The 72,089-nt window shown below is 36.0% G+C and overlaps 1 protein-coding gene across 1 annotated transcript; it reads left to right on the top strand.

The window, feature by feature from the left end:
• Positions 1-12,961: 12,961 nt before the first annotated feature.
• LOC135073941 (chaoptin) lies at positions 12,962-48,317 on the top strand. The gene is made up of 5 exons (XM_063968199.1): positions 12,962-13,119; positions 42,532-42,744; positions 42,820-45,942; positions 46,017-46,309; positions 46,761-48,317. Exons 2-5 carry the CDS (start codon positions 42,594-42,596, stop codon positions 47,331-47,333), a joined length of 4,140 nt encoding a protein of 1,379 aa, XP_063824269.1. The 5' UTR covers positions 12,962-13,119; positions 42,532-42,593; the 3' UTR covers positions 47,334-48,317.
• Positions 48,318-72,089: the final 23,772 nt, after the last annotated feature.

The following is a 72,089-nucleotide window of genomic DNA, read 5'->3' as shown; positions in this document are numbered from 1 at the left end:
TCTTTTCATGTGCTTTTAATTCGCTTTGTATTGCTCCTTGCCAACCTTTATTTAATGCTTCATTGTAGGTTTGTGGTTCATCATCTATACTTATTAGACAATATGCTTGGTGTAACTCATACTCATTTAGACATGCTGGTTTATTTACTCTTCTTCCTGATCTAGTCACTATATCTTTATTTTGTGTAGTCGCTTCTGTCTCTATTTCACTTTCATCTATATTACTTGTATCTTTCTCTATTATTTTCTTCCTTGTTTGTTTTACTGTTTCTTTCTCTTCATTATTTATTACAACATTCTCATTTTCATCTGTAGATTTTTCATTTTCAAACTCATTCTTTGGTATGTACTTTACATCTGTTTCATCAAAACGAACATCTCTTGTTATTGTTATTTCATCAGTCTCTGGTATCCATACTTTGTATCCATTTTTCCCATAACCAATCATTCTCACATCTATTGCTCTTTGATCCATTTTGTCTCTTTTAGGTAATACTACCATCCAACCTTTTGCTCCAAATGTTACTAATTTCTTGAGTATGAATTCCTTTCCAAATATTTTTGCTGGTATTTTGTAGTTGATCGCTTTACTTGGACATCTATTTATTTGATATGTTGCAGTAAGTACAGCTTGACCCCACAAGTGTCTTGGTAGATTTGATTCATCAAGTATCGTCCTTGCTTTATCGTAGAGAGTCCTATTCATTCTTTCACTTTTGCCATTCATTTGCGGACTGTAAGGTACTGTATATTCTATCTGTATTCCTTTGTTTTCACAGAACCTTTTGAAACTATTTGATGAGTACTCGCCGCCGTTGTCACATCTCACTCTTTTGATCTTTATGTCCTTTTCAGTCTCAATCATTTTTATGTAAGTAATTATGTTGTTTGCTGCTTCAGATTTATTTTTCAGTAGAAATGTGTAGGTAAAATGTGAATATAGTCATCTATTATTGTTTGAAAGTATCTGCTTCCTTCTTTGGTAGGTACTCTTGCTGGTCCCGCCACATCTGAATGTATCAACTCACCAATTGCTTTTGATTGGGGATGGTTCACCGGTTTGAAAGGTAATCTGGTACTTTTATTCTTCATACATGAATCACACACTTTGTCATCATACGGTAATTGCATCTTTGATAAACTATTTCTGTTCAGGTGTCCCAGTCTCATGTGCCAAATGTTTTTGTTATTCTCTGTATTCATGCTGTATGAACAACCTTGTTCAATTACATTAACTGTGAGTACATATAGCTTTCCAATTCTTTCACCAGTAAAAAGTTGATTATTATTTGCTTTTATTGTCACTTCCTTGTTTCTAAATAATACTGAGTAACCTCTTTCAATCAATGTATTCACCGAGAGTAAGTTATGTGTCAGTCTTGGTACTATTAACGCTTCAATTGCAATATTTTTCCCTTTCAGGTTTACTCGTAATAATCCTTTCTTTTCAGCTATTAATTTGTCTCCATTCGCCAGTTTTATTTCCACAGGTAAGTCCAGTTGTTTTACATTTGTCATATATTTTTCACTAGCGGTCGCCCGCGACTTCGTACGCGTGGATCTCGTTTTACCCCCCCCTTCATCTATCTTACGCGGTTCAGATTTTTTCATACAAATGTTTTTTCCCGCTAACTAAGGTACCTGCATGCCAAATTTCAAGCGTCTATCTTACGCGGTTTAGATTTTTTCATACAATTTTTTTTCCCGCTAGCTCCCATTCCCGTGGGAATTTTGCAATATCCTGTTGTAAGGTACCTGCATGCCAAATTTCAAGCGTCTAACTTAAGCGGTTTAGATTTTTCATACAAATGTTTTTTCCCGCTAACTCCCGTTCCCGTGGGAATTTTGAAATATCCTGTTGTAACTAAGCTTTAAGTTTACTAAGGTACCTGCATGCCAAATTTCAAGCGTCTAACTTAAGCGGTTTAGATTTTTCATACAAAAGGATTTTCCCGCTAATTCCCGTTCCCGTGGGAATTCCTAAGTATCCTATAACCTGCCCAGGAGTATGAAGAATAATTGTACCAAGTTTCGTTAAAATCCGTCGAGTAGTGTTTGTTTCTATAAGGAACATACAGACAGACAGACAGACAGACAGACAGACAGACAGACAGACAGACAGACAGACAAAAATTTTACTGATTGCATTTTTGGCATCAGTATCGATCACTAATCACCCCCTGATAGTTATTTTGGAAATATATTTCATGTACAGAATTGACCTCTCTACAGATTTATTATAAGTATAGATATTTACTTTGTATGTAATGATGTGTTGCTCCTGAATCTATTATCATATTTATGCTTTTCTTTTCATTATTCTCTGTATTTGATCTTGTCATAAACATAAACTCATTGTCTTCCGTTTCAGTTTCAGTTACATTTGCTGTTGGGCCTCTATATCTACCTCTCCGGGATCTGCCTCTACCACGAGTTGCTGCATTATTATAGCATTGATAAGCCTTATGCCCTTTCTTGCCGCATTTATAACAGGCAAAGAAATTAGTCTCGCTGCTGTTTTCTACATTTTGTTTGCTAGAAATGCCTGAGTTTTTTATTTTTAATTCTGCATCCAAAAGTCTTGATTTTACAAATTCTATATTAAGTTCCTCATTCATCGTTTCCATGGCAGTAATTACAGCTTCATATTCTTGTGGTAAGGTAATAAGCAGGTGGCATACTTTATCCGATTCATCCATCGTTGTTGCAGTTGTTTCAATCTGCGAGATCAACGTGTCAAACTTTATGAAATGATCTTGGAGTGTATCTCCACTGTGCATCTTTAGAGCGAGCAATCTCTTTTTGAGATATATTTTGTTAAATATGCTTTTTCTCTCAAAAACTTCTTCCAATTTAACAAACATGGCCGCCGCAGTCGGACATTTTTTGATTATTTCTAAATATTTGTCGGTCACACATTGTACAATAACAGCTTTTGCCTTGGCGTCTATTTCTCGCCACACTGTGTCTTTTACTTCACTTTTCCTTTCCAATAATGCTCCCTCCAGTCCTTTTTCTTCCAATAATGTTTTCACACGAAATTTCCAATTTGAGAAATTAACATTTTCCACTAATTTCGGATAGACGTTCAGGGCCGTCATTTTTATATTTGCCAACTACGCTCTGCTGTTTGAGGTGGAAATTAAGTGTGTTTACTGGAGGGATTTAGCATTTATTAAACTCACTTTTAGGAAAATAAACTATTTATTAAACCACTTGACCGTTATTAGAAGCTTAAATTATAATGAGATAGGCATATTCGTTTCCGTTGTATTTGCGTCTCTTTCTACCCTATATCGCTATCCCTTTCGCACCTCCCTACCTTTTCACCAGCCGAGGTGGGGCAGCGCAGGCAACGGACCGCGCGCCCCTGCTCGCCATTTGGCGTGACTTTTTCCGTTGAGTTAACTTGTGCTCCAAAAGTGCTGTTACTTTCCTAGGTAATACCTACCTAGCCTACCTTAGTGCTATTTTCAACACACGTAAGTTGCACAAATATTTTATATTTCTATGTAACGGTGTTACCGTTATTTAATTTTATAGTGTTTAAATGTCTTTCTACCCTCATTAAAATATTTTATTTTTATAAATATTTCTTGAAGTGATTTTACGCTATCAATTGTTTTACGTGTAATATTGACCTTTAGCAAACGTAATCGTTCGTTCTTTTTAGGACAGTGAAGTGATATTGTGAAACTGTAGCTCAGGTCATAATGGATAAGGATAGCGGTGTTCCTACGGAACCCACTGCGGGTACCTCTGGTATAAAATCGCAACGCAATAAATCGAGTGGACGTGATCAGAGTGCTATGTCGACGGGTAGCAGTAGCGATTCTAATTCGAGCTCCTCGTCCAGTTCTTCCGAATCTTCGCGAGATTCGAGGAAAAAGAAACGTAAATCACATCGTTATCGGTCCAAAAAGCAAAAGCGGGAGCGTCGCCTATTAGAGAAATTGTCGAAAGAAGTTAGTGAATTGCGGAAAAATATAGTTTTTAATGACAATACTTGTCGTGCTAATGATAATGAATCAATTATTTCCGACGTTAGTCGAGAACTTTACGATGATTGCTGTGCCTCGCAGGCATTTTCAGTCGCGACGGATCCAAATCCTGACCATGTACCTAGCCTAACGTTCGATTTTGAAACTAAAACGAAAGATCCCGCGGTACCCTCAACTCCTGAAGAATTTTTAAAAGTTCTCAATGAGGTTCAACGTTTTGGAAGCAAAACGTGGTCCGATGTACGTTATTTTGAAACTCAAAAATTGTATAATCATTCGCCAGGATTTACTGACCTTGAATCAAACGAAGAGGTAAAAGCGTATGACAAAATACGCCACTTAGCATACTCAGATAAATCCTATGCCGCAATTACTTTTTGTATTCTAAAGCAAAAAGAAGTTTTCTTGAATAGTTGTCGTAAATTACTAGCTTGGTCGAAATCTACAGATGCCTCACTAAGTAGTCTCGATCAAAAAATTGAGGAACTTTTTCTAAAAGGAGATTTCCATAAGGTTTCCTCGGATCTATTGCAAATGGCTTGCGGTCACCGGGCTGAAACAATAGAAATGAGAAGGGATGGCATTCTTAAGTGCGTTCGCGACCCACTAGTTAAATGCAAATTGGGAAAAATCCCTCCATCTAATACCCACCTTTTTGACAATGACGCCCTCTCGGCTGCGATTGAGAGTGCTGGCGGAATAAGAAAAACTTTTTGGCCGGCAAACCAGTCTAGTGGAAATGCTTCGCGAGCAAAGTCCACTAACTCTGCACGGCTCCCCTCGCAGGGGCAAGCCCGCTCTATTGCACCATCGCATGGTATCTCAGAGCACTTCTGTAATGTAGTGCACAGCGCACCTAACAGCTGTCATTATAGTCAGCCCTCGCAGGGCGTTTGGCAATCTCAGTGCCCCTCGAAGGGACATAATAATACAAACCGTGAGCAGCGTTACCACAATCCAAATAATACGACCTTTCGATCTCGCAGATCAGGTCAGAGACAGCCGGCACAAAGAGGCCAGAAACGTTCCTATTCGCCCTCTGGCAATAGGGGCGGAAAAAGACAGAGACAATGACTCGAACCTTTTTCAAGCCGGACGGTTAGCACAGGTTGTCGATCACTGGGAGAAAATGAGAGCTCCAGATTTCATTTTGAGAATCATAACAGGGTATCGCATACCCTTTCAAAGGAGACCACCTCTAAGGACACCAGATATAAAAAGTCATCGTCGTTGCACTTTAGTCTCGAACGAAATGACATTGGCTGTTCAACAAATGAAACGGCAAGGTGTTCTGGAACGGGTCATTCTCTCTCCGAGCTTCATTTCACCTTTGTTTTTGGTTCCAAAGAGCGACGGCTCGAATCGACCAGTTTTCAACCTGAAACTGCTAAACCGATACGTTCTTGCAGACCGTTTTCGGCTAATAAACATGCATCGTGTCCCGGACTTTCTTCAAAAGCAAGACTGGATGTGCAAGGTGGATTTGTCCCAGGCTTATTTCAACCTTCCAATAGCACAGTCCCACAGACGGTATCTACGTCTTATTTACAAGGAAGAATTACTCGAAATGACCTGCCTTCCGTTCGGTCTGAGTACGGCACCGAAGGTTTTCGCCTGTCTAACCAACTGGATTGCGCAAACACTTCGGGAAAAAGGTGTCAGGGTTATTGTCTACCTCGACGATTACCTCCTTGCACACCAAGATCAAAACATTTTGTCCAGCCATGTAAGCATGCTGTTGAAAACTCTGGAATACCTCGGATTCCAGGTAAACTACGAAAAATCTGTTCTTGTTCCACAAAGAAGCATCACCTATCTCGGAATAGTCTGGAACCCTTGGATAAATCACAAGTACCTACCACCAGTAAAATCTGCCAACCTTGTCAAAAAACTGACACAGGTTCTAAAAAGCGGCATGATAACGGTAAAGGAACTTCAAAGTCTGGTGGGCTTATTGAATTTTGCCAGCTTTGCGGTTCCTCGGGGAAGACTAAACCATCGAGCTTCCCTCAAGTTTCTAAATTCATTGCCCGAGCAGGCTACTCGGACAAAATACAACCTGCCGAGTCAGGTGTTAGACGAAATACATTGGTGGCTTCAAAACTGCTATCTCGCTTCACGGATACACATGCCTCCAGTAACACATTTTCTGGCCACCGATGCTTCAGATATAGCTTGGGGGGCTCAGATCGACAATATCAGATTAACAGGCGAGTGGACCCAAGAGGAAAGACACCTGCATTGCAATCAGAAAGAATTGCTGGCGATATACAAAGTTCTCGAGTTTCATGCGCCGAAAATGGCTCAGAGTTCAGTGTTAATCCAGTCCGACAATCGCACTGCAGTGGCGTATCTGCGCAACGAAGGCGGAACAAAATCCCAAGTGCTTATGGACTTGACACACAAAATTTTTCGGATCCTGGACATTTTTCAGATTTATCTGAAAATTCATTACATTCCCGGCAAGTTCAACAATCACGCGGATTGTCTATCTCGACACCGACGACCTCCGGAATGGCATTTACTGCCGATTTGTACCGAAATGATATTTACAAAAATGGGCATACCGGTGATCGACTTGTTTGCGTCCAAGACGGCTCGAGTAGTAGCCAATTATGCAACCCTGGATCTCAACGATCACGAAGCGATGTTTCACGATGCATTCAGCGTGACGTGGAACTTCCCACTCGCATGGGTCTTTCCGCCACCTTTTCTCATCCCCAAAGTATTGATGCATCTCAACCAGGCCACAGGAATGTATCTGATTGTAGTCCCTCGGTGGGAGAAGGTGTTTTGGAGAGCAGATCTCAAGTCACGGGCGATAGCAGCCCCGTTCATCTTGAGGAATCTGAGCCGGTTTCTGGTCGACATGACAACAGGGTTACCACCTCCCCAAGTTCAAGACATAACTCTCGAAATCTGGAAATGTGGGGGTGGGAAGAGAAAATAAAGTCGTGGAATTCAAATCAAATAGATTTACTTAAATCTTCCTGGCGACCTTCTACGTGGCGGACATATAAAGTTGCCTGGAATCGTTGGAAAGTATGGGCTAATCAACATAATATAAGTCCAACACACCCTGAAGGGTCAGACTTGGCCCAGTTTCTATCAGATCTATTTTTAAAAGATAACTTTTCATATAACACTATTCTTCTACATAAGTCAGTGGTTTCCACGCTCTGTAATGCAGAGTTGTCTGGTAAATTAAGTGACGATATTTTGGTCAAACACATTCTAAAATCTATATCTTTAAAGAAGCCAAATGTTTCAAAACCACCCATTTGGGACATAAACGTTCTGGCAGCATACCTGAACGATTACCCCGTAAATGATACAAATATTTTCCAAACTGTTCGACATACAGCGGCACTGTTAGCTCTGTGCTCAGGTCGCAGAATTCATGACCTTACACTTCTGAGTGTAGACGCAGAACATTGTATTTTACAAGATGATTTTATTATGTCGGCCGTTTGGTGTAGTGGTTCAGAGCGGACTACTATGCCGAGAGGTCCCGGGTTCGATTCCCGGCCGGGCAGAAATTGAAATGATGAATTTTAATTTCTGTGACGGGTCTGGGTGTTACTATGTATAATATGTATGTATTTAAAGAAAAAAAGTATACAAGTAGTATATCCGTTAAGCTAGCACCCATAACACAAGCATTAAGTTGCTTACTTTGGGGCTAGCTGGCGCTGTGTGAAATTGTCCAAAGATTTATTTATTTATTTATTTATTTATTTATTATATTTTGGCCTCAGTTTGGTTCAAAAACAGACTGTAGTGAATTTAGGCAATCAGGGTGGAGACTGGTGAACAACCCACAAAATCAAAAGTTAAATCCTGTGTATTGGATCAATAAATGTATAGCGATCTTAAATGAAAGGCGCTGTAAATCTGGTACATCCAATTTGTTCATAACCCTACGTGGGTCACCTTCTCCGGCTTCCCGTACGGTGATAGCGGGGTGGATTAAATCGCTTATGACTCAGGCTGGCATTACTGCCACCCCAGGAAGTGTACGCTCGGCCGTAGCTTCCAGTAACTGGATTAATAACTTTCCTCTCGATGATATTTTGGCTAGAGGAAATTGGAGATCGGTTAAAACCTTCCAAAATTACTATCGCCGAGAGGTGTTGGTAACCGCGGCTGATCGTTCTACCGTCACTGATCTTTTCAATCCTGTGAATTAAATCAACTTGTAGTAATTGATTCATTATTTATTTTGGCAAAATGTAAAACAAATAAGTGCAAATACCTATCCAAATGTTATTTTTATTTATCATAAAATAACGGGAGTGTGAATTTATTATTGTATTTATTTTGTTTTCATGTACATGCATAATGTGTTGTTATAATAAAGTATAACTCAATCAGATGCATATTTTATTTATTTTTCGCACACCCATAAATTTGTTAATCAACTTTTCACCAGGCGATAACAAACAGGTCTCATTATAATTTAAGCTTCTAATAACGGTCAAGTGGTTTAATAGACGCGTTTTACCTGAAATAAAACGCATATTAAACTACTTACCTTATTAGAAGCTTAGTTTTTACCTCTGCCTGGTGATATTGTCGACCCAATGGCGAGCAGGGGCGCGCGGTCCGTTGCCTGCGCTGCCCCACCTCGGCTGGTGAAAAGGTAGGGAGGTGCGAAAGGGATAGCGATATAGGGTAGAAAGAGACGCAAATACAACGGAAACGAATATGCCTATCTCATTATAATTTAAGCTTCTAATAAGGTAAGTAGTTTAATATGCGTTTTATTTCAGGTAAAACGCGTCTATTACTTGCACACCATGATGCTTACAGAACGGAAGTAGGAGGGAACCATAAAGCACTAATGTCTATGATTTGACATTTATACGTTCGGAAACGCATACAGTATTTCTAACATTAACCACGAGATAGGGAAAACTATTCATTACTAATACGTATACATTCGGTAAGTTAAAACCTAAGCTAAATTAGACTACTGACGACAATGTACCCCGTAATAATGCCTGACAAAAGCAATAAAATGAGAAAACCAGCAAGATATTATTTTCCCTGAGTATACGTATACTGGACCTTTAATATGTACTAAAGTAGTAGAGTAGGGTGAATCACATTTAATAGCTGTTTATAACTGAATGAAAACAATGTTCCACAAGGTGGACCAACGACCTCATAAAGCTAGCAGGAAAGTGCTGGATGCAGACCACTGCCAACCGGTCAATATGGAAGTCATTGGGAGAGGCCTATGTTCAGCAGTGGTTGTCAAGTGTCTAAAATTATAATAATTATGAATGTCCTTAATTGTTTCACATTACCACAGATATAAGCATCAAATATTTTAATTCAGAATACAAAACAACATGGGTAATATCCAGCTTAGAATACAATAAAAATGAAAAACGCACAGCCCTACCGAGAGTGGGTCCGTCGGCAAATGACGTACTGAAAGAAACTTCTTGTTTGCAACCGCGCCGGAAGAGCTACTTACTCAAATAACCTGTTTTGCATTATGAAGTCCTGTAACTGAAGTGGTGATGGTGATGATGATTGTCCCTAATTATTTCACATCACCACAGATATAAGCATCAAATATTTTAATTCAGAATACAAAACAATATGTAACGTCCAGATTAGAATACAATCAAAATGAAAAATGCACAGCCCTACCGAGAGTGGGTCCGTCGGCAAATGACGTACTGAAAGAAACTTCTTGTTTGCAACCGCACCGGAAGAGCTACACAAATAACCCGTTTTGCATTATGAAGTCCTGTAACTGAAGTGATGATGGTGATCATGATTGTCCCTAATTATTTCACATCACCACAGATATAAGCATCAAATATTTTAATTCAGAATACAAAACAATATGTAACGTCCAGATTAGAATACAATCAAAATGAAAAATGCACAGCCCTACTGAGAGTGGGTCCGTCGGCAAATGACGTACTGAAAGAAACTTCTTGTTTGCAACCGCGCCAGAAGAGCTACACAAATAACCCGTTTTGCATTATGAAAATAGAGTGGGTGGAATAAAAACAAGCTGGAACTTTCGATTTGAAAAGGCGTTTTTCTACCAATAGAACCAATAGCTTTTGTTTTTGGAATAATTTTATGGTTTTACTTTTTTGCAGCATTTTATCAAATTATGTAACAAACGACAGACACTTATAATGTTCATACTTACGTCTATTTCGCATGAAACCTACCTAACGAAACAAAATTACATAGGTATGATTGGTATTTTATACTTGCGATCTTTAGAACTTAAACTGACCGGACTATACTACAGCTGTTAGTGGCGTTACAATGGCGATATAAATGCTGCCCTCTCCCTTGATTCTCTGGAGAAGATCGCTGCCTAGTGAAATGCCGTCTAAATTGTGGTGTTTCGGATTGTTATTTATTTTGTGTCTTTATTGCGTGATTTACAATAAATCTGTCTAGTTACCAGGTACATTGAGATTATATCGTGTTCATTTACTTTCAATGTGCGGTATAAAACAATCAACTATCGCAATGGCAGAGCGATTCCTGTATGAATGGAAGCGATGCAGTGGCTTGAGCGGTGGACAAAGAGCGGCGCGATAAGAATCGCAATGCGAGGAGATATTGAATGCAAGCCGTGGTGAATCGTTCAAGATCGCCGAGGGAATCGTATGTACTCGTACGTATCGTATAATCGTACGTAAATATATCATTCAGTGCGGCTAGCATGAAAAACTTTCGAGTTCAAATCGTTTGCGTGCTCGAATCGCCATCAAAAGATTTAGTACGAAAACTACAACAGCGCCCTTGTGAACGTGTCGTAAAATGAACTTAGTATGAGAAATGGTTGAACGAAACTTATTTTGAGAATCAAAATTGTCACGTTATCGTTTAATTCGAATTTTGTCGAATACGCAAACGATTCGAAGACGAAATTTGTTCATGCTAGAGGTACTGATATAAAGAACTTTGGGTCTAATATACAATCATTAATATAAATAAAAAATAATTAAGATATGAATTCTAAAATATAATTTAGATAGAAAAACCTATAAAAGTTAAAGGTAAACGAATCCCATAAGGCTTAAAGATTATAAGGCTGGGTTGCACCATCTTAGTTTATTTTTAACAAACGTCAAAAATGTATCAAACTCCATACAAAAAGCTCCGGTTATCTTTATAGTTATGGTTAAAGTCAGGTGGTGCAACTCAGCCTAAATAAATCTTTAAATAACTTAAGTCACCTTTAAAAAAAAGCATACCGTAGAAGTTACTAGCAAGAATGAGCTTTAATTAAATAAACAAATAGAATAACGTAGTAGAATCTTGAATAATCTGAAAACGTTTGTAATTAAATAATAAAATAGTAAAGAGGCTAGGGAATTGGCGCTATTTTGAAATATCTGGCTGTCTAGCCAGATATTAAAACAGACAGACATCCTCTTTTTCTTCGTGCCTATGTATTCCCCAAGGCACAAATAGTCAAAATTAAAGTAGGTACACTAGACCGAAAAGAAAAAGAAAAGCTTCTATTCAAAATTACCTAATTATCGAGCTTTATAAAACAAAACATACTGAAAAAAATTAAGTTATACAGGGTGATTTAGCGGATAAAAATGATTAAAGAAAAAAAAATTTTTTTCTTTACGTAGTACCTACTTACATCGAATAAGTTACTGATTCTGAATCGCTCCTAAAAATTTGGACACTGATTGCAAAATCATCCTGTAGGTTTTCAAAATTACCTACCGAGCTTTATGAAACAAAACATTCTGAAAAAAGTTAAGTTATTTTATATTTATTAAAAAACTAAAGCTTGCATTAGTTTAGTCTTAAATTTCATAAATCTAGGTCAGGTAATTTGGAAGTTATAAGATTTTCTAACCGACCCTTTTTATTTGCGGTCCGGTATATTTCAGTTGGAAAATAAACAGTTAGAACCCGCAAGTATTTCTAGACATGCGTGTCGGCTTCCCGTCTACTCAGGTAAGGACGGCACATCGAGGTAAGCGTTGTGGTACCTTATCTCGTCGCAATAGGGTCGAATTTGCCTCAAAAATGTACTGTCTGATGCGCTGTCAACGGTTTTAACCGCAAGAATATTGTAGTGTGGTCGTTTTATTTTTAGATTTTCTATAGGTATATTTGCATTTCAACACCGACCCCAATCATTGTCAAAGTACGGCTTAAGGCTGAGATTTAGTTTCCCACAGTGTGGTAAAAATAGGGATAAAAAATATTTGTATTTTGCATTGATTTGTTTTGTGAATGACGGCATGAAGCGGAAAACTTATGACGTTTTTTTATTAAAAGCGAAACGTAATTATGAACATGACTTTTGGAGATAGTAAAATATAGTTTTGTTTTGAAATTAATAAAAGCAAGCTTAGCAAATAAATGAAATATTAAATTAATACATAATTACATATAAGTAAGCTGTTTATTTTCTGAATAAAACAAAATAAATTATATAAGGCAGAAAAAAACACTGAAACCTATTTCAGGATTAACGTTCATCAGTTGTTTTAGTAGGTACAATATACAAGCTCTACGTAATTTAGATAAAATTTACTGGATGTAATCCCAAACATTTTTTATCAGTATTATTTTCATAAATGTTAACTGTATTTGCAATGCGAATATTTATTAGTACATTAAGCTTAATCATCCTCTCACAGAAAAAACTTTTTAAAAGAGTAACTAGTTAGTAAGTAGTTCTAATTTTAGAGTCAAAAATATACTACAGCCCTACTTTCCCTAACATATCGTATACACTAACGAACTATTAATAGCGGAGCAAATAAGACTAAGGAAGCGCTGAGTGTTGTGCATGTCTAACGCATTAGCGGCCGACTTCAAACTAATCAAGAACGGCGTAGCCCGCGTTACGCGTGTATGTATGTAATTTATCAGCGCTTATTCCCATATAGCAATCTGTAGGGATGTTCTAGTACGCAGACTCCGGTCCTGCTCCAGCCAGTCGGTTACCGGAGGGAAGACGAGGCGGACGCCCCGTGACGTCACGCGGACAACTCTCTCGACCAGCGGACAGTGCATGAAAGTTTCGAACAAGTTACAGTTGTTTACGTAGACCAGGATTTCTGTTGGAATGATTGAAATCACTTGAAAAGTTACGGTAAGTTCAGTGTTTTATAATTTTATGAATAAGGTGAAGTGATTTTTTTTGTAAGAGGAAAAGTTTCTATTTACCTGAAAAGGTTTACCTGTTTCTGAGTGGAAATGAATCCTTTTAAGACGGTGCGCGACTCGCCAAAACTTCCCCTCGGCAAACTTTGCGCGGCCAATATCGGTGGACTTTTACTTATAGATTGATTAGAAATTTAACTCTGTAAAGAATTAATTACAGGCCTACGGGATTCCGAACCAATTTAACAGTAAGCTTCTCAAGTTTGCAACGAGATTCTTAAGTAAAATATTGTGTTAGAGTTTTGTTATTAATATTTTAAGAAGAGACACGTGCGGTACATGTTGTCATGAAACTTTCATCGCCACTTAAATCTCTGCACCCTCTTTCACCGGTGAAATAACACAAGTTTATTTTAGCTACGACGAAAGTAGATAATAAACATAAGCCCATAATACGTTACAATAATTTCAGCTGTAAAACTTTTAGGTCACACGATATACGGTTAACCAAGCGACATAAACTATCTGTAGACATTAAGGCTACGAAACACTCAACAAATCTATTTTCTGATCTGTAACCCGTTTGGTTCGGTGTTTTTCTATTTTAGTACATAATGTGAAGGGATAAAGTGCATATTGTGTTATGATGTTGGTGGGTATACCCAAAATGACAGCTCTGACACTCGACACTCGTCAGGCCCGGGTCGTATCTCGAGAGTGACGGATAAGAATCATTTGTTGGCGCGAAGTGGAGTATATCAATGTGGTCCAGACAGCAAAAAAGTCGAACATTGATTTTTTTGGACGCCGAGGTCGATTTATTTTGTTTATTGTCTGTGTTGATCGATGAGAGCTAACTTTGTCAACCCAGTTCAAATAAAAAGATGTAATAAATGTATTTTATGAAAGCTCTTTGTAAGACCTTTCCTAAAATTGAGGTAAAATAAACAATTTTACTCATTGAGCTTTAATTTTAAAGTATTTTAATCTAAGCAGTATGGAAGCGAAAATTACCTACGTTGAATGAATGACGTAGAAAATTTACAATACTTTAGCTAAGTATTTTCTCAAAAAAAAAACAAGCAGGTAATGCTGATTCCGTCGTCCGAGTAAAATTTAACTAAAATTTAACCTCATTTCTTCCGTAAAAGTTAATTAAGTCTTTAAACTCCTACATTAATCACCAGAGGGTAATTGAGCAAAATCAATTTCGGTAGCTCAAAATTAAATGTTTTCCCGAACAAGTTTGTGATATTAGTCTTATCAAGTTACTGTCTGATTATAATTGAGTTTTGGATCAATTCTAAACCAACTTTACTAACAGTTCCGTTGAAATTCCGTTTAACGTGAAAATCTTGGGTTGTAGTGAAAATTTTAATATGGATTTAGCTAACTTTATCTAAATAAAATATACATTATTTGTAGTTTATATGCCTGTATTTAAATCTATACTCTGTGTTAACCAAAATTTAAAGATCGATGCGGTCTTAATTCAGAAATCTGACTCAAAACTTACTTATAAAATCGATTAAATAAATTTCACGTCAATCATCTAGGCCTAAACTCATCAAAGCTTGTGTTGTAACGACAAGATAATAAAGATAAGGATTAAACCCTAAAAAGGTTGTTAAGAAGTTCACAGCTTTCATATCAACCTTAGCATAAATAATACACTTGAGTAGGTACGAACCAAGGTTTGAGCTTTGTTTTAGAATAAGAGTTAGAACGTGTTAGTTTATATCTAACTCAATTTGAAAGGGAAATTTGACTTGTGAAAATGTAAATTACCTAGTTCTTTCTTCTATTCCATTTTGAGACAAAGCCCTAATAACAGACTGTACCTAATACTCGTAGTCTCTATGGGCCAAGTTCATTTTACTTGATATACACAAAGAAACCCAATTTCGGGGACAAACTAAGAACAAAGTTTAGACGTCAAAGTGCGTCGCAAATCATATTACGTCAGATATTAGAAATCCAAAGTGCTAAACAACTTTGATATATGAGACGTAGCTAATAAGCTGTTTCAAAGAAGCTTTGTTTGGCATCTACTACACTCGGCGTCAAAGAAATCGCACCTCCCGCGACAAGAACTTTAAAGATTTTCTTCTGAAACAATCATGGTGCTCCACAATTAATAAACTTAAAAACTCATTTTTTCATTAACAGTCACCATAAAGACTTGAAAAAACCAATAACTATTGCCCGTCACATTTAGGACCAATAAGACCAATTTTTGTGGTTATAAAACCAAATAATGATCTCACGTGTCCTTTTTGACAGATGGATAGCGATTAATCCCAATTTAACAGTTTTATAACCATAAAAGTTGGCTCAAGCGTAGGTATCTACTTGTCGCTTTAAGAAGAGACTGTGGATCCTTCTAAAGACACATTTGTGGGGTAAAAACCTTTCCTTTAATGAAATGAAGTTTAGAACTTGGCTTTCAAATGGAACCAATATTGGTGAGAAGTGGGGATGCATACGCTTGAAAGTGCTTGTCGCGGGAGGTGCGATTTATTTGACACCGAGTGTATTATATAATTATGAACCAAGTATTTAGGTTGGGTCGTATTCTGCTTTATGGGCGGGCAACGGCACGTTTTAATTTAAATGAAAGAAAAATCAAATAGGCTCATGGCACTCCGGGATCGTTGTTTACCAATCGTTGAGTCTACAGACGGTTCTGAGTGCTCGTTAATTTGCATTTTGGAGCTTGTTACCGGTTGCTAACGGTTATTTTAGATGAGCAATCGTTATTATTCATTTCCCTGCAGACTACAGAATTTTAGACGGCCGATAGTTGGGTTTAATTTGTATGAAGAATCAGCCGATGTAATGTGCTCACTTTCATACATGTCTATACTAATTAACATCCCGACCCAACTATCGGCCCACCAAATGCCGGTGGTCTGCGCCTAGGCTATAAGTTTTGTCTAAACTAAAAGTTATTTGAATGAATGAACTACATATAATGGTATAGTTATAACACAGCTGTCACGCAAAATAATAGTTAGCTTTATGACGTTGCCTTTTCGTGTCTGTAATGTCCCAAAAGATAAAAGATACAACACTTTATTAACCACTTATATAAGAAACTCCTCATTTTCCTGCCAGCGAGTAAAAAATACCATAAACTTAGTTTAGCGAGTAATTCAATAGAGTTGCCAATATTGACGACGTGAGCATCTTTTCCACTCCATTCGCTGAAAACAAGATTCTAGCACGGATTTTCATGTGAAAAACATTTTCTAAGTCAGTCAAAGTTCCTTCTTTGAATGAAATTGAAAGATATTATCAGAACTTTACGACTATAACAGCTCCTAATGGCATTTTTAAAGCACATAAGCTTCATGAGGTCTACTGCTTCGACGTAGCGTGACATCATGGTTGATTAATTACCTATTTCAAAAGAAATATTCCTAAAAAGTTAATCAAATTAAGGCTGGGTTGCACCATTTTACTTTAGCTTTATCAAACGTCAAAAATTTGTCAATAAGCACCGGTTATCGTCATAGTCACGGTTAAAATAAGGTGGTGCTACTCAGCCTAAGTAATCGTACTAAAACTTAATGAACATGTAAATGTAGAGTCATTTTAATACCTCAAATGATACCAGTTTTCAATGCAGGAATGAAAATGTTATTTCTAAAAGATATTCCTCCCACAACATGCGCTTTAAAATACACTCGCGGCGTACTTTTATTTCCTGAAATATGTGCAGTGATTGTTTAGAATGGAAACAGTGGGCTCCGCGGAACAAAACAAGTTCCAAACTAATACAGGGTGTGTTACAATTGAAACTGTACGATGTTCTGTTATTGTTACAAAACAGTTCTGTAGCGATTAGAATATCATTCTGATAATTTGCCATTTAAATATCTTTCACCTGTTACCGAAAGCTTTGGTAATTTATCTAAACAGATACGGTTATGATTATTATTTACATGCCTAATTAATCTTTTGGTATTGTTATACAGTGTGAGTCACGTTAAAGTGTACATATGAAAATAGATGAAACTAGACCTATTTTTATCGACAAAAAAGAGGTCAAAAAATTTTTGAGATTTTTTTTTAATTTTTTATCGAATTTTTTTTCTTCCAATTACTTATTGTAAAGAAAACGTAATAACTTTTAAACTAAGCGGTATATCCTGATAAAATAAAAACATTAATAATGCTAAATAACAGGCGATAATAAAAAAATACATAAAATACACAAAAAAGGCCTACAAATAATAAAAAATGATACTTTTTGAAAAAAATCTGCTAAAAAATTCGTGTTTTTTTGGTTATTTGATAAATTTCTCCAAAAAATGCCCCTATAACCGGTGATTTTTATTACTTTGTATTATTCTCTATCGTATTACCTTCGTAACACCAAAAATCGCATGTCTCTGTCCCTATCACAACGTTTGCAATGATTGTTTGAACTAAGCCTCTCCGGGCGCGCCATTCAACGCTTCGTTAACAACGAAACTGAAAATGGCTCTAGATTTGTAATTTTGATAAAGACAAGTTAGATTTTAAATAAAAACAAAAGATTTCGAAGTAAAATAAGCATTTTAGTTAAAATTAAAATTGTCTCTACCTGTAGCGGAGAATAATGTTGTGGCAGGCCTTTGTTCAAACGATCATAGCAAATGTTGTGATAGGGATAGAGACATGCGATTTTTGGTTTTACAAAGATAATACGATAGAGAATAATACAAAGTAATAAAAACCACCTATTATAGGGGCATTTTGTTGAGAAATTTATCAAATAACCAAAAAAATACGAATTTTTAAGCAGATTTTTTTCAAAAAGTCTCATTTTTATTATTTGTTGGCATTTTCTGGGTATTTTATGTATTTTTTCAGTATTGCCTGTTATTTAGCATTATTACTGTTTTTATTTTATCAGGATATACCTCTTAGTTTAAAAGTTATTACGTTTTCTTTACAATAAGTAATTGGAAGAAAAAAAATTCGATAAAAAATTAAAAAAAAATTTAAAAAAAATTCTGACCACTTTTTTGTCGATAAAAATAGGTCTAGTTTTATCTATTTTCATATGTACACTTTAACGTGACTCACACTGTATAATTCCGTTAGGTTTATCCTGATGCGAATCAGGATTAAACTTTTTGTTACACTTGTATGTAGTTACGAAAGATCTCGCGTGAATTGTAGTCCATCCATATAATGATAAAACTACTAAGCCGGCTATACTATTTTTAACCCATGACGACTGCTGCATTAAAACTTAGTAGTGTGACTTCTTTTTTAGTTTTAGCAGGTGCTATTTTTTAAACAAAAATGCCTGGTTTCATATGCCCTGTCATTTCAAACGACGTGAAAACCATAAAGGCACATATTAGTATTATTTTCTAAGCTAAAAATCTTATAGACACAAACGTTTATTTTTACAGTATAATCGCAGCGATTCGTCTAATAGAAAAACCGCTAATTTCCGGCCGTCCACTGGCCGTCAGATTACGAAACGCGAGCGCGTGCGATGTCGACTCCAAATGATCCATAAACCTAAACTGACAAATTGATGGCCGCTGATCCCTGGGCCGATGGATTTAGATCGTTTCTTCAATCGATACTTATGGATCAGTATGATGATATGAAGAAGATAAAATATATCTAATATAAAAAAATTAAATCCATCGGCATAATTTTTATTTTTTTAATCGATTAACTTAGGTCTTAACCTCAAAAAGAAGTTGCCTCGAAGTTTTTAGCCATACTTACTTACTCTTTATTACTACATAATATTATGTTTATATTGTATGAGTTCTACTGGACCTATATTTTATCTTACTTCATAGAAGAGATTAAGCTTAGAGATTAGATTGGCACTTAATAGATAATGAATACTATTTACTGTTTCAATTAGGTCAGATAAACGATAAAAACTTCAATGATTGTTTTAACAAATTACTTAGCAAGCCAACAAAATAATTTCTCCATCATCACCAAATTGTCATGTTAAATTATTCAATAATATTTATTCAGAAGTAGCTTGAAAGATAAAACAAACATAAAAGAAGCATCAAAAATTAATGACGTTTAAATATGAAGCGGTCATTCATTAACTAAATTAGTTTATTCATCGTAAATGTAGCACAAAATGTGGAAAGATCCAATGGCCATTGAATAAAATGCGATAGTGGTTCACGCAATTTCAGCCATAATATTGGAATCCTTATATTTGACTAGCTTTCCGCCCGCGGCTTCGCCCGCGTGGAATTTTGTCTGTCACAGAAAAACTTTATCGCGCGCGTCCCTGTTTCAAAAACCGGGATAAAAACTATCCTATGTTCTTTCCCGGGACTCAAACTATCTCTATGCCAAATTTCATCAAAATCGGTTGCGAGGTTTAAGCGGGAAAGCGTAACAGACAGACAGACAGACAGAGTTACTTTCGCATTTATAATATTAGTTGGGATTGCAAAAAGTTAATGCTGGACCTTAATGAAGGTTTAAATAAGTTCTCCTTTCTAAAGGCCTGATTCTGCGGTTTATAAACTCACTTTTCAACGTTATTGAGCCTTTTTATTTACTGGGAATAAATTGACTGTACGATGAATTTATATCAATTGAAATACTCATTATGTATTTGGACGTATCACATACTCGTATTTAAATTAACCAATGTCAAACACGTCTTAAATTGTGAAACTGACCCTAAAATGTTCAAAATCGGCAAAACTGATCTTATCTTTCCTAGGGGATAGGTATGGACTTTTATTAATATTTATAATGCCAAGATGTTGATCATTGACTGTCTGGTCAGCTAATCCATTACAAAATCATTTTAAATGTAGAGAATGAGAAGATCTACGGTAAAATAAATAAACAAAATACTTTTAAAATTTGTGTACATGTAATATAAATATCAATCTGCAAAGTTGTTTTTTCATTGCAAATATTATATAACAAGCCCCCGTTTCACCACCTGCCAAAACCACTTCCTAATCTGGATGATTCTTAAGAAGCTGAACACTCCGACGTCAGTTCAAGAGCTTAGTAAAAAATGTAATTACGTCAAGTTTAATATCAGTGGGGAGGGCCGAGGATATTGCTGACGTCACTAAAGAATCCCATTACAATAGAGCGGGAGCGATTTTATCAATATTGGGAACGAGAGAAGAATACTAATCACCCAATCTCAAATTACTCCGGATAACAAAAGTGTAGTCGCTATCTGAGACCATTTTTTCAGAGTACAGATTAACCCTTCACTTGAAGCAGTTTCCTTGTCCTTCCTAATGGCTTGCCCCAGAGTTTTTTCCCTCGTTTTATGCAGATACGCGGGCAGGAAATGGGTTGGAGATTTTTCCACATATTGAACTTGTGATAATAAGTAGGTATTATGCAACCCATGTTACTTTTCGTTGGAGGAAATTTTTGATGGAAACATCTTCGTGTTTGAGTATTTTAAAGAGAATTTGGGGGGAAAACTTGATGGAAGATGTTTGCTAAATTAAGAAAACAATAAACATGTACTTAGTTATTAAAGTTTCTTAGCGGTTAGAGTCGTCTCTCAAACTAAATTATCAGTTCAAACGGAAGAGCAATAGCCCGGCAAGCGAAAGGTTCTGGATTCGGTTCCCGCCTTAAGCAGTTCGATTTTTCAAGTTACTTATAATAAACAAGTGCTTTTGTTTATTCAGTAAACAAACTTAAAAATATTTTAATTATTCGCGCGTAAATGACATAAATAAAAAAATAATGGGCTAGTGCTAGGAATTTTACTGAAAATTCACAGTTATTTTGAATTAATTAATTTCGCTAATTGCTATGGAACACCGAAAGTTCCCAACCATGTTCAAGAATAGAGGGACGAAACTGTCTCAGCATATCGTTTGCATACCACTTCAAATTGTTTAAATCTACGTGAAAGCATTTCCAACGAAATCTTGATGCGCGTAGCAGTGCCCCAAAACAATGGAGTGCTCATAATTTGGGATATTGTTCCTTGCAATGTGAAAGCATATAGATTTTATACGAGTACGTAAGTGTGCGATTCAACAAATAAAACGAAATAATATTATTTAAAAAAATAGAGACGTAATAATGGGACAAAGAAATTGTATTTAGTTGTTTGAAGCAGATGGAAAGTAGAGTTAACGATTAATATTTTATTTAATTAAGAAAGATTGTAAACTTTCAATCCAGGGTCATTATTCTGAAATATTCTGTGGGCTAATTCAAATGCATTTGTCGAGAGTAGAAATCGTCTGTCAAATAATTTTCTAGTAATCAATTTTGAACTGACTGTCAAGGTAATACAGTTGAAAATTGAATATCAAAGCCAGACTACGCCTAATGTCAGATCAGCCGATGGTAGATGCCAAATTTCCAATATCGCGTACGAAGACGGAGAACTTTGTCAATATAGTGGTACATAAGGGTCATAATTAGTGGATGCCGACGATTTTCGCGCTGTCATCTCAACGACTGCCCACCCTTGTCGTTAGAGCAGTCGACTGGATAGAAAGCATGGAATTAACATGGTGATTGATAAACTAGGTGCAAATAAGCATAGGTATTTTATAACCACAGAATGCTTTTTGCTTAAATTTGAAAATAAAGGATATTGTTCTGCGTCCATACATCGTTCGCCCCAAGACCCCCAAGCAATGAAATAATGATTTTTATATGTGAAATTACTTAACGATTGTCACCTTATACTCCACTAGCTTTTCGCTCGCGGCTTCGCGCGCGTGGCCTACATTAGGTAGGTACCTACATATTTTACGGAACCCTATTATTTTCCAAAATAAAATTTAGCCTGTTACTCGTGGATAATGTAGCTTTCGAATGGTGAAAGAATTTAATAAAAACGGTCCAATAGTTTTTGAGTCTATTCATTACAACCAAACAAACAAAGTTTTCCTCTTTATAATATTAGTGTAGATACTTAAAGCACGGATAAGCGGGAGATTCGTTACAATAGGAAAAATGCTTCAGATTTTGAGGTTATTAGCATAACAGAAGTACATTTCCATTTTCTATCTTCTATAGGTACTTATAATAAATCTGTAGAGAGGTCAACTCTGTACATGAAATATATTTTCAAAATAACTATCAGGGGGTGATACTGATGCCAAAAATGCAATCAGTAAAATTTTTGTCTGTCTGTCTGTCTGTATGTTCCTTATAGAAACAAAAACTACTCGACGGATTTTAACGAAACTTGGTACAATTATTCTTCATACTCCTGGGCAGGTTATAGTATACTTAGGAATTCCCACGGGAACAGGAATTAGCGGGAAAATCCTTTTGTATGAAAAATCTAAACCGCTTAAGTTAGACGCTTTAAATTTCGCACGTAGGTACTTTAGTAAACTAATTCCCACGGGAACTGGAATTCGTGGGAAAATCCCTTTGTATGAAAAATCTAAACCGCTTTAGTTAGACGCTTGAAATTTGACATGTAGGTATCTTAATAAACTTAAAGCTTAGTTACAACAGGATATTGCAAAATTCCCACGTGAACGGGAAAAAACATTTGAACGAAAAAATCTAAACCGCGTAAGATAGATGAAGGGGGTAAAACGGGATCCACGCGTACGAAGTCGCGGGCGGCCGCTAGTTGCTAATAAAACTATTTATTGTCAAGAATTATATGTATAATAATGCGAATTCCCGTTCCCGTGGGAATTAGTTTACTAAAGTACCTACGTGCGAAATTTAAAGCGTCTAACTTAAGCGGTTTAGATTTTTCATACAAAAGGATTTTCCCGCTAATTCCTGTTCCCGTGAGAATTCCTAAGTATACTATAACCTGCCCAGGAGTACCTATGAAGAATAATTGTACCAAGTTTCGTTAAAATCCGTCGAGTAGTTTTTGTTTCTATAAGGAACATACAGACGGACAGACAGACAGACAAAAATTTTACTGATTGCATTTTTGGCATCAGTATCACCCCCTGATAGTTATTTTGAAAATATATTTCATGTACAAAAAATAATAATCTAGTAGTCTTAGTTCCAAAAAACAAAACAAAACAAGCTTTCATTGAGAGCAGGGAGATAGTGTCAAAGTAAATAATTCCTTAGATTTACACCAAAACCAGCTGGATTGTCAACATAATTGTTGTTTCGCTCATGCCTCCATTGCGCTGTACCATCGACTAGTTTCTTACAATCGAATCGGGCCTGGCTGTCCACACTGTCCAGGGTTGAACCACAGATAATAGCGGAACATTCATTTCAAGACAACCCGCCATGAGAATGGCAATTCAGAAGTTTGGCAAGGCTAGTACTTATTCATAAGATTGCAGAGCAAAATGTAGGTACTTACCGATCGAGGTGCTGCCCATTGTTGTGTATAATTAAGTTGCTCATTTTCTAACACCATAGAACCACCAGCCGAGCCTTGGCCGAGCCACACAAAAACAGTAAATCCCAGGCTGAGTATGTCGTTATTGCAATCAATCAGAGTCCGTTTGAATAGCCAAGTTTGTAGTTAATAAAGTTCCGAAAATAAAAGCTAAAACACAAACGAATCACAAAGAAGGATCAAGCAAGACAGCAACACAGCAAGAGTGAGTGAGAGAGAAAAGGTGATGCGAGTGAATGACAATTTGACTAACAAATAGGGATGTCCATTTAGAATAGACATAATCGATTAAATTGATCGTTTTTGAAAAATTTTATTTTTAAACATTGTGTTGCTATAAATATTTATTTTATTTATTTAATAGGACAACCAACAAGACATACACTGGAAGACAATCAATATTTACAACGTATTAAACTTAATCTAAGTGCTGCCTTAATTATAGGTTGCCACGGCATGCAATAGTGGACTTATACATAAACAGTGTATACACTTAAAGAAAAGAGTAAATATGTAAATGTAGGTAAATAAATGTGATTAAATATACATAAAATGCAATAATCCACTGAAGCGCTGCGGGCGCGGCGGATCTGCGCCCGTCTAAAGGTCTAATGATTAGACTCTAGTCTAATCGATCATACCATTATTTACTTAAATCGAATTAAAAAAGCGCATCTCTGTCTCTGCTCTGTCAATATACTCAATATGTCGGTGACTTTGATTTCGTTTAAATACTTTTAAAATATTTTTTCGAACTGCAACTTGTCCGATAGGTTTGGACACTTGCAAGTAAATAAATAAAATATACATAAAATTATGGTACATACTAACGGCCGAATACTGAAACACTACTCAAATCTGTCACTCAGCTGACGGGCTCCTAAATTTAAGTATCCTTCAATTTTAAATGGTATTCTCAAACGCTACTCAACGGATTTGAAGCCGTGATCAGCTAAGCAGCTCTCAAATGTTTACATAATGGCAACATTTACCAAAAAAAGTATGTTTTCATTTACACAAATGATAACTTTACGTCTTTTATCCATTACACGCAGCATCGTTTGGTTATGTATTGTCTTTTATGGAAATATACTCAATCAACTTAACATAGAACAGTTTATTTTTAGTTTCTATTATATATAAATCTCGTTTTATCATATAAAAAAATTAATGCTTGCATTTTTATTTAATTAAAAAAATAATTTTAAATGTGATACTTTTTATTGTTGAAATCTATTAAGTGGCGATCGTGGACCGAAACGTAACCACAATTGACATTTATCATTGTTGACTGACAGAGCATCAAATTGACAAATCAACAACTCTTGGAAATGCTGCTATAGATGACCCACGCTGAACTGTCCCACCAAACTCAATGACAGGGGGGCGCTACCATCGTTCAACTATATGGTTTCCAACATGGCAAAAATCGGAACCAGCGATTCGGTATTGACGGTGGCGCCCCGCTGTCAATGTCATCGATAGGACAGTTCAGTATTTTGGAACTATATGCGATGTCCCCTTATTCCTCAGAAATAGGCATGTTTATGTAAAGCGATTTCATAGCAGCTATTTTGGTTGTTACTTCGTGCACTATACGATGCACAGTTGGCTGTTAGATGTGGAAGATATCACCTAGTACACGTTCATAACTTCCCGTTGCGTAGAACAGTAGGGTTATAATAAGTATTTGGTCCACTGGTTGTATGGCATTTGGTGAGGGGTTTCAAAGAGCTTCCAAATTAAGAATCCAGAAACAACACCGTTTCTTTAGAGACGCGGAACCTCGCTCGGAATTGCATGTCATTATAATAATATTTTTCAATAGCGTTCAGCCTTATTGCGTTCCTGCGATTAGATCTAGGTATTTCCTCGAGGCTCGAAAGAAATGATAACGATGACACACATTATTTACCACTATTTAGGTCGATTTAGGTATAAGAATAGGATTTAAGATACCGCGCAAGCACTCTCAAATTTAACAGCTGCTTAAGACGATTTGACAGTTGTTTGAGTAATGCTTAGCGTTGAATGGCGTTTCAGTATGCGAAAATTCATTTAAGTGGCGTTTGAGTGCAACTTAATTTGAGAGGTGCTTAAAAATTGAGAACTGCTCAGATATTGTTTTGAGTATGCGAAATGTAAGTTTAGGAGCTGCTTAACTATTTGAGAAGCCGTCAAATATTTAAATGGCGTTTCAGTATTCGGCCGTTTGTCTGCTCGATTGCATTGATGGTAAGGAGCAATGGTATTATCTATAATATCATTGGTAAGGAGGGACTGTTCTAAATACATATTATGATAGTTGAGATGGTTGAGAATATTTCCGGGTCGATCGCTTCCATCTTCGGCCTAGATAGTACCTACCTACCTACTTATACGCCAAACTATCTTATGATTGTTATGCATTGTTAAGTAGGGTTATAATACCTAATTATGATTGTTATGCATTGTAAGTAGGGTTATAAATAATTATAATTGACATAAGCAGCAGGTCGGTTATTTTTATTTAGGCAAATGTAATATTTTAAAAGACAATACGTACGATCAGATATTAAGATCAAAGATAAAGATTTCTGCTGTGAAAAAAAATATAAAACAGCTAACTTCTATATCAAGTTCCAACGTCGCTATACGTACTTACCTACTTAATGCTACTGGATTATACGTTCATAGCTCAGAAGTTTAGTCCTTTTTCAGCAGTGTTTAGTAAGAATATTATTACAAATGGGCTTTTAGGGATTTTGTTCACATGGAATAAACGACAAAGTTCTTAGTTACTTATCCAATAGGTAGTAGTAACATATATGTAGAAAACAGGAACTTAGATGCCAACGAAAGAAAATAGGCTATCAAATGTTGTTTTGGGGACTAACCTTTATAAAAATATCACATTTAAAAATTCATACCATTTGTTGTTATTTAAAAAACAATGTCAATTTTGACGATTAACTGAAAGTCTATTATCTATGAATATAGTAGCGATATATGGTATCCAGCGGCAATGGCAGTGCAAAATTTTGACAATGACTGTAGTTATCATACTTCGAGTTTGTCCATGGAGACGGCAAAAGTCCTTTAGTTGGCCATAAAGTAAACTTAACGGAAAATGTTACTTAATTGATACCGAGGCGCAACCTGGAAGCATTGCTAAGTGTGCTCCTCGTTACTGGTTCATCGTTCGTCATCGTCATTGTTCGTAAAAACCGGGTCGCGGCAGGCAAATAATAAAATTAGTCTTATGTCTTCTCCCTTATTAACTTCGATGGATAAATAGCTAAACCTCCTTGCGCGTAACTGACGTTTGTTGGAAAACCGATTTTTTCAGGCCATCGGATTTTAATTTCAAAAGTCATTGACCAATCCCAGTTCATATAATAACTATTATGACGTTTTCTATTGGCCAAAAGATTTAACTCTCTAAAAATCCGCGTGCAACCATATCCTGCTTAAATATTGTGCACTTTATTCAGCACAGATTAAACAAGCTAAATGACAAATAGAATAGATTGAAATGACAGATTGCACTTGAATTACCCTACTGTATTCTCCGTATTCGTAATAGTGATTAAGAGCATGTGTCAATAAATGCAAGTATTTATTATTTATTTACTCGTACGAATGGATGCTGCCAGTATAGAAGCACGTGCCAATAAACACTTAAGCATTCATTACTTATGAATGTTGTTGCCCGTAGCATAGAATAAGTAGGTACCCGTAGTTGCTTATTCTGACACTTAGGCTGGGTTGCACCATCTTCTTCTTCTTCGGGTTGATGTCGATGAACTTGCGTTTTTTCGTCACTGAGGGCACACTGTTCCGCCAATGTCACGTGCGCAGCATTTACACAGTGGTTTAAAAAAAATATATAAGTTGCACCATCTTACTTTGACTTTAACAAACGTCAAATTTCTGTCAAACTCCATACAAAAAACACCGGTTATAGTTACGGTCAAAGTTTGGTGGTGTAACTCAGCTTACTAGCTAGCCCAAATGAGTTCCTACATTTTTGCTCGAAACACAAAAAAATTAGTAAAAAAAAACAAATGAACAGCTAATTACGTGTAAAGTAACAAAGCAGCATTAGCATCAGACTGTTTGTTAACGCGTACGTTTCACAGGATACTCGTTCACAAACGGAAACACTAAATAGCTAATCAACGCGCTGCGAGGCGCATACGCTGTAATGCACTTGGGTGCAACAGACGGATCTAACTGAACTTTGTAATTGATGCGGAGAAAGGAGGCTTTGTCGACTGAAACGTGTGTGAAACAAAAGAGTGGAAAGAAAACGGATTTTACATGATTCTTAAACTCGTTAGTATTATCGTCGATCCAACATTTACAACTGGCGAGTATATTCCATCGTTCACTAAAATATGTATTTTATATCCAACAGGAAAATCCAATAGTTCATGCATTTTAGGAACCGTATTGCAAGACATCGCTCAATCGATTTGTAGTCATAGAATCTGTCCTGTAAATTCGTTCTTTCGTTTCAGCCAAATGACATCTTCTGCTCGACAAAGACTTCCCCAAGGAGTAAATATTAAAATTCAACCAAACAATCTGTCCTTAAAATTCAATATTTTTGAGGTCGATAATTTGAAAAATGAAAGATCTAATGTCTTAAATAATTAATTTCATCCCTGAATCAAGAGTCTCACTCACTCAAAAGCAATTCTTAACATAAAACTGAGTACTAAATACTGTTGAATTTCAGTTCTGTCGCTGGATACTTTGTAACTTGATTAACAAAGATTGATTGATTGAGTTAATTATTACTTATCTGTTTCAATTCATTACATTCAGTCGCTTGAGAGTCCGCGTTGGCGTTAAAGAGTCTAGAAGAAACTCAGTAGAAGTAAAACACTGTTATTTAATGAAATGAAATTAATATGTTCTAGAGTTTGGTTAATTATTTAGCATAACGTAAGTAGATTGTAATTCCGAATCAGAGAGCAAATTCTTTCAATTCCAACCAACCTATTAAAGAAAAAATAATGAGAAAATTAGGTTTTATTATTACAAGCTTTTATTAAAGTTGCCATTAATGTATTTCTATGAACTAAATATTAATAAACGCAGTTTTGTTAAAATGTTAGTTATTATTCACATTCAGCTAACAATTTCAGTCAACTACTTAAGTTATTGGTGTGTGCTAAAATCTTAAGACGTGCATGTTCCACGTGAATAATTTCGATTTGCATATTCATTGCGAAAGATGAGAATAAACATTTTTCATAGCCATTTAATCACAATATGTGCATTGTTAGAATATGTGCATATTTTGCACAATATGTGCATATTACTTTATTATAACAATGCACATATTGTGATTAAATAGCTATGAAAAATGTTTATTCTCATCTTTCGCAATGAATATGCAAATCGAAATTATTCACGTGGAACATGCACGTCTTAAGATTTTAGCACACACCAATAACTTAAGTAGTTGGCTGAAATTGTTAGCTGAATGAACAAAATCAATTGATTTAAATTTAACCGTCCATTGACCTTTTAACTATTACGTTTAGTAGAAACCAGATTTCTAGCATTTTCACATTATTTACCAAACCGAATAATTTTCGGATTACCTTTAAAGTTTAAACTAACTTTGATAATTGATTTTTGCATCAACCCAGATGAACCTACCGACCCATACATGGGTTGTGAGAAATAAAAAAATCTACCGTCATTATTTTATTTTATTTATACAAACCAAAGCATTTTTTTTTAACTTTAGGAGGTCCTTGTTGATTATAATGACAACTAAAGCAGTAAACTGAATCATTTCTCTTTTTTATATGCAAGTGAATAAGTGCAGAGAAAAAAATGTAAAACATGTGTTCAAAAAGGTAAGTTTATAATTACTTGCTGTTATTATTTTCAAAATACGGAACTATTACTTTAAAATAGAATACATTGTAGATTGATTATGTAAAAAAAAATTTAATCAGCGTAATTTTTTCCCTCTTTTATTTAGCCGTAGATTCCATGGACCCATACATAGGCCCGTCGGCACAACCATAATACATTTGATCTATATGAGTAAATATGCTTGATTTTCCTATTTCAGATCGAAACCTTTGTCCTTGCATGAAATATTGAATGAACTAGAAAATAGCAATGATCCGGTCCCAGAATACATTACATTTGAACCACCTGACAACGCAAATACCGTTGTTACTGATGATGATTCAGCCGTTGGAAGGACCCAAAAATGAGTTACGCCCTTTTATAAACTATTTTGACCAATTATTCAACTTTATTAGTAGAACTTCGAGAAAAAGGTCAATCGTCGAATCCAACTCGGTTGGGCAGCGTCTGGAAAGCTTCGCGGTATACTCACGTCCGAAATACCGCAGTGTCTCAAGTCAAAAGTCTTTGACCAGTGTGTGTTGCCAATGATGGTATATGGATCTGAAACGTGGTCGCTTACTATGGGCCTCATAGGAAGGCTCAAGGTCACCCAAAGGGCGATGGAGCGGGCTATGCTCGGAGTTTCCCTGCGTGATCGAATCAGAAATGAGGAGATCCGTAGGAGAACCAAAGTAACCGATATAGCTCGCAGAATTGCTAAAATCAAGTGGCAGTGGGCGGGGCACATAGCTCGTAGAGACGATGGCCGTTGGGGCATAAAGGTTCTCGACTGGCGACCACGAGCTGGAAGACGTAGCGTGGGCAGACCTCCTACTAGGTTGACTAACGATCTAGTAAAGGTCGCGGGAAGAGCCTAGATGCGGGCAGCGCAGGACTGTTCATTGTGGAAAGCCTTGGGGGAGGCCTTTGCCCAGCAGTGGACGTCATTTGGCTGAAACGAACGAATGAACGATGGTGGAGATCTTGATTACCTAGGTTTTCGCCGGTCTGTTACAAGATCCTTATTAGAAACTTTTAATAGGTGTGAAAAACGTGGGCCTTGCCCTGTACCTGCCACTTTGGAGATTCAAGATACGATCAAACAGGTCATCTAATCAACTATGTCAGTAAGATTCTTAATGTAATTACAAATTTTGTGTGAAGTGCAACATACATTTACATCCTAAAGAATGTTTTCTAACTATCACACAATATAAAATACTGTTACTGACTTACATAATTATCATAAAATAAATAAAAATACCTTTTCATGCTAATACATACATGTTTCATTGATAAAAAGTGTTTCAAAGTCAAAGTCAAAGTCAAAATTTCTTTATTTGTTTAGACTAATAAATAGTTCTTACAAATCGTCATAAAATATGCTCTTAAGGAGCCTCTACATGTCTCATAATCTTTTTACCCTAACAGCGCTTCGAGACCAACATTTGGCAAGTGCTGAGAAGAAGCGCCGCAACAAACTCAGTCACCACTGTCTGCCGGTTAATATAAATAAATAGAAATAGTAGTAGTAGGTACATTCGATTCAGGAGCAGTTCACTGAATTTACCATGCATTCTTGTATGGTGTTTCATAAGAATGGGTAGGTATACAAGATTGCGTGGTATATTAAACAAGGTAGTGACGTGCTAATATCTAGACTTACATATTAAGGTACTAGTAGAAATGACTCGCATACATAAATTTGAATAACTTGGATTGACCAGTCCCCGAAAGCAGCGCCTGTTCACAGACATGACGAGTGAACCAGCCATCGCTTCACTCGACCATATTAGAGGGAATGTAACGACCCGCCTCACTACGCCACCACCCCAGAGACATTTTAGTGAGAATGACAATGCCAAGTTATCTCTTTAAAAAAAACTAATAATAAAGCTAAGTAACAGTCCAGATTGAGAAGCATGACACTATAACATTTGAGAAATTATTATTAGTTTATACAATATTACTTTTCATTTTAATTCTTTTTAGTGCGAGCATGAGAGGACCATAATCCTACTCCCAGGATGACTTATCATTAAGAAAATCTCGAGTTGTATAATAGGCTTTTTTAAGCATGTGATCTTTAACTATACCTTTAAATTTATTATACGGTAGCTCTTTATATTTATCAGGGACTTTGTTATAAAAATGGATACCTTGTCCCATAAAAGTGGCAAACACTTAATTTTAATATCTATTTTATTTTAATATCTATTTATTGATATTAACAGTAAGTAAAATGCAGTCTATTTGTGCCGACCAAACCATGTATGGGTCATCATTTTCCCGCTTTCCCGGGGGTGACTAAATTTTTTAATTATTTTTCGTAGGGTACTGGGATCATAATAAACCGTATATCCAAAAATCTCTAAATTCTAAAGTAAAAATAGTTTCAGGCTCTTTTTTTTTTTTTTTTTTTTTTTTTGAAGGGACGCGCGCTGGTAGCTTGAAGAGCTTTTCCAACTTCACCGGGCAGAGTGGCGAGTACAGAAGGTACTCTAGCCGTTTGGCGATCGTCGGTGCGCGTGCCGACGAGGCCGAGTGTGGGCTTCGCGAAGCGAAGCCCAGGCTCGTCCGCGTCGGTCGCAGACCGACGTTCGCGATCGGGCCGTATCGAGCGCATAAGGCGCCCGATCAGTGGCGAACCCAACTAGAGGGTTGCCCACCGCGATCTGGGTTAAAACGACTAAATAGTCAATTGAAATCATAAACTAGTGATGTCACAGATCATTATTACGATATTAAACTGCGATCGGTGTTTTCGCAATTCAGTTTTGACAATGGTTTTGTATGTTAATCGATTGGTGGTGTCAACTATCGAATTGTATTTGGCATTATTTTATTGAGAGCTTTTGATCCAACGTCAGTAAGTTTACTTCCGCGTGAATTTGACGTGACATGAGCGCAGCATGACGTTTCCATTTGACCTGTCAGCCGTCGCTTCGCGCCTATATCCATAAATTAATACCATACCCAAAAGCTATGTGGGATATTTTAATACAATCCTGTCCTTTATCCCGTATGATGAAGCTTTTTCTACATATTTTCTTTTGCTTTTTTATCATGTACTTCTACAATACTCTACTCAATAATAATATAGGTACTTACTTTTACGTGATACTTTTATATTTGCCAGCTGTCGTTTCACGTCCAATTTGTAATCAAAATTAATATGTTCACTAAAAGCCTCATCTTCACCACAATCTTCACAAGATTACTTACATTTAGGCCTCAGCCTCGAATTTAGCGGGCAGCGGCGCGGGAGTGGCGGCGGCGCGGGAGGCCTTAGAGAAATCATAACCCATGCAGCTAGGATGTAGGTGCTATTCTGATAAGCTTTCAAGAGGAGAGCGTATCTTTACCTTAAAGGCCGGCAACGCACCTGTAACGCCCCTGGGTCTGCGGGTGTCTATGGGCGACGATAATCACTTACCATCAGGTGATCCGTTTGCTCGTTTGCCTCCTATCACATAAAAAAAAATAAAAAATAAAATAAAATAAAGTAAACAAATTACATGCAGGTCTATTTTTGTATGAAGACCAGGTACTCGTATCGTATCATTGCCGAAGTGCCGTATGTTATTATGATTCTGCTATTTCTGTTATTTATCGATAACGTGGGACGCCACGTGTTTTCGCTTCCTTAATGCTTCCAAATGTGCAAGCCAAGCGTGAGTCGCGCATCTATTACAAGTTTAGAATGCGCTTCCGCGTGCAACGCACTGTAAATTATATTACGGCTTGATATATTATTTAGTCTATCGTGTTTTTAAGCTCTAGCTAAGCCTACTCTTTTGTATTAACTCTTTTGAGGAAATACTCGTAGCTCTGGTTATTTTAAGGAATATTTTCACGCCTTGATCCTTGATTCGAATTGAATTTTTATGAATATTACATTAATTTAAATACAATACCTACTGTATAAGACGATCGCGTTAGTTTCGCGCATCAGCTGAGTTGTGGGTTTGAGTCCAACAAGTGATAAGCACAAGCATTTTTATGTGGAGTCACAGTCGTTAAGGTATTAATACTATGTTATCAAGTATCTATAGCACTCTAGATTTGCTTATAAACACGTAATCGCTAGTTATATTGATAGATTGTCTTTAGATGTTCTTCACCTGTTTTTGTATAGCTTTCACAAAAATGGTGTTCTTATAAGTTAAGAGCTACTCCGGCACACTTATAAGAGATTTTTCCGTGCGATAAAAGAAGTTTTAGAAAAAATATTTAGAATTAAGAATATGTATTAATACAGCAACAGTGTAACAAGCTCGCTTTCTTAATGTTTCCGAATGTGTAAGCGCACAGCATCCATTACAAGTTCCGCTGCGCTTCCGCGAGCAACGCACTCTAAATTATTCCACCAACGCTCTGTTATTAGCCGGAATACAAGACTTTGATGTATAGTCCGAAATTGTTGCAACTGTTTAATTGAAACGTACAACTTTACGGAACACATCCCTAACTGGAATGCAGCTGAGTTATGTTTCGAGCTTTATTTTTGGTTATAATAATCCTGGTGTACTTCGTACACAATTTGTTGTATATATTCACCTTTATCTCCAGGACTGTGGCTCAAATGTTGCCCATTATGGGAAAAAAGTCTAAGCAACACCCACCGATTTAAAAAAAAACTAGCACAAAAATAACATAAACATAAATTCTGTAATAAGAATTTAATAGTCGCGTCGTTAGTAAAGGAAATAAACTTGAATCCATACTTACTTCTAAAAACCCTAGACGTTGATTAGTAAAAAAAATGCCTTCACTCATGAAACCTAAACTCAAACTAGACGTAGTTATTCATTGGTACTTAGTCCTTATTGTTTTGCTATTTATCATATCAACCGACTATTAATAAAACTCAGTGAAACTTTATCATAGTTGATTTATACCCTAGAAATTAATCAAAATGGATTTAACTGTTCCTAGATTATTAAGGAGCCATATTTTACGATCGCAACTGTACGCTTTTTGCGAGACAAGAAGCCATCTATACTAGAATGAGTAATGGCGGATCCTATACTACCCTACCCTACCTATACCTAATTTACTTTTGTCTGAGGAAATTTAAAGGGTAATGCCCGTTTTGCCTTCTGCTATAGGTTAAGAGATGTTCAATGAATTGTGAATGAAGCTTCTTTATGTCTAAATTATTAAATTCTTCACTGATTGTTCTGTATATTACGGCCAACTTTAAACTATCTGTCAAGAAAGTATATTTTTATCTTAAAATTTTGGCAACGTTCATACAACCAAATCATTCAGTGCCGACTTTCAGGTCATAACGCTTATAATAGAGTCAAAATTATTCACGACCTTCCCTCTACCCTTGTTAAGAAATTAGATAATGCATTGATAAAGAAAGGGTATAAAAACTTAAACAAGTAAAAAACCAAAACAAAAGTTTTACAATTAAATTAATGTCTCTTTCTTTATTAATAGAATTGGATTCAATAATATTTTTTAAACTAAGACGTTTCCGCAAATGGCCAAAAGTGGACATTTCCCCTTCACGACCTCAATACGGGTCCAGTAGGCGAACTTGTTTATTGTTTGGCAAACGAACGCTGCATTTAACTAAGGAAACTTTGAAGTATACTTATCGTGAATCGTGCATTCTGCAGTATTTTTAAGCCAGATTAAAAGCAGGGATGAATTCAGAGAATTTTATTAGGATATTTTGTACTACTATGACTGAAGTTTCACTTGCAAATTAATTCGTTACAGTTTATCGAAATAGCTTTACGGAGCGAGCTACATGTAAAATTATTTTGTAGTTACAAAACTATCACGATTGTAACTTTGTCTTGAAAGGCAGGTATGAATAAATCGTTGACGAGCTCCTTTTAATTTAAATTAGTTGATCATTTGCTGAAATTCGATGTTCTCAATGTTTGCTAACTCATCATAAAGTCACTTTCACCATACTACAACTAAATCTGGCATTACACGCCTAGGTGCGCCAAGAACTCGAATTTAAAGCAATATCGATAAGATGCCGTCTGCATACCGCCAAAGTCCGAACTCCCATAGCTCCGTGGCAGACGGGCAATACGGGCATTAACCACTCAGACGCAATTTGCGAAGATTACTGGCAGCAAACATTTTGGGAGTCGAAAACAATTAAGGTAATTCGGCTTAGTATGAGCCGTGTTTTTGTTGGATTTCTATGACTACTTTTCGTAGCTCAAAGCTAAGTCTATGTACCAATTTACAAGGAGAATGTTTCATGTGATGAACTCCTAGAACGTGTATTTATTTATGTTCTTTTATACACCTAACTAATCATGGTAAAAGCTCTGTTTGAGTTAGGGAAACTAGCGAAAACGTAAAAGATCAAGGTCACTTAGTTCTAACATCAAAGAAATTGAGTGGATGAGAGATATTATGAGAATAGCTTTTATTTAACGATCTTAAAATTAGCTAGGCGATAAAGATTCAATCTCACAGTAAACTGTATTGTTGTACAATTGCTTTGAAAATACCTACATGAGATTGGCATACAATTATCTCGATCGACTAGATTCTAGTTGTATTATCTCATGTATCTTCCAGTCACTAGAAGATATCAATTCAATAGAATTATCCACAAGACGATTTTCAACTAGCGTGTCTGCATCATTAAGGCTGGGTTGCACCATATTACTTTAACTTTGACAAACGTCAAAAATCTGCCAAACTCCATACAAAAAGCACCGGTTATCGTCATAGTTACCGTTAAAGTTGGGTGCTGCAACTGAGCCTTAGAGAATAGAAAACAATTGCTAGCGCGCTCATATTATTATGACCGCTTGGGTTAAATTAGGTCGTCCGAGAAATTAATAATCTATCCAAATACCAATGACCCCAATACGATATGAGGTCGTGAAAACTTAAACGACCTGTCTGATAATAAATCACCTTTTTAACCAGTCGTTTATGAAGATCAATACCTACCTATTATGTTCATTAGTCTTGAATCTTTATAACTTCTCAGCTGTGCTATAAAACCAACTAAGGCTGGGTTGCACTATTTTACGAGCTTTAACAAACTTCAAAAATCTGTCAAAATTCACACCGCACAAGCACCGGTTACCGTTATAGTCACCGTTAAAGTTAGGTGGTGTAACTCAGCCTAAGTAATTGCAAAATCGTCTGACTAAAGTAGGCAAATCGGGAATTTGCCGATGCGACCTTTTTTATAAGTAGGTAACTACTCCCATTAATCATGAGTAACCTTTTGGCTAAGGCAATAGTGATAAACGGCTCAAGTTTCAGAAGTTTGTAATTTTTACTTCTTTTACGTCCAAATGGTAATTTTGGCACCCGTCAGTTACCTACACGGAATTTTGATTCTACAACTCATTCAAAATATCGCTATATTGCAATCATCATCATCATCATCATTTCAGCCATCGAATGTCCACTGCTGAACATAGGCCTCCCCCAATAATTTCCACGTTGACCGGTTGGTAGCGGCCTGCGTCCAGTGCCTTCCTTCTACCTTTATGATGTCGTCGGTCCACCTTGTGGTGGACGTCCTTCACGGCGTTTTCCGGTACGCGGCTTCCACTCCAGAACCTTGATACTACATTGCAATGCATCGTTCTAAAATTGTGAAATCACAATGATGAAATCGATTTTTAAACAAATACCGATCATAATATGCATAAAGACGCCAAAAAATGAATCTGATATTTTTGTAAGTTTATGAATGAATTAGCGTACAAACCTTTTTCGCGAATCATTGCATTATCCGATGCATTATCGATAACCACTCCAATCGCAACTTCAATCGAGCTGACAAAGCAGTTACCACTTAAACGCGATTAGTTTGAGCTAACATTCTACGAGCCGATTGGGGAACATAAAGCAAACACTAGATAATTCATTCATTGGCTAAGACTAGACGGTTGGTGGAGAATGGTGACTAACCTATACCCAATTGGGGTGGAGAAACTATATATAAAAATTAAACCTTATGCAAAAAGCGACAGAGTCATTATAATGGCTTTGTATTGCTCTCTGTAATTGTTATCATCTTTATTTGTCATCTCGTATGTTGTGTAGACTCCTGTCGTATCACATTTTTATTATTAAGACATCGACATAAATATTTTCGTTAGATCGAAATACTAAAAAAAAGAAACTTAAAGCCTATTAATAACTAAACAAAATTTTATAAAAAAAAATAAAACCGACTCCAAAAAACCTACACTAAAAAGTAGAAAAATAATTACTAATTACCTACTTATTCATTAGGACGAATTAATATTTATGTAGGTATACCATGATTGATACTTTTGGAGTCGGTGCAGGCAAACTTTACATGTTTCATAATCTTGGCACCGACTCCACTTATTTCTTGCTTTTTAGTTAACTAATTATTACCTTGATGTTACCACTGAAGGTAGGCAGTACACTAAGACCATATTCTTCATGTCTAGTGTAAAATAATATTCCCTACAAAATACAGGTTACCATAATTATAGGAAACCTAAAAAGACCTTAAACCGTTAGCCCACCTTAAAAACATGAAAGAATACAACTGTTGGTCTATTTGTACTTATAATATTTAAAGAATTATCCTCCAACTCCTAAGCATTAAGGAGTTGTACCTACCATGACCAGTTCATCGTGATGAGATGATGAATATCTGATGTAAACACTTGAATAACTTTAGAAACTATACTTATCTATAAAATTAAAAGAATTATCCTCCAACTCCTAAGCATTAAGGAGTTTTACCTTCTATCATCAGCTCATCAATATGAGATGATGATTTCCAGGAGCAAATACTTGAATAACTTAAGAAAAAGTTTGAAAAACGATATACGTGCCTATAAAATTTGAGGGATGCCCTCGATTTCCCTAGGATCCCATCATCAGATCCTGACTTGGTGACAATGGGACCACCTCAGAAGTGTACCCTATCGAACAAAAAAAGGATTTTGAAAATCGGTCCACAATTGACGGAGTAATCGGTGAACATACATAGAAAAAAAAACATACATACAGTTGAACATATAACCTCCTCCCTTTTTGAAGTCGGTTAAAAATAATTTAAAGTGTGTTGATGTAAATTAAATTGACATCTTTCTCGTCTTATCGTTTCATTACTCATTCTATTTTGTTATTGCTGTCTATAGACATACCTATTTCTACCATAAATAATTGAATTAAAGGTTCAATAGCCTCACAATTCGTCTCACATGTACCCAAACAGCACTACAGACTTGCCTAAAACTTTTCCAATCTCCGAATAGACTGGGTTTGCGTAGTAATACTTATTACATTGTATGTCAAAGCTCTAGACCGCCAATCTAGAGCCATCCCTAATCCTTAGTGTAAGAACTGCAAAGACAAAACCTTTAACTTTCCTCTGATGAGACATTCTGGGCATGTCGCACGGAGGATTTATTTTTTGCTGTTACGATATTATTTCATTTCTGAGCAGAATTTCTTTTGTTTGTATGCTCAGAGAAAACAGCTACTTGTATGGGTACTGTTTCTGAAATAATAAATCCACAATGTGCTAGCAAATTAGGTAAAGGACTCTACATACCAAACCCGCTAAAAGCCCAGAGGCTTGGCTCAGCGGGTTTGATTTTTTTTTTTATCAAAAAAAAATTGATGTCGGCGGCTTTATTTTAACATGTCGACGACTATGGGTGAGTTGCACCACCTAAATGGCAATGCCAGATTTTGTATGGAAAGTGGCGTCTTTTTTTTTCGCGCGGCCATCAACCAAACCTTGTTTTTCGATTACAAAATAGTGTAATAAACCAAACTTACTACGGCATGTATATACCTCTAAACTCAGTCTGAACTGAGTTACGAGCATTAGAAGTTTGATGATTTTCATACTAGATTTGCTTTTTGTGCGCAAGTTTTGTAAGAAATTGCAACAAAATATTGCGCTATTTTTTATTGCGCTGATTCTGCTCCATACTGATGTCTGGAGCCTTTAATGGATGGTATTGTTTGTTTACACATACAATCTCACTATTTTGTTGCAATTTCTTAAAAAACTTTGCGCGATAAAAGCAAATCTAGTATGAAAATCATCAAACTTCTAATGCTCGTAACTCAGTTCAGACTGAGTTTAGAGGTATACATGTCATAGTAAGTTTGGTTTATTACACTATTTTGTAATCAAAAAACTTTTGGTCGATAGCCGCGCGAAAAAAAAAGACGCCAATTTCCGGCATTGTCTTTTGACCGTAACTATAACGATAACCGGCGTATTTTGTATGGAGTTTGACAGACTTTTGACGTTTGCTAAAGTCAAAGTAAGATGGTGTAACCCAGCCTATGTCTTTTGACAACATGTCAGAGTTTGATGACTCATGTTTTAGTGTGTAGACTGCGTTAAAACAACAAAAAAACATGGCAAGTTTGGTCTGTTAAATCACTAAATATGTATAAAAACCATTTCAAACAAAAAAAAGTTATTTATATTTTTACTACGTACCTACGTCGGTACGTAACAACTAGTTTATTTTTTATATATGTAAGAGTTTTGTTCTCCTGAAAAATTGCCTCCAGGTGCAATGAACCGTAAGTTATCCATTCTCCTAAAACAGACATATTGGGTGCTTAGCACAAACCTTTCTGAGTCACGCTTGCTTTTCAGTGTGATACCTCCCATTTTTCAATCCGTGTTATTACCTCGTCTAGAATAGTTTTATCTTATTTTGGTTGGCATAGACGCTTTTATTATATTTACTATTACTATGACAAAATATTTTGCTTCATGTGCTCGTATAAAGCTACTGTTTTATAATCGGCTGTCTAAATCCCACCTTCGTCAATGAGCATTTAGAAAATCCGTGGCATTTGCGATACTTACCTACCTTAATTGTTTAAAGCCCACTAAAACTCCCCAATAGTAAAAATAAATAGTGAAAAAATATAATAAAATTCATTTCATTCAGCAGTTGCTCTGCAATGAAAACATCAATTAAAATATTTGAAGTAATTTCCACGAATTAATTTGAATTTATTGTTTCCTGAAAACGGAATTTTGTCCTCACAGAAAATGTTTAGTAAGCAGCCACCTTAAGCCCTCTCAATCTGGAAATTTATGAGAACAAAACGCAAACAAATTTTATTTTGATTGTTTGGCGAATACCAGGAACAATTATTTCTTTTTGCCTTCGGTCGTTTTGAGGTTGTCATAGCAAAGCATTGTTGAAGCCTTATTAAAAATTGATTATACTAACATAGACCAGAAAATACAGAGCCAATAAAATTTAATTAGAGGCATTAACAATGATGAATGCCCGCTGCTCAGGACATTAGCGTAATTATATTGTGATTTCGGAATAATCACATGATGAATGGCGCTATAGCAACTTCTACTTTTGCTGAATTATTGTTATATTAATTCAGAGTCACGACAACAGATTTGTTACGCCGTAGCAGTGATCTACGACAATTTTAAGGACTGCGGAGACGAGCTGCTTATAATACTGGTCAATTGCTTTTAGCAGAGTATTTTTGAAGCTAAAAAACATTCTTGTTTTATTCGTATATTGTAAATCAATCGTTCTTAAAACTCTTGATTTCCATACAGTTTTTGAAGGCAAAAACCTATTGAATTTGCTAAAACAAAGTGTGATTTAGCATTTGAAGTGGTGGAACTGAATGCTGCATCGATGCAGTTAAATATTCTTAATGCTAAAAGTAGCTACCAACCAAGTAACTACCGTAGCCCCAAGACACAGTACCCAAGGAAAAATACGACAGGCAATTTGCAATATAAAACGAAAAAGGTTAGTGTTCAAAAAGATTTCGCCGACGAAAGGCCTCATCATTTTACCGAGTTGTGTACATAACATCGTTAAAAATCGATTATTAAGTTGCAAAGAACCGCAACAAACGAGTGTAGTAAAAATGTTGGTGGTTACCATGAGATATTTTCTTTCGGAAACTTGCGGTCGGTCGCTGGCTTTGAAACTTCTTCGGAGGTAATTTTGTAGTTTATTATTTTCAATTACTTTAAAACTCGCTCTTTGTCCTCAATAAATATTTTAGGAAAACCCGATTTAAATTTAGGTAGTTAGGTACATTAATTATTCGTAAGAATAAGTTACAATACAACTGAAGGAATTCAGTGCCTGAAATTCTAACATAATATTTTTCCCTTTGCCTTTTGCTGTATAACGCTGTCATTTTTAGTTAAAAAGGTGTCATAAGACTGTTTAACTTCAGTTTTATGAATATGGAGGTATTTTCATTCCGAAAAATTTAATTAGCTTAAACAACTACTAAACAACCCATCCAAACGTTTAGGTACGTCATAATAAGAGGTGTAGGTACAAATATTACTACTAAGATACTTTTCTTGGCAATCTAAGATAAAATACATCTCGGTGTCAATGTTAGTCAGCTTTATTTATTAGAACCTCGTCTCTCTCTATTGCCGCGGACTATACCTATGTACCTACGTGAAGCTGGAATTATTCCACTGTAATTAAACTAAACATCGTAATTTAAACACGTAATTAAATAGAATAAGTAGGTGCTCGTGAAAGTTGGTCCCAGGATATAAATGGCTATTAATTAATCCTCTTCTGGTTGAATCGGGAAGCGACGCCATATTTCCTTTGTGTAATTGTCGGGATTAAATATTAACGACGGCTTCTCGTTTTATTATACGTTACGCAGAAATGTTCAAAGAAAGATAGATGTTTGTTACAGCAGCGACGGATCGAGTTTAATTGCCAGGAATGGCGCCAAAGATTAAACGCTTATGATGTTGCGGTTCACAATGGTTTTGATTTCTTGTTTAGAAAAACCGGGAACAATACGACTTTAGCTCTTGTTGCGTAGACAATGGGACCATTTTGTTAACAACGGTTATGTAACAGAGCCGTCTAATATTGACGGAGCAATATCAAATATTGCCTACTAACTATTGAATTTTACTGTTATAGTTAATAGTTCCTAAGTTATTATTATACACGCCAAAGTTTGCGAGGATCTATGGAGATTATATTATATTTATTCTATCAGAATAGCATGCATATGGATACTAAATCGAAACGGCTCAATATCGGTCATATCTCTAGGAAGCGATCTCTCCCAGGCAACTTATTTTCAAATCGCGGGGAAAAGTAAATAATCGAAAAAACGACAGAAATTTTACTATAGGGCTACGAATAATGGGATTGAATGAAAGGGTAATGAGGAATCTCTTTGTTACAGAGGCCCGACATCCGCGGTTTGGAGGCGAATGCAAAATGTCATTGAAATGATGTCAAAGCAATATGGGTATTTTAACTCGATTCAAAGGAGGAAAATGCGGACTATACGTGCTAATAATTGCCATCCACATCCCGATACTGCAAGGAGAAGGGCAGCCCTCGTGCCCCACATTAGCCGAGAACCCAATCTGTCCTTGTTATAATATCAAGGAAGGTACGTACTAACTTTAATTACATTATAGAGTATTAGGAAACTTTGGCACATTAGTTACCCTACGATCTATTTCAGGCCTATTTCTGGAATGTCCCAGCGCTACTCCGGGAGTCGTCAAGAATGTCCTATCCAAAATAAAAGGATCAATACAATCTTTGTCTATATACGACCTTGAGAGCTCAACTACAGAACTGAAACCAGACCTATTTCCACCAAACATAAGGATAATAAATCTACAAATCTCGCAATCAAACATAAACAAAATCAACTCAAACGCCTTTACATCGATTCGCGACTCTTTGGGATCTTTGAGCATAATTTCTAGTAAATTAAACAAGATTCCTCATGAATCATTATTTGAACTGTACAGCATTGAAGCACTTGATTTACAGCTCAACGACATCAAAGACATTCAAGCAAACACATTCAGAAATCTGAAACTCAAGAAACTCAATTTAAAAGGGAATAAAGTTGTTAATATTTCAGAAAATGCATTTCACAGTCTAGAAGTGTCTTTGACGGAGCTGGATGTAACTGAAAATTTTCTGAATATTTTTCCCTTACAAGCTCTCGGAAAGCTTAACAAGCTAAATAGTCTACGGTTAGCGTGGAATAAAATAAATTCAATACCAGATAGTGGCAACATCACAATACCTAATTTAGTTTCTTTAGATTTAAGTTCAAATTATTTTGTAGAAATTAAAAACAACTGGTTCAAATGCATACCAAAAATTAAAGTTTTAACTTTTTTTAGTAATCGCATACAGAAAATAGAAGAGGAAGCTTTTCACCCATTAGGTGATTTAGAAACTATAGACTTGAGTCGAAATAAAATTACAAACATCGACAAAAATATATTTCAAAAAAATTATAAAATTCGCACAATAGACTTAAGTCATAACCATTTACACAATATAAAAGGTGTATTTTCAAACTTATTGCATCTTTCCGAGATATTTTTGTCTGAAAACAACATCCTTGAAATCCCGGATGATGCTTTTAAAAATGCTGTCGGATTAACGGTTCTAAATTTAGAACATAATGCAATCCAAAGGTTGCATCCGAATTGTTTTTCTTCTTTACAAAATTTGACTCAACTGCACATGGGAACAAATTTTTTGAGAAAACTTCCTCGTAATATTTTTCACTCCAATTATAAACTAGTTACTTTAAGTTTAGATAATAATGAAATTAACGAATTAGATGAATTAATATTTGATAAACTAAGTGAGTTGAGAGAACTACGTTTGCAAAACAACAAGTTGAGTCATATAAAGCGAAATGTGTTTAGCCCGCTGCCAGGGCTTTTAGAATTACATTTACAGAATAATATTATTCAAAACATAGACTCTCATGCATTTATTACTCTAAAGAGTCTTCAGCACATTAATTTGCAGGGTAACCGCTTATCCACAATTGGAGATGTTTTCCCAAACAGAAACTCCTCGTTAGTTTCCATACAGTTGAGTTCTAATTACTTGTCTTTACTCAAAAATAGCTCTCTAAGAGGGCAAATGAACGTGCAAATAATGTGGCTCAGCCAAAATAATATTAAAGTGTTAACTTTTAACTTATTCAATGATTTGTTAAATATTCAAAGGCTGTATTTAAAAAATAATAGTATTGTACATATAGAAAATAGGACATTTATGCACTTAAAAAGAATAAAATACTTAGATGTAAGTAATAATAGGCTTATAAAACTAAGTAATGAGACATTTTACAAGCTTGTAACGTTGGAAGAACTGTATTTACAATGCAACAATATAAACCATATTGCAAAAGATACTTTCACATTCTTAACCAAGCTAAAAGTTTTAGACTTGTCACAAAATGAAATCATAGTACTTGATTTTGATATTTCATCACTTCCAATTAGGCAACTTCGACTGAATAAAAATTCTGTATCAATCATCGAAGCCGACTCTCTCAAAAGTTTGCCCAATCTGAGTGACTTAGAAATGAACAATAACTTTCTAACTTGGGAAGACGTTATTCAGGTACAGATATCGGGTTTAAAATCATTAACATTGTCCAGAAATAACTTTACAGTGCTGGAAAATAGAACGTTTTCTCATCTGCCTTCGTTACAGGCCCTTTCGTTAGAAGTATCCAACATATCCCACTTGCCTCCAGCAACTTTCATAAAAAATCAAAACTTATTACGCATTAACTTAGCGTTTAATAGTTTGAGGGACTTGCATAAAGACGTTTTTGCATACACAACAATATTACAGGAGCTCAATCTAAAAGGAAATAATTTTACAGAATTTCCTCATGTGGCCCTGTTCAACATCACCTCATTAGAAATACTTGATTTATGTCACAATCAGTTGCAGAGTATTGATTTCTTTAAATTCATAGGTTTACAGAATTTAAGAACATTGAATTTATGTGATAACCATATCTCAGTGCTAAATGGTTTCAATTCGCCGGCCTTAAAAAACTTGGTGAGCTTGAATTTAAGCAGAAACATGTTAACAGTTCTTCCACCGAATTTCTTCCAACATTCTATAGGCATGAAGGAAATTGACTTGTCACACAATCTCTTCAAAAATATACCTAGCAACGGTTTATCAGAAGCTGTACTACCTACACTTACAATGCTGAACATGTCTCATAATACTTTAACACAGTTATTGCAAACATATCCTTCAAAGCAATTTCCGCAACTAGAGGAATTAGTTGTAACTGGTACGAATTTAACGATAATAACAAGTAAGGACTTCGAACATTTCCCATCACTGAAACGACTCATTCTACAAAGAAATTCTATAGTCCGACTGTCGCCTGGAGCATTTTCGAAACTACACAATTTACATGTACTGGATTTAAGCCAAAACCAAATGGAAAATATTCCCAGAGAACGACTCCAAGGATTATATTCCACACGTTTGCTGAATATATCACAGAATATCATCAGAGAACTCGAAGAATTTACATCGGATTTGCAAAGTTTGCAAAAGTTAGATGTCTCTTTCAATCACATAACAAGAATAAACAAAGATATATTCAAAGGCCTGCTAAGTCTCACTGAGTTGAATTTGAAAGGCAACTGGCTGTCAGCCATATCCTCGGATGCGTTTCAGAGTTTGAACAAGATTACATTTATCGATCTGAGTCACAATTACTTTGAAATAATTCAGATAAAAATGCTGGCAGTTCTGGAGACGCAAATAAAAACGATTTCGTTTGATGGTAGGTTCGGTTCAAATACATGATCATGTTAACCTTAATTTTTAGAATGAAGTTAATGATAGTTTTGTTTACAGACAACCCCCTCACTTGCAACTGCGAGTCGCAGAATGTTTGGAAGTGGATGCAGGACCATTACAAGATTGTATTAAAACGTAGTAGCAATTTACGTTGTGAGCATCCAGAAGAACTTCACGGATACAGTTTCATCCATTTACCTCCGCAGAAACTATGCGACATACCCCTTGTAAACCGGATCGCCATACAAGATATTCAAACATATTCCGTCGTCGTATCTTGGCAGGGTCGCAACCAAAGTGGCTTAAGCGGGTATCAAGTGGCTTACTTCAGTGAACAAAACCCGAGCATCGTAAGTATCACATTACCGAGTCCATTATTCTTCATTTCTTTTCGGTCGTGTGTTGTACCCCTAATTTCGTCCCCTGAAACCAAAGAATAATTTTGCACCTGCTCGTAAATTACTCTTATAATATTTGGGTAAACTTGTAATACAAAACTCGCACGGCCACCATTACAACAAAAACATTTGAATACAAAGGCTGTGCATCACTTCAATGGACCATAAAAAATATTTATGTTTCTCTCCCGTAGAATTCGGCTGTAGTGTGAATCCGTTTAAATCTTTCTTTTTAACAATGGCTCATGCTCCCAAAAGTTTCGGTGACGAATATTATAGTAAAATTTTTGATATAATAACATAACATAATTAAATAAACGATTATAAGATTTTAATAAAACTGATCATGAATTGAAAAGCTCTTTCATACACCCATTTCTATAGAAATATATTTTTGTTTCAGATACGAGGCAAAATTCTCAACGCTACAGCAAGGTATACAAGACTTAACCATTTGACGCCTGGCTCGCGATACACAATCTGCGTGCTAGCGATCGGAAACTTCGGCATGTCTACGTCTACAGGCTCCTCTGTGCCCGACGCCAGAATAGCTCCTTTCCCAGAAATTGCCACCAATAATTTATACAGCGACGAACAAACGTTTAACCATTTACGATCTTACATGAATGATTCCTTAACAAGTAAATGTACCAGTGTTAGCACAATCGAAATATTTGGTGCATCAATGGATAGTCCTTTCTCGAATACGTACATGGGTATCGCTGATATTCTGACCAGAAGACTCAGTTTGGTTGTGGGTTGCTGTATCGGCTTCATAGTGTTTGTGGTTTTAGTTTCAGCATTGGGATACATCAAAACAAAGAAACGTCCTGTGGTAGGAAAAGCCGAAGTGCAACAAGCACCTCAATATATTTCATACGATAACTTCAATACGCCTAGCATAGATGTTCAAACCACCGATATGGATATAAATACGATTACAGACAAAACAAAATCGCTAGCGAAACGCGAGTGAGTTATAATCGCATGCGTGTGTTAACCCACACAAGTTGCTGCCAAAAGGACCGGATTTTTTCCAATTTGATTCCCTTATGAATAGCATGCCACTCACGTTGGGAACCTTTTATACCTCCATCGTCTTTGAAACTTCTTTCACAAGTTTGACAGACAGGAATGAATTATTATAACTACCAGCTATCAATAACGAAATGTGTGATAATCGAAAAACTTTTGTATCATTCACGCCATTTTGGGTAACAAGTTGATACACTTTATTATATTTGTCACCAAATACTTTTGCAGTTTAGTGTTAATTATTATGCTATGTAACTTTGCAGTGTTATGATTCATTAATGGTTATCAAATAAACTTTTGTCCCAAAATTTTTAGTGTCATATGTAAATACTTAGGAACTATAAACGTAATGTGTTTTATGTTATTCATATTTTATATAAAATATGTTAACTTATAATTTATTATATTTACTAACTTAAATGGATGATGAATGGAAACAGGTACGAAGCTTAAATTGTAATCATCTTGAAAGTAACGTAAAGATAAAATTACGTAATTTTGATTTAATTATTATTATTGGAACTGTGATGTAACTTGTTTCACTATTTGTTGAACGTATAACGTTGTATTTTTTTTATATAAAATAAATATTAATTGTGATTATTATTATACATAACTGTAAATTTTTAGAATATACATAACTACGTTGTATAATAAAAACTAATCGTAATGACTCTTGTAGATGTTACTGTAAAAATATTAGGTATTTGAATTTTTTAAATAAACATGCCAAACCAATATTTATACTCTGAAAAAAGGGATATTGTGTAACTATTTATAGTGATAGGATAAATTGTGAACGAAATATCAAACTCGTCTAGATTAATGAAAAGTACCAACTTACGTTGAAGTCTGTTTTAAATTCATTGCAATCCGTTTATTAGCATAAAGACTGTAGTATTGGTAATAAAAGTTTTAAAATAAACAGATCTTTTTTTGCTCTGTAATTTAATTAAAACAACTTTGTTTACGGTTTTCTATTATAAGAACTTTATAATAACTTCAGCATTACTTATAATATTTTGATTGTATTACCATAACAAAAAACGGATGTACCTACGCACACTAAACACTGTGGCACCTTATAGTAGAACCTAATAGGTGCTAAGATAATTTACAAAATAGATATTACTCTAATATGTTGCCGAGGCCGACTGTACAATCTCCGCTTAGTTGGAAACTACACAATCTCATGCATACGGAAACCTTTACAAAAATAAAGGAATATCATTCACATTTTTCTACGATAATACTAAAATGTATTTTCAAAGTTTTAGACAAAACATTTCAAATTCATTTGGTTTCGGCAATTTGCTTTGCAAAACTGAAGCGGTCCGAAGTCGCACTATAAATAAATAAAATGAACCTTTGTGCGCTATCTCGATAAATTCTCTTTCGTCTCAAAAGGCGATGTAAATCACCAGTACAAAGCTAACAGTTTATGAGCTCGGCGCGGCCCTATTAGATGGATTAAATGAATTATTCAGCGTAGGAGCCTGTTAAGGAACACTTGCCACATTAGATTCATCACGATACAGAACGATACACACACTTTGTTTATAATTAACGTAGTTTTAGTCCAAGATTGAAAGTTCAAAATAGCTTATGGATTAAATGAATTATTCGGCGTAGGAGCCTGTTTAGGAACAGTTGCCACATTAGATTCATCACGATACAGAACTATACACACACTTTGCTCGTAATTAACGCAGTCATAGACCAAGATTGAAAGTTCAAAATAGCTTATGGATTAAATGAATTATTCAGCGTAGGAGCCTATTTAGGAACACTTGCCACATTACATTCATCACGATACAGAACGATACACACACTTTGTTCATAATTAACGCAGTTTTAGTTCAAGATTGAAAGTTCAAAATAGCCTATTAGCACAGCTATTAGATGGATTAAATTAATTATTCAGCGTAGGAGCCTGTTTAGGAACACTTGCCACATTAGATTCATCACGATACAGAACGATACACACACTTTGTTCGTAATTAACGCAGTTATAGTCCAAGATTGAAAGTTCAAAATAGCTTATGGATTAAATGAATTATTCAGCGTAGGAGCCTGTTTAGGAGCACTTGCCACATTAGATTCATCACGATACAGAACGATACAAAGTCTTCGTTCATATTTTGTGTCGCTAAATAGAACATTTCATTTTCATTAGACAGTATAGTTATTGCAATTCACGAAGGCGAGTGAGCTTTACATGTGTGGTGGGTACACAGGTGTGTTTTCTCAAAAGTTTTGATAGACATTACACTATCGTTATGTGCATGTACACGTACGTCGTACACACACAAGTGAAGCTCACTCGCCTTCGTAAGTTGCATGAACTTTTACAAGCATTTATTATCTGCACTCCATTAAATTATACAAATAGAGCTAGCTCAATACGGTTGCTGTAAAAATAATAATGAGCTTTGAATATTACCATAACGTACCGTAAAAGAAATTAACCATGAAGCCAAAAAAAAGCGTAATAAAACTGATTCAAGCATCTCATTGGCTTTTTTCCTGTAGGTACATAAAGTTCATCTCTAAGAAAAACAGCAGTTTTCCCTTTGTGCTATACACGATACATCCGTAATCCATTAGCTTTGTTAAAAGCAAAAGCAAAATAACACTAGCGTAAGATGCTTAGCATCACAGGTAGGATTTAAAAGCAATTGTTTCTGAACGTTTTATTTTACTATTTACACAAATATTACCTTTTGCAGATCCAGCTTCTGAGTAAAGAGCCAGTTATGTACGAAAGGCTTATAACGGAGCGTGAAGCTAAGTGGCTGGAAAATAAAAATAGGTGAATTGGACATTTTGCACAGCGATATGTATAGTCCCACAATAAGCAAAGCACCACATAACAAACTATGGGTACCAGGCAACTCATATGAATATGGATGTACAAGAGAACAAAATTAGTAGTAGAAAAGTATATTTTTTCTTTATTTATTTAACAACCCGCGGTAAATGGGCTTTCTAACACCGAAAGAATTTTTAAAATCGGACCAGTAGTTCTTGAGATTAGCGCGTTCAAGTAAACAAACTCTCCAGCTTTATAATAATTAGTATAGATGTTTCAACAGCATTCAATTATACCCTACACGTTTAAATAGTTTTTATGTTTAAATACTTTTTTTCAATACGAGTACATTTTTATACATAGAAAATAGTAAATACCTACAAACAGAAATGTTTATGCACTTAATATAGAGTTATGTCCGCAGAGAACGGTCCCACAAGCTTTGGACACGGTCACTAAGCTTTATGCTTAGTAAATATTTTAATTTATTTGGCTTGACATTTCTCCACAGATAAACACATTAACATTGCAGTGGGCCCCGTAGTCCAACTGCAACTCAAATCATCGCAAAATGAACGCAGAAATCAGTCTCGCGATGCGTTTTACTTATCTCTACCGTGAACGTAGCCTTAGTCACTCCTTCCTGGAGCATCGTTAAAAAGATATGCAGTTTGAACACGTTCAAAGGTTATATACGATCCCTTTCACCTATGCCACCTAGTGCGTCAACAAGCTCTTATTTCGATAACCATTTACCATTAGGGACTGCGCATGTTACAAAGGAACGGCACGTCAAGGGATTTATAGGTGACGAATAATAATGTCATGTAAAGTTTTGACGCTACGGTTGCAATGTTGATGGCGCTTTAGTATTTCGGTAGCCGTGGCAAGCTAAAATCATTAACATGGCAATGTCAATCATAGTGTTAAAACTATAAAGTACATTGTTATTCTTTACCTGGAAATCCCTTGCCATGCCGTCCAGATAATGCGCGTATTTCCTTACTAGAGCACTTCGCGAAAGTCAAGGAATGATTCTACATTGAAGCTAATGAGGTACCTGATCCGTCCCGCGGAATCTTTGCATATTTCTTCATACTGCAGATTAAGGGGACACAACTGAAAAAGTATCTTTTAAAATAAATTCCTTTGAATTCAAACGGGACAAAGTATTCTCGTAATATTATTATTCCATGAATATTTTTGCATACTATAAATTTAAACTCAACTTCGTATTTACTATATCTGTTTGAATATTTTCCAAGCCTTTGGGGGAGATCTGACTTTTTTACTATTTAGTAAAGTTTGAAATGGAAAAAATATGGTAATTTAATATAGCTCTTTTAAAATTTTTGATTTAAGGTAGATTTAACTGGAAAACGTAGCCTTAGCTACATGAAGCAATGATGCCTCAGTTTTTTGTAAACTGAAAAACTGTAGTGGACAGCAGACTTCATAGTCATAATTAATATGCTTACAAGAAATCGAAATATCGTCGTGGAAGGACAACTTCGAGTACTGAAGAGGTAAGTAAGTTTATAACCTTATCTATCAATACTCATTAATATTATAAACAAATAGGTATACTAGGGCTCAATAATATTTTGTTTGCCAAGTAGCAGAAATGGTGGCGTTTTCAATATTACGGTCTCGTCTTCAATTCCCGTGGAATAATTAGGTTGTGAAAATATGGTCGTGCTAGATTTTCCAAGTTGGTGAGAACTCCTAAAATTCTTACAACATTTTTTGATAGATAATGTTTTTTGATAGATTTTAGTGGTTCTAATTAGCTTAAGCTGAGTTTCACCTTATTTTAACCGTAACATTAACAATAACCGGTGCTTTTTGCATTGAGTTTGTCAGATTTTTGACGTTTGTTAAAGTTAAGGTAAGATGGTGGTGCAACTCAGCCTTAAAATTACTAATAAAAGTTTTTAATTCAATACACAACACTATAATAAAGTTGTGTATTCATAACAAACCTACTCATTGTTCCAGCGTTCTAATTACACTTAGCACAAGACTTCCCGCGTCCAAATGCACCGCCTCAACTTCTTTTCCACGATTTATTTTACGAGGGGAGCTCAAACGTCTGGCCAGAGTCAACACTACGGATTTATGTTACTTGTGATTCAGCGCGAAACTTATTTTGTATCCTTACAAAAAGACGTGATGTAACCATTGATCCCGATAGAAATGGAACTGACATCACCAATACTTGACCCAAATTCAAGGCGATTGTGTTACGGGTAGGTAAACTAGTGTGGCCCATTAGTAGCACTTATGTGGACATCTGGTATGTAAATATTTGGTCGAAGCTATTAGCCAGTGAGAAGTGGATGTACTTCTGCTGAGATTGATCAAAGCCCATTGTTAGAGCGCTTTCACATTTAGGCGACTTTGCAGCGCGACAAACGCGCGACAGACGCGCTGCCGAATAATTTCATACTACTAGTAAATGACAGCGGACACCTGCCTTCAATGAGGGCTATCGTTTTTTGTTTCACCAGATGGCGCCACTGTAGCGTGAGGTCCTAAACTACGGCTGTCAAAGTTCGTATTACGAGCGCCAAAACTTGTATCTTCATTTATAGATGATTATATTAGATCATAATTTTAATACCCTAGAACTAAAATGTAAACGTATTGGCCATGCCACAGTGTTGCGCAGTTCCGTTTTGCTCGGAAAAGAAAGGCGGACATAAGATTCCGAAAGATAAAGGTATCTCAAAGCAGTAGTTAATAGCGATTCGCAGGATCAACTACGTCCCTTCTAAACATTCACGTGTTTGTAAAAAGCATTTCAACTTTGACGATTATATATTACCTAAAGAATCAAATACAGAAAATCGTAAGTAGGGTAATTGCGCCGGTTTTACTCCGTTACCGCGCTCTGTACCTAGTCGCGCTTATAACGCCCTAATGTGAAAGCTGAAATGAAATCAATATATCATAGTTATAAGTGGGTGTTAGTCAGATCTACAATGGTTCTTCTAAGAATCAAGTTACGAGTAAAACTATAAACCATTTTGGACAACATACGTAAGTAATTTTATCGACATTGATCTTTCAACCATCGATACATAGACAACACTGTGAATCGGCATCGGTATTTTACAAAGTTACTTAGGTATCACGCAATTTTCAATATATCACCAATTTTATTAGTTAACTTTCTATGGGGGTGATTTACCTGTTTTCCTATCATATTAACGGCGCAAATTTTCCGTTTCCATTCGATATCAGATACCCAATGAAATATCCAATTTTGAGAAACCATAAATTAATTAATGAAAGCCCTAAAACTATTTCATGTCGCATTGAGTTTCATACAGCGTTTGTAGACATAATTAAATTCAATAAACCAACAATATCTCTACTAATTAATCAATCTTTATTAATATAGTTTGCAGCCATACATTAAATGGGATGACAGAACCAAAAATAGAACTTTCATTATATTGGTTACTTCTTAGAAGTGAGCGTGAGATCTTCCTAATTGTTCTCAGGATACTAAACCTTTACCTTTCGAACTACCCACTTAAGGCCCGCTTTCCACCAAGGCGGAGCGGTGCGGAGACGAGAGATGTGCGGCGAAGCTGGCAGGCTATTTCCACCAAAGCGGAGCGGAGAAGAGCGAAGCGGTGCGGACACGAGAGATGTGCGGAGAAGCTGGCGGGCTAATTCCACCAAAGCGGAGCGGAGAAGAGCGGAGCGGTGCGGAGACGAGAGATGTGCGGAGAAGCTGGCAGGCTATTTCCACCAAATCGGAGCGGAGAAGAGCGGAGCGGTGCGGAGACGAGAGATGTGCGGAGAAGCTGGCAGGCTATTTCCACCAAAGCGGAACGGAGGAGAGCGGAGCGGTGCGGAGACGAGAGATGAAATGTGCGGCGAAGCTGGCAGGCTATTTCCACCAAAGCGGAGCGGAGAAGAGCGGATCGGTGCGGAGACGAGAGGAGATGTACGTACGTAGCTGTCAGCTGTCAGTCTATTGCTATCTATGAAACACCGCACCGCTCTGCACATCTCCGCACCGCTCCGCTCTTCTCCTCTCGATCCATTTCCACCGTGCAAATTATGCAATCTGATGGGTTATTCAAAAAACTTCTCTGCTTCGCTCCTCACCGCTCCGCCTCGGTGGAAACCGGGCTTCAATCTTAAGTTCTAAGAGTGATGCCACAGGTTATTCCCCGTCTGAGTTAGAACGCGGTAATTATGTACTCCCTAACTAGTTCTCTCTTGTAATAATTTCAAACGAACTACCGAGATAGGCACGTTCTTCGGAAGTTTAAATTATGGTTCAGTTTCTATAAAGTGAAGAGAAGTTCATGTGTGTCATGTGCGTAGAGTTCTAATAATAAATCGCACGAATACTTACTTCGTTCAAAATATTCGGAAATTGTTGGCGCCCTGTAGCCTTAAACTAAGCAAAGTTTGTGTTATGGGACCGAGTAGACAACGGTCAAAACATAAGTTTTTCGTAAACATAAATACTGGTATTTAGGTACCCAAAATAAATAGGTAAATGTGTTCATGCGCACACAATATGCTTTAAGTATTGTATGTGAATCGAACCCGCGACCTTTAGCGTTTTTGTGTTACGCGAGTCACAAAGCCAGACAGTCGTCATCATGTTTTACTCCTATAACAGTGTTTTTAGTAACACGAAAATAAGGGAACGTAACAATTCGTAATGACTGAAAACATTTACTTTAACGGCACCCATAAACTCCACGAGACGAGAAAAACCAAATAAACACCTATTTATATACATTTCGGTCGGGTTATATGATCATTTATTATGTAATAGCTTTTTCTCGACCTTGGGAGTCATAAGGTCTAAGCTTATGATCTTTAGTTATCAGCTCTATAAATAGTTCAAAAATAATATTAAAGAGGTCTATTTAAGGTTTACGCAACAAAAGCTATCGATTCCTGTATTTGATTTCGGATCCAACCATTTTATGAAAAAAGAAATAACTAAACATTACTCCAGCAAAATCTGTTTTCCCTAAAAACTTTAAAACTGCAATTTGAACGAATTTTGCTATGAGTGAACAATTTTCTCCTCACGATGGACTCATTATCTGCTACACATGTACTTACGCATAATGTTACCATTACCTCTGCCTCTACCAGCTCTATCATACCTCTATCAGACTTCGTTCGTCGTTCGTTTCAGCCGAAAGTCGTCCACTCTTGGACAAAGGGCTCCTCCAAGGTTTCCACAAAGACCCGTCCTGCGCCGCCTGCATCGTAATAAATTCGACTGTAATAAGGTGCCAATAACTCCAAACCTCATTTTTCGTCTTCGCACACATTTACTTACCCACCGAATAATGTCTACAAAATCGGGACCTTCGCTGAATGGAAAATAACCAAGCAATATCTCTCATTGTTCTCGGGGCCTTAATAACCGGGGCTTGGGGGAAATAATGGGCTAATTCTTTATGTGCCAATCCTGGAATATACAGTGACCGTGGGAACCGAAGTAGAAGTGGTACATAATATACAAGGTGTTAAAAAATGAGCAGGAATACTGCAGGGTATGTTAACAAACGAACTATAAAAATGGTTGAAAATATGATTTCATTTTTTTAAATGAAATCTATTCGCAATCCCAGCTTATTATATTTAGGCGCACGCACCGAGTAAATATTAATAAAAAATTTGTATAATTTTTATTAATATTCGCTCTTGTGGTAAAATGAAATATTTTTTGGCAAACAAAAGAAGCATTTTTAACAATTATTATTTTGCAGTTCTATTCCTTACATATTTTATATGGGTACTCGTATACTTTTACACCCTAAAGTATATTGCTCAATTTTATAACACCCTGTGCATAAGAGCCCTATGGGGTGAGCGAAGCACGTTACGCATACGAGGTAAGTATAATTAAGCACATTCTAAAGAATCTAATGAGGGCAATATACTATCACACTCTGCGTCGTTAACAACGCCTACACTCAAACCATATAAGTATAGAACTGACATTATTTCACGCCAAAAATCTAGAATATTTATATAGAAGTGGCTTTTAATTGTAAACTACCAGAAGACGGTAGTTCCATGTCTAATCTAATATTTATAGGTAAGTGGAATATTTTATTTGGTTTAATTTTAACCTCGACTCCAATTTTCGCCTCGACTTCCCATGGATATGGTAAAATATTCATCAGAAAAAAAATCTAATGAAGAAAAAAATTTTATAACGTAAATGCGCCTATTACCGCCAGTTTAAGCTGACTTCGGATAAACGTTAGAAAATTAGATATAAGACGTGGTGATAGAAAAGACACTTTAATTTATTTATAACAATAATGAAGTAATCTTTGAATTCAAGTAGTAACAATGAGTATTCAATCACACAATAATTAATAAATAGCAATTTAATCTGAAAAAGCAGTTGTTTCTATTACCGACCTATAGACGAGGTGTGTTTCTATTAACGTTTTTTTTGTTTCTATTACCGACCGCTAAGAATATTGCTCTTCAATTGGGTATATTCCAATAGGCACGGGTTCGATTCCCGCTCAGAGGCTCGGGAACCACTTGATTTTTTCAAGTTAAATTTGTTTTGCTTTTAGTTTTAGTTAAATTTGTTTTTTTTTTTTCAAGTTAATTTTTTTTATTATTAAAAGAGAAAAGGCACGCTTCTCGAAAATAAATAAATAATCAAGCAGATATAGTAGAATCATAAATTCCTCTATTATACTTGATTACGCGGAACCCGGTGTTCTAGTGAGTAGTGGGGGTCATTATTTAAACTATATTTGAGCTTTAATAAAAAATAATTTTCATTTAATATTTTATATTTTATTTTTATTTTTAATTAAAGACTATAATTTTAAATTAGTTTTTGACTTATGATTTTGATTTTAACTGTGTATAATTGTAATTTTGTATTTTAATTTAAACTATGGATAATTGGACACTATCTGTATAATTATTTTAAAATATTTTTTTATTATTCAAAATATCTTAAAAAGTTACATAGTAGTTGTAATAACGCATGATTGGTTTGGTGTCATGTCATAAATGTTAGTTATATACAAAATACAGGCTTATAAGTCTTCGCAGGTGGCGTTATAGTTATGAGGCGGTAATAGAATTAAGTATCAATATTACTTTATTCTATTAGCGACCGTAAAAAAAATCAGCAACCAGCTAAAATATCTACTTTAATGAAGACGTGATCAGTAAAGTATCATTTTTATTAGGTTTATTTTATATCAAATAGGTACTAATTAGAATTTAACAGGTTTTTATAAAATCTATTGTCATACATTATTAGAGATATTCTTTAATGTTCATTGCAGTTTTATGCCAAACCTATGACAATTAACGTATGGCGTTAATTGATTTAATTATGTGAAATATTCTCATGAATCGATCAAGACAACAAAATGGAGGTTAAATGCGTAATTAAAGATATAAATACTAAAATAAAAAACTTTATCAAAATTCTAACAACGCCATGGGTCGTTATTAGAAACCAAATTATGAAAAGTGTTTCTATTACCGCCCCTATTTAAAATTGTATTTAAGCAACAAAAATACAGCGAGAGGGCTGTATTGAGAATTTAATAAGGAAACTAAAGTACGAATTAATATTGTTATGCAAAAACATGTTGGTATACTCATTTTAAATGTGTTAAAATTGCTAATTAATAACAAGGTGCACCTTAAGTAGCTGGGAGCGCGTCAGTATGAAAAGTGCGTCCGTTGCGGGCGCGTCCCATTTAATGTCAAATAACTCCGTTTACTGGTTATTTACGAACACAAACTTTAATCGTTTTGATAGTCAATAAATATATCTAGATATTTTTTAGGTAACGTGTTTTCTGGAACCTGTTATTATGTCTTTTATGAAAGAAAGAAAAATAGGGCGGTAATAGAATACAAATTTTGGGGGGTCGTTAATAGGCGCACTTACGTTATTGGTCCCGTTTTTTTTTAAATTGGTTAGTTTATTCGTTACAAACATACAAAAATACAAATCTTTCCTCTTTATAGTAATAGTATAGAAGTACGAGGGCTGCACTAAAAGTATCGGGAATGGAATATTTCCACTGTTCCTATCATATTAAAATCTTTTTAGTTGCAACTTCCGGGGTTTTAAAAATTGAATACCATTTATTTATTTAAAAAAAGATTCTCGGTCTTATCACAAGGACTTGTGAAACTTGTTTAGTCGTTGAGAAAATGGAATTGACTCGAGAAAATTCAAGAGCGATGATTTATTATGACATTCGGAGTGGTTTAACACAAAAACAGTGTGTTGACCGGATGATTTCTGATGCTGTGCGTAAGCTGATTGAAGAAGATCGACATGTGACATACCGCGAAATTCAGGCAACTTTAGACATTGGCATGAGTCAAACACAAATAATCTTGCATGAACAATTAGGTGTAAAAAAGTTGTTTTCCCGATGGATACCGCATTCGCTCTGTGAAGAGCAAAAAGCGGCTCGCGTTACTTGGTGCGTCAGAACTCTCGGAAGATTACATGCAGGATCCTCAAATGCTGTATACAACATCGTATCAGGTGACGAATCCTGGATATACGCGTACGAACCCGAAACAAAAAACCAGTCACGAGTTTGGGTATTCGAAAATGAGTTAAAGCCAACAAAAATTGTTCGTTCACGGAGTGTTGCAAAAAAAATGGTGGCCACGTTTGTCTCCAAAACCGGCCATGTTGCGACTATTCCTCTTGGGGGACAACGAACGGTTAATGCAGAATGGTATGCTAGCATTTGTTTGCCACAGGTCGTTTCTGAACTCCGTAAAGAGAACTGCAACCGCCGCATCATCCTCCATTACGACAATGCGAGTTCTCACACCGCGCACAGGACAAAGGAGTTTTTAGAGCAAGAAAACATAGAAATATTAGACCATCCGCCGTACAGCCCCGACCTAAGCCCTAATGATTTCTATACTTTCCCTAAAATAAAGAATAAATTGCGTGGTCAGAGATTTTCATCACCTGAAAAGCTGTGGACGCCTACAAAACGGCCATTTTGGAGACCCAAACTTCCGAATGAAATGGTTGCTTTAATGATTGGTTTTGTGTATGGCAAAATGTGTCAAATTTCGCGGAGAATATTTTAAAAAGCAATAAATACATTTTTAAATAGTAATGTTGTTTCACTTCCTTGATTCCCGAAATTTTCAGTGCCGCCCTCGTACCTATAGATTTGTCTTATCTAAGTTTCCCACAGTGCAGCAGTGTAAAGTTATGCTTGTATCCCAACAGTGTTGGGCCAACACTAAGGTAACTTATCTTGTGATGATAGTCTAATGTCCTATCGACCATTAGGTACTGCAAGTTTGAATGCCACCTTAACTACCAAAGACGTCATCAGAATCGTATTAAGTTGCATGCGCGTGCGGCAAATATTCATTGCTAATACCATGTCGTTTGGCCGAATACCCTGTAATGTGGGTTATTGCCGCCACATCTGTGCTTCCTCATTTATCCGTTAATTTGCGCAGAGTTGGGAACACGTCATTCTAATAGCGGGTATCTTACGTTTAATACGGCCATTACAATAATTTATATTTACGCATAAAATTAATCGGCACGCTTGATAGCTGTGCGGTTTAAATCAAAATAAAATACGGTTCACGTAAACTTACGCCTAGACCCAGGGGTTTGTGGAGCAATTATTTTGTGTTTTATTTGTTCACTCCCACGAGCTTTTTTCTTGTTACAAAGCGCCGAATTCAATTATTAGTTTTTATTTTTAGATGGATACGGTTACGGTTTTTATTTTTGTTTTTACTGCCACGGTATTGTTAAAGCCGAGTAATTACTAGCAAGCTGTATTTCTAGCCAGTTTCAGGTTTATGTTATAGACGAAATAGAGAAACACGTGTCTCAACACGATATTTTGGTCATTAGCTTAGCAAACGTCAAGCTGTGAATACATTTTTATGTAACTCATATAAAAATGCCGCATTGAGACTCGTGTTTATCTATTTTTAACCGACTTTAAAAAAGGAAGAGTTTGTCAATTCGAGTGTATGTTCTTTTTCAGTGGAAATGAAACGCGAAATTTTGAAATCTTATGTTATAGACAAGATTTGCACTTTAATCATTTATAGAACGAGGTTGAAATGTGTCCGCAAATGCGCTGACATGAAAGCCAGCTCGATTTGGAGCTTCACGATCGTCAGCTAACTGCAAACCACGCCTTCCGTTCGAGGAAGATTCGTGAACGTTCTTGGTAAATATTGTATTAACTAGAACAGTTAGCTAGTTAACAACTTTAGAGCATAGTTACTTCTAAAAATATTTTTTATTAAAATTGAATCTCTAATACCAAGTTAAGTTAAGTAGGAGCATGGTTAAAAAATACACATAGAGTCATCATCATCATAAACATCCCTTTACAGTCCACTCCTGGACTATAACAGTACCAGTTTAAAAGATAAATGTTTATTATAGAGCTGCCCGTTCACATAGAGTATTAAGTACCTAAGTCAAAAACACCTATTTCATACTTAGGTACATGTACTTACCTATTTCATTACATTACATTATTGTCACCCAAAAAAAGCTCACCAATAATAATGTCGGGAAATGGTAGAGCTTTCGTTTAAAAAATTTAACAAGTAATTCGTCAGTTTTCAGAAAGAGCTCATGATTTTTTCATCATAGGTATGGGGCGCGTTTCACAAATCAAATTTTCAGCTGCACTGGAACAAAAAACAACGTGTAAATAAGAGAGAAAGGCAAATTATTCCATACTTCAGAGAGTTGTAAAAGTGGAATTGTTTCTTTAACAAATTTGTGGGGTTTTGCGCTTGTTGCGAGTGTGGGCGAGTATACTTACATTAAAGCCAAACGAAACAAACTTTTGTCAAAAATCTACCCTTTTAATTTGGAACTGTTTGCATTTATTTTGGGGCGTTTTTAATTTCAATACTTTAAATAAACAATGTGACATTGATACTAAAAAATAGTAATCGCTAATAGTGCACCATAGAACACTGCTCTCAGGACCCTAGCGGACAGATACACATCGCCGCCATGGAAGTGTCTTGTGCAGAGACTGATCACGGGGCCTTATCCACCCCTATGATGGTCCGTCTCTGCACAGGGTACAAGTTTTTTTTGAATTTGTTATTGTTTGTGTGTATGTTTATTTTCGAACCCGATTAATATGGACTTTTAAAATTGTCTGAAATAAAGAATTTTTATTTTATTTATTTATTTTATTTATTACTACTAGTACCTATACTAAGATGGATTGTATGTAAGGTGTGTACGTTGATAAGGTACCATAAAATACCTACTTCAGTGACCTCACTAAAGTATAAAAACTATGATTTACACACTTTACCCACATAAAATTTAGGTAGTTAAATATTTAATCGACTATTAATATAATAATTAGACAGCTTCGTCTGAAGTAAGTTGAAGGATTTCTAGATAGAAATTTCCGATCTATATGATTTATGTATATCTAAATAAAGTTATCAACCCGTCCACAACCGGATTTTGGGCATTACTTATTTCAGCTGAGAACATTAATCCTTGCTGATAGGTTACAAAAAGAGACATTTCATTTCATCCTCTTCTTATGTCGGAAAGTAAAACAGGCTGTCAACAAATAACGTGGTAAGTAAAATGAATGTGCTTTAGTCCAAATAAATATAAACGTCGCTATTTGATAGACACATATTTATTTTCATTACCTTTGTCTCCTCGCCACCTTGATGTGTGTGATGCCTTACGCCTGTATTCACAAACGATGCTTGCTTATGTGAAGCAGCAAATCGAACGCACAGTGTCGAATAGAGCTCTGTGATTGGCTCGTGTGTCACCCTGTGCTTCCACGCGCACAGTGAAAACTCATATAGTAATGTTTGTGAATACGGGCGTTTTACTGTACGAAGAAATAAAATAATTAATGTAATGTATGAGAATAAGGATTCTTTTTCAAAGTATTACTAAGAATAGGCACTTCAAATAACGAATACCCACTTTGTTAATTTCTAAAAAAACAAAATTCTGCTTATTTTACGTAGGTACCTATATGAAATTGGTACGGCTTTACTTTTATTATAAGTAATACCTAGAACTTGTATTTGTGAGTTTAGAAGTTGCCAACTGACTGAACCGTATAAATAGAAAATAGTAACTATGAGCCTTATGTATGTACCTAAGTACATACCTACTACTAGGGGCTAGCTAGGTAGGTATAGTTCTTGCAATTCACGAAGGCGAGTAAGCTTTACATGTGTGGTGGCTCACTACTGTTCGTTTTTTAAACGTTTTGACAGACATTACACTATCGTTTTGTGCATGTACATGTTCTCGCACAAGTAAAGCTCACTCGCCTTCGTGAGTTGCAAGAACTTTAGCCTACACACAGTAGGTACCTACTAAATTCTCAGTCCAACTTTTTCTTGGATGTCAGTGTAATAGACAAACTGAAAACGCCATAGGTTCTCGACTATGCGAAGCGAAACTCGTTAAACAACTAAATCGCAACGTTGCGGATATCAAGCGTTAGCTGATATAGAATAGGGCAGGGTTTCTCAAAGTGGGGTCCGCGAACCCTTAGGCCCCATAAATTATAAAAAGCTAGACTCTGGTTGAACTCTGGTTTAAATTGACATTTAGTATGGAAATGTAATTTTAAACCAGTGTTAGTCCCGGATTCAACTTTTTTGTACATAATAAGGGGGTAGGGGTTTGCCATTCGACGGTAAGGTGTTCGCGAGAATGTAGCCAGACTTAAAATTATCCAAAATTACTCCTAAAATTGATTCCATTTGCGATAAGAAAGTGCTTGTTACTTCAAAGATATTTCTTTGGCAATTTATTGAAATAAAACATAATTTTTTTCAACAGCCAATTTTATTATTTTTAATATGCTACTTTTAAGGGGTTCGCTGTCACCTGGAAACTTTAACAGGGGTTCGTACAGCCGAAAGTTTGAGAAACCCTTGGATAGAGTATGTAACTACAGGGAACTGGCATTGCGGGTAGTCACGTAGACTATAGCCTGGGCACCATATGCACCATATGTCAAATAAATTATGATGATAATTATGACCTAATTACTTATCCAAAATGGCAGGCAGGGCCTAGTTAATTTCTCTACATGAAATCGTGTCTTTGTTTCATATATGAAAACGTAATTACAATATTTTTGAAGTTACGTAACAGTGAAATATTTTGTAAGGTAAACACAAGCTAGTTAGGTACAATGAGGATGCAAAATATACAATAGCAGATCACTCTACCAAATATACCAAACATAACTGAGAAGGCAGTAACTGAGTATGCAGTGACCGTCAGCTGATTACATGCAAATCTCATTTTCGCATCCAGAAAAGCTCGTAAGGTTTTATTTATGTATAATATAAATCTGTGCCAGACATCCGCTGAAATCCTTAAGTAAACAAGGGCCTGAAATGGCATATTTAAGGCTACGCAAGCGAGAAATGGCCGACCCATTTCTGGGCTAGTTAATAAAATCAAAGAATTCTGAGAGCCACTTCATGTTTCGTGTTCACGGAGTCAAACATCAATAAACTGCTGAGCTTATTGGCATCACGTACAATACCTATTTTCTTACGCGCAGAATTAATCAATAACGGTAAGTCAAACTCGAAATACGACCTTACATTATTATGTTGGACGTGGATCCTATATACTTACATTATTAAGATTTTATGTGGCATTCAGATATTACACATACATACGATATCTTGCTTGATATTTTATTGACATAATCCAGCAAACACAAACGTTATAATCGTTCAGAATAAATAATAAATACGAATAAAAAAACGAGTATCTTTAGCATAAAGATTTTCTGATATGTTTGTTTACGTATCTTTATTAAATAAAAAACATAACCTCCTTCTGGCGTAGTTGGGTAAAAATTGCAATCCACTTGACATAAGCATTTAATTTTATTTATGACTAGAAAAAAATTCAGTCCGTTCGGTCCTTAGTTGAAATATTTCAATACTTCCTTGCCATACCAAAGTAAAATAGCTTTCAGTTATTGACTGTAAAGTTTAACTTTAACTTTGATAAACGTCAAAAATCTGTCAAACTCCATACAAAAACCACCGGTTTTTGTTATTGTTACGGTTAAAATAAGGTAGTGTAATTCAGCCTTAGAATTTATTTAACGGCAGGACGCATTTTGACAACGTAGTTACTTTAGATGTTTATTTACTTAATGGTGTGAACTGCGAGTTTTAGAGTTTGGGATTTATCCGAGAATAACTCCAGGTATAACTGGCACATTGTCAGTTTCAGTATGGGAAATACTATGTCAAAATGACGAATAACTGACGATTTATTCTGAGATTCATATTTACTCTTGTTTGGTCGAATCCACCCTAAGCAAGTTTAATTAAACCTTATTTAAATGCTTCCATCATCATAACAACGAAGCTATGAGATAAAAAAAAAGTTACGATAGATAATTATTTTACTATTAGTTTGTGTAAATGCTAAACTATGTAAGTATGAATATAAGTTAGCCACTGTGTGGAGTGTTATAGCATAATACTGTTTTTGACAATGACATGGATCTAAACATGGTTACTGTATAATCACTGTCAAACCCACATAGCCTTTGTAGATTAAAAGTGGATTCAAAGCAACCACCTGAAATAATAATGAGCCAGCAAACATCACTTTGTACCTGACAAGCTTCAAATGTATCTAACATTAAACCAACCGAAGCTACATTACATCGTTATGCTGCGTTTGATAGTGCATTGAGGTATTCTGAAACCTGATTCTGTTTGAAATATGGTAACTAGGTTCTGCATTAAGGAAATACTACATAATTATATTATTATTGCTGAATTAGTGCGCTAATCTTATCCTAAGATATTACTAGTAAAGTTGTTTATTTTACTTCTTCACTAAAACTGCAAGCAGTCGATATAGGTACGTCCATAAAATTTGGTCATAATTTATTATCAAAAATCTGCTCCTGAGAAAATATAGCAGCTAAAGTCAATACGTCAACTGACTCGACGAGGCTTCTAGCAAACGACGTTCTTGTATTTTCAAAATTTTCTGTCGCTGTCACTCATCTCAGCATCTTGGTTTGTGTGAGAGGGATGGATAGATTCGAAAATTCCAACAACGTTGCATGGACTAGCTTCGCTGAAACAATTTAACTTGCAAATACCTGTGCGAGACAACGTTAAGTGACACTGCAGAAGTTTTCATTACGTGACTCCAATTAGGTGACCTCTATTTGGACCTTACATTCATTTGACACGACCTACCTAATGGCGTTAAAAGTCATTGAAATAAAACTGCCGACAAACTAACCTGAAACTAGTGTTCAAACTCAGTATTTTTTTTTTGTTGTTCTGGTCAAACCGCCACTGTTTTTTGCTTTCTTGGTCAAAATTCAAAATCGCCACAGGTCATATCTACAAACCATACAAAACAATACTCTACTAGTAAATCGTGCACCTATACCTAAAGCTACGGCTACACGGAATGGAATGTCCACATCTAAGTGCGGTCATGTAACATGACGATGTACTACGTGTCTCCCTTCGTGACACGTACCCTCGTATGTGAACAAAGCATTATCTATCTCTGTTGGCGAAAATATGATACCTATATTAAAACACTTTTCATGTTTTGCTGCGTCACATAAATGGCGAGGTTTGGAACTTTTTCAATGGCCTATATACAAGATAGGTACACTCTTTACTGTCGTGCTAACACTAGTGGGCCTGTACCTATTTTAATTCTAACATTTTTAGAATTTTGCAAAGCAACCGTTTATTTGAAATCAAAGTTTAATTATTTTAATTTACGCTTAGTAAGGAAACACAATAAATTGAATTGAATTGGATATGAACCGAAATATTAAGTTTAAAATATTAGCAAGTCCGAAGAGCAAAAAACAATATTCAAGACTTTATTACCTACATAAATATAAAGCTGCACGCTCATTAATCAATTTCCAATATCTGCATAGGATATCGGCCCTTATCGGGGTTTATTAATAGAGACTGCGCCGAATAAGCAATTTTCACTGAGTAAATTATGAGGGAGAATTAAACACAGTGTACGCTGTCGATAAATATTTTGGAGGCTTGAGGTCTGTCCATACTAGTACACACAGCGAGAAAAGGAGAGTTGTGACATCGTCGATTTTTTGGCACTTATTAACTACTAGCGAGCGAGCTTGATTCAATGCGCGTTTTTTGGTTCAAGTCTCTCAAGCTAACAAATTACGCGCTGTTGCAAGCTCGCTTAGATAATAGGTTTCCAAAATGTCACAACTCTCCTCGGTCTCCCCTACCCATATAAGATTCGAAACACTTTGTCACGGCATCTGTCTAAAAAGTAGGCTATCCCAAGCAGAACCAGATAAGTACCAATTTCCCTATAAGTTTATTCTCACTGCACTGATCTCTCTCTTATCCCCAATATACGGACCCGAGCCCATCATTTTGATACCATTGGACTACCTATCCTTTTCTATTTATCAAGACATGGAACCAGCTAAAATATTGCTCCTTTTGAATTAAAAGTTACATATGAGAAGAAACATCATATTATGAAGATTTAGCAGACTCATGAGTCGAAATTTGATAGGATAAACACCTACCAAGTTTGTCGCACGCCTACAAATATGTTTGACTGAAATCTAGTGGCGTTTTTTTATGTACGAGGGCCGGCTGATAAGTCTGCGGCCTAAGGTACTTAATGAAATAAAATAAATGGTTTCTATTTTTTATTTTGTAATATAATCTTCCTCAAATGAAATACATTTCTTAAATCTCGCATACAATGCCTTTTACCCACCTAATCATTTTTTTCAAAATGACGACCAACCGCAGCTTTAATTTCGTTGTCATCTGCATATCTCCGGCCCCATAAGTCCTTTTTCAAATCGAAAAACAGGAAAATATCGCTAGGTTATAGGTCTTGGCTATATGGTGGGTGGTCAATCTCTGAGCACCCGGTGTCTTTCAGGGCTTGGCCTCGCAATACGTGCGGCGTGAACGGGCGCGTTGTCTTGCAGAAAGAGCAATCCGCGTGTCAGTTTCCCACGTCATTTCTGTACAATAGCCTCGCAAACATAAAGAAATATTCTTCAGCTATCTGCCACGATTTAATTCTTTGGTCAGCCGGAACGATTTTTTCGACTATTGAACGTTTCCTTCACTCAGTATCGTGACAGGGCGGGGGTCGTTTTCACAGGTCTCTCATCCGTGTTGAAATAGTCGGGCCCATTTTTTAACCATGGTATATGAAAGTCCAGAATCCTAAAGAACCGATGACATCTCTTCAAAAATGTCTTTCGGTTTATTTTCCTTCTTTACGAGGAATTATGTCCGCGGCGCGCGGTGTCGAAATTCCGCAAATCTCCAGATTCGGCGGACATGGTGATGTCATTTGTTCGATAGAAATTGAACTATCAGTGCAAACTTAATTAGTGATTGCTTTTTATAATACTACTGAGTGTCGCAACTAGTGACATGAGTAACAAGCTAATTACTCATCGCTAAGTATCAGCCGCCCCTCGCGTAACTAGCGGCCGCCCACGACTTCGTACGCGTGGGTTTTACCCCCTTAGGGGTGGAGTTTCGTGAAATCCTTTCTTAGCGGATGCCTACGTCATAACATCTACCTGCATGCAAATTTCAGCCCGATCCATCCAGTGGTTTGGGCTGTGCGTTGATAGATCACCATGTCAGTCAGTTAGTTACCTTTGAGTTATATATTATATTTAGATAGATGATGTACTCAAAAGACTTTTAATATTTCAATTCTGTACTAGCCTTTACCCGTTTGCGACTTGAATTGTGTTTAAATAGTCGCCGCCCAATAATGAAATTGCGTTCGCTGGCGGAAATCACTTCGGACATATAACAATTTGCTTGGCTGGAAGATACCGGAGCCAATCCTAAACTAATGTTTAGTTAACGTGGTCCTTGAGTTACAAATATTAAGGTAACAATTGACTTATTTTATTGATTTTGTTCAAGGCTTTGATGCCGACACGCGTAGACAGCTTAAGATGTCTCGAGTCTGAGACCGTGACTCTAAAATAATGTCTATGGTCTATTTTTTGCTTAAATCATGCTTTAAAAAATAACTACAAGGTCAATAAACGTTACATCATCTGGAAGTAGAAATCCAATTACAACTTTTTAATAAAAAATCCAGACACTTTTTTTCCTATCCTGACAAAATTGCCTCAGTGCTTCAGTGAGACTCAACGGACTTAATAATGTTATAAATGTTAAAAGTGTATAATTTCGTTAACTTTCCCAATCGTAGATTAAATATTAACGGTTTCAGTGAAATGGGCGCACGAATAAAGCATTTTTTACCCATTTTTTTTTCGATTTTGATGGATAATTTTGTTAAAAAACCTTAGGACCATTTTATTTACTTTTTCAAGTAGAGATCCAATAAGGTACTTTTTTTTTGTAGTTATTATCTGTTTACACTTTACTGTACTGACATGGGAGCAAAGCAAGTTATCTATTTTTCTATACTTCGTTTCAGCCAAATGACATCCCCTGCTGGACGCAACAAAGGCCTCCTCCCCCAGGGTCCATAACCACCGATTGCACATAACTAGTAGAGCTGACGGTCGCTGGGACAGAAAAGTTCAGATGCGGGCAGTGCAGGATTGGTCATTGTGGATGTCATCTATGATATTTATTTGTTACACTAGTTTCCTCTTCCCACGAACGACCTGGTTTGCACCTATAGGTGCAGCCGTTGTTCCCTGGGGAAGATCTAGAATCACAACCCATCCCGTCATCTGTCCGTTTTAATCCAACCCAATTCCAGGCACAGCGGAATATTACTCAAAGCGCGCTGATATTTTCCGTGGCCGGCTTAATAGATTGTGCTGCACAAAATAGAGAAATGCAAATCCCTCGCAAAAAAGAGTCAACTAAACAATCTCGACTCTTGAATAAAATGGGCTTTGCTTGGACGCGCACTCGTTGGCATTCATTCAGAAAATTACTACCGTGCCTGCCTATTTGTATGTATACCGTATAAATTGACTGAAGATTTCCAATGTTTCCGAAACAGAGGAAGGTTTAAGTTGATTAAAAAGGTAGAAAGTCTTAAGAGCCATTTCACAAAAAAGTTCCGCGCGAATTTAGGTACAAACTGTCAACGCAACGTAAAAAGAGTAAAAAGAACGCCGAAATGGACAAAAAAATCTTGAGCCGTGACCGTATTAAGACTTGATATAAGTTATTAATATTAAGGTAGAATAAGGTATTAAAACTTGATAAATTAATTTAAAATTTTAATAGAGTTTATGTAACAATCTTTCAAAAATTTTTATATTTCGATTAATAATAATGAAACACGAATAGGTATAATATTATTATGTAAAATATATATTAAGTACAAAATAAAGACAGTCACATAGTGAAAAAAATGCCCTCTTACAGCTCTATCATCGGGCCCTGGATATCATTTAGGGACGAAGTATTCGTCAAGGCGAATCACACAAGCCCAAACTCCATGGGGTTCTATTGTTTTGTTACGGAGTTGCAATGGAGGTGGCCATTGCAACTCCTCCAGATCCATTATCAGACAGAGCTAAGAAATAAATAAATAAATAATAATTATTATTATTAAACAAAAACTAAAATATTTCATCTATCTTACTTCTTACTAGTCTTACTAATATTATAAATACGAAAGTTTGAATGGATGTCTGGATGTTTGTTACTCTTTCACGCAAAAACTACTGAACAGATTTTGATGAAACTTTACAGTACAGCACAGCAGTACTAGGCAGTCTGTGTTCAACTATCACTCGGGTCGGACGTTCCTATCGCAAAACCGTTGGTTCACTCAGTTCCGATACGACTCTAGTGCTGTGTGTAATTATTCTCGTGAATATACTGAGTTTATTAATTTCTACGAGTGCATTTCATTTTGCCTGAGACCTACGCCATGAACCCTGAACAAGAAGACCCTGTCGCCAGCGACAGCGACACTTATCCATCCCTAGCGTTGACCAGAATTGTGCGCATACTCTGGAGCATGCTACATACAACTGGCCGTCGGAGAAGCATAGATTTCCCTTAAGTCTACTCCCGCTACCATATGGCACTCCGCTAAAACTCGTGAGGGGCGCCAACACTTGCTTTTGTATCGAAAATTGGTATGAGCAGCGCACGTGATTGCCCGTTGTAGGCTCTATGCAACCACGCTATTTTAAACCGTGGCCCCTAAGCATGAGATGGGAAACTGCACTCTCTTGAATTCTCTTTAATTTGATGGTATTAGGGGAATCCTAGGAACGAATACAGACTTTACAATCGAGTTGCAATGTTACGTTTTCTTGCAATCTGACCTTGATTTTTCAAACACGTGTCAAAATAAAAAAAATAATTTAAATCAAAAGCTCTAAGGAATATTTAATTGACATCAATTTAGAAGCAAGCACAGATCACAGAAACTAAAGGGAGATGTGACAAGAGCCGCCCCCTTGAGCCTTGAGCCGGTGTCGCAACAATATGCCCAAAAACAGAACATATTGCTTGTGAAAGCAATGATGACAGCAGCGACGTCATAATGTAAACAGTTTACATTGCTTGCATAGTACTAAAGATTATTCGAACGTTAAATACTAATACCAGAGTGGATAATGAGCACATATTTGATTTCTTTGTGTGTGTGAATTTCTAATGCGACACTGAGTTTCGAACTCAGCGCATTACTTAGCATCTCTCTCTATGGAAGCAAGTTATCTCCAAAATAACATTGTACACCTTTTTAACCTAGTCAGGTAATAATTTTATTAAAATACGAAGCACTTAATCTACACTGGTCATCACAAAAATCGGCCCACCTACGTTTTACAGGAAAACTCGTTTCTACTGACACAATCATGGTTCCCCAACAATATTGGTGTTATTTGAAAGCCCAATAAATATCCTTAAAGAAAAACACATTTAATTTCCTAATAAACGATTAACATATACAATAAATGTGACTTGAAAAACTTGAAAAAAGACCTCACTTTGGGCTCACCTCTGGGATCAATTAGACCAATTTTTATGGTTATATAACCAAATAATGATCTCACGTGTCCTCTTTAGCAGATGGATAGCGATTAATCCTAACTTAACAGTTTTATAGCCATAAAAGTTGGCTCAAGCGTAACTACCTATTTTTTGAAGAAGTGACTCTGGATTCTTCTACAGACACATTTTTGGGGTTAAATCCTTTCCTTTAATGAAATGAAGTTTAGAACTAGGCTTTTAAATAGTAATATAGTATAGTAATATTGGTGGGAAGTGGGGATGCATACGTTTGAAAGTGCTTGTAGCGGGTGGGTCGATTTTTATGATGACTAGTGTATTAATAGGATATAAAATATATTTTAGAAGTTAATAAATTAATTATGCATAAAATATAAATGTTACGGTAAATATGATAAATGTGAAAATTATGAATAATCGCCGGTTATTATGAATAATTACCTCATGATTTGGTAAATGTGATTAATATGAGATCATTTATGTGTGTATAAATCTAAATAGGCGGCTTAGGGGTGGCCCAAGGGCCACCCCCGCCGCTCCTTAACTTATTTTTCACTTTAAATCAAAACAATGTTTTATAGGCATTATGGGAAAGTAACGTTACGCAAAAAAAAGTCCAAACTCACTATGCCAAATTATATTAATAAATGATATCAAAATGTTCAAAATGTGAGGCTGTACATGAGCGCTGTACACGATCGAGTGTTCTCTTTTATGATATTTGTTAGTATTAAGATTACATGATAAAATAATCACTGATAAATGTGATGATTTTTATCACTTTTACCTCGCCTGTCGGTAATTATTCATACTAACCAGCGATTATTC

The sequence above is a fragment of the Ostrinia nubilalis genome, chromosome 8, assembly GCF_963855985.1.
Source record: "Ostrinia nubilalis chromosome 8, ilOstNubi1.1, whole genome shotgun sequence".
Classification (NCBI taxonomy): Eukaryota; Metazoa; Arthropoda; class Insecta; order Lepidoptera; family Crambidae; genus Ostrinia; species Ostrinia nubilalis.
The sequence above is the reverse complement of the archived record's forward strand: the minus strand, read 5'-3'. Positions and strand labels throughout refer to the sequence as shown.

Excerpts from the sequence above, each read along its gene's own strand:
- LOC135073941 (XM_063968199.1), top strand. The coding sequence starts at position 42,594 with ATGGGTATTTTAACTCGATTCAAAGGAGGAAAATGCGGACTATACGTG. Across the intron at positions 42,745-42,819 it reads TTGTTATAATATCAAGGAAG|GCCTATTTCTGGAATGTCCC; the intron begins GTACGTACTAAC and ends GATCTATTTCAG. Across the intron at positions 46,310-46,760 it reads GTGAACAAAACCCGAGCATC|ATACGAGGCAAAATTCTCAA; the intron begins GTAAGTATCACA and ends TTTTTGTTTCAG.